Here is a 72,089-nt window from a genome sequence, read left to right as displayed (position 1 = left end):
TATTCCCGTATACTTAATACTTTTTTCAGTTATTTTGAATGGCATTTGGCTGGTTACATATTTTTCCAACTTGGGGCTGCTTGTATACACTATGGCTGTTGATTTTTGTTCATTTATTTTGTACCCTGCCACTCCAACAAACTCTCGTATATGTTCTAGAAGTCTCTGTACCATGTATCTTGGGTCTTCTATGGAAAGAATCATGTCATCCATGAATAGTGAAAGCTTGATTTCTTCATTTCCCATCTGAATTTCTTTGATTTCTTTGTCTTATGGCCTCTGCGAGTACCGCTAGGACTATGTTGAATATCTGTGAAGATGGGAGAAATCCCTATCTTGTTCCAGATCTCAGTGGGAAGGGTTCCAGTTTTTCTCCATTCCGTGTGATGCTGGCGTTGGGTTTTTCATATATTGCTTTGATTATGTTGTGGATTGTTCCTTCTATGCCTACCTTGGTTAGGGTTTTTAGCAGGAAGTGGTGTGGGATTTTGTCAAAAGCTTTTTCTGCGTCTATTGATACTATCATGTGATTCTTGTTTTTCAGTTTTTGGATGTGGTGTATCACATTTATGGATTTCCTTATGTTGAACCATCCCTACTTGATGAATCCTACTTGATCCAGATGAATGATCTGTCGGATGATTTTTTGAATTCTATTGGCTAGGATTTTGTTGAGAATCTTAGCATCAATTTTCATCAGAGAGATAGCTCTGTAGTTTTCCATCTCTATTGGTTCTCTATCCGGTTTTGCGATTAAGATGATGTTGGCTTCATAGAATGAGTTTGGAAGGGTTGCTTCTTTTTCTATTGTTTTGAAGAGTTTATAGAGGATTGGAGTTAGTTCTGTACCGAATGTTTTGCAGAATTCTGTAGTGGAACTTTCTGGGCCTGGGCTTTTCTTTGTTGGCAGATGTTTAATCACTGACTCTATCTCTGCTTTAAGTATAGGTTTATTCAGGTCGTTTGTTGCCTCTGGGCTAAGTTTTGGTAGGTTGTGTGAGTCTAAGAACTTTTCCATTTCTTGGTGGTCTTCTGATTTGTTGGAGTACAGTTCTTTGTAGTGATTTTTAATTATGTTCTTAATAGTTGCAGTGTCAGTTGTTATGTTGCCTTTTTCATCTTTGATGCTGTTAATTCTCGCTTTCTCTTGTTTTTTTCTCTGTCAGTCGGGCCAGTTGGGTGTCTATTTTGCTTATCTTCTAAAAAAACTAGCTTTTGATTCATTGATTTTTTTATTAATTATTATGCATTATGTGACAGTTTTTTAGGCTCTGGGAATCCACCCACCCGTCCCCACGCCCTTCCCCCTTGGTGGATTCCTCCACCTTGGTGCAGTATTACAGTTCAAATTCAATCAAGATTCTTTCCTTGCAAACATATACCAAACATAGAGTCCAGCTATGTATTGTCCAGATGGGTTGAACAGTTTCTTGGGGAGACCATTTCTGGTCCAAAGTTAGAGCTGGTAGAATATCATCCCAGTCAATTAAGAGTCCCAATATAACATTAACAGCAATTTGCAACATTATGGAATTGACATGGTTTTGCGTAACCAGTATGTCAAAAAAAAAACAAAAAAACATGTTCTTAACCACAACCTATGATTTGCTCATTGACATTTCAATTTTAGTTTGTATACAGGACCGGCTGCTATATACCTTAAAATGACTATAAGGTACCATTCTGCTGTCTCATGCCTATTTCATTTTAGTATTTAGCCATTTGTTGTGTTGAAGTATAATTTTGCTGATCTTGGCAGATTTTAGGATAATCTAGACTGGCTTGTAACTCTAACAAGACATTTGTCAACAATTAAGGTGCAGAACATTTTTTGTGGGGGGTGTGCAGGAATACCCCAACACCATGGTGAAGAGTGACTAATCTTCATGTCCCACCCAGCGAGGCATGAGCAAATCCATGCCAGCTTTTTCCTGTCAGATTCCAAGCTCTACTTTTTGTTGTTTGTCTATTTATTTTAGGTTTTTTAGTTTATATGATTGTTTGCTATGAGGGGTTTTCGGAGTGATCCTGATGGTCATTGCAAGGGAGGGTGGGGGTCCAGAGGTGGAGCCAGGCTCTGACCAGAGAAACCTCTCCTCCCTGGTCCTGAAGGACGTTTATTGTTCTTCTGTTTCTGCGGACCGCTCAGGGCTTCTGGTTGTCTTTCCGATGACGTTGGCTTCTGCGCGGTAGTGTTTGGACTTCTTCCATCCCCTGTGGAAGCTCCAGTTGGGGGTGGGTGACCTCAGAGTACTCGGCCTCCAAGGCATCCAATTCCCTGTGGCCTCCTTGGCAGTTGGGATATAGTCCTTGATGCTCGTATTAATAGTTGGTGGTGAAGGTCTGGGAGTCTTCATGGTTGGGATCCAGGCTTCCTCCTTGCCACCTGCTCCACCCTGGAGTGCCCACTGCTCTACGCACATGACCTCCTGTTAAGAGGTTGTCAGGATCACACCCCATACCCCCCTCATGCATTGGTATAGTAGTTTTATTATTGTTTAGTGCCGCTTTGAATCTGTTGTCTATGAATTATCAGATTTGATCTTGATAGACTATATTGTACTTTTTCCTCACTCTTTTTATGGTCCTGAAAGGCTTCCCTGCACTCCCCCCCATTACGGATTAACATAGCATATTGAGGGTATAGTACGTTTTACAGTTTTTCGATGTAGATCTTAAGTATTCTGACATTAATTTTTGGTTTATAGATTATATCGCATTGTCTTATTGTATTGGATACAGGTTGTTAGAGATTGCACTAATATTGCAATATACAGGTACTATCTTTCAAGTTGTCATCTTTTCATCTCAGATTAAGGTGAACATGTGGTATTTAACCTTTTGGGATTGGTTCATTTCTCTTAGCATGATGGATTCCAGTCGGGCCCATTTGTCCACAAAGAACTGCATTTCGTTTTTTTTAATAGCTGAGTAGTATTCCATAGAGTAGATGAACCATAGCTTCCTTATCCAGTCTTCTATTGATGGGCATTTTGGTTGCTTCCAGGTTTTTGAGATTGTAGGTTGTGCTGCTATGAACATAGGCGTGCATGTTGGTTTCTTGTGTAGGAGATGTTTTGGATATAGCCCTAGGAGTGCTATTGCTGGATCATATGGCATGTTGATTTTCAGTTGTTTGAGTATTCGCCAAACTGATTCCCATAGAGGCTGTACCAGTCTGCAGTCCCACCAGCAGTGGAGAAGGGTTCCCCTTTCCTAACATACTCGCCAGCAAGTGTTGGTGGTATTATGTATGTGTGCCATCCTTACTGGAGTTAGGTGGTACCTCAACGTTGTCTTCATTTGCATTTCGTTATTGCCAGGGAACTTGAGCATTTTTTCATATGCTTGTTTGCCATTTGGGTTTGTTCCTTTGTGAAGTGTCTGCCCATTTCCCATGCCCATTTCTTGAGTGGCTTGTTTGTTTTGACATTTTGGTGTTTTGTAGTTCTTTGTATATTCTGGAAATTAGCCCTCTGTCACCTATGTCGTGCGAGAAGATCTTCTCCCATTCTGTGGGTTGCTTTTTTACTTTGTTGTTTCTCTAGCTGTACAGAAGCTTCTTAGTTTCATGAGGTCCCAATTGTTTATTTTGGTCTCGATTTCTACAGCTTTTGGAGTCTTTTTTAGGAAGTGAGGGCCTACCCCTAAGTGTTCCAGTGTGTTTCCAACATTTTCTTCCAAAAGTTGGAAGGTTTCTGGATGCAGGTTTAGACCTTTTATCCATTTATATTTGATCTTGGTGTATGGTGAGAGATGTGGGTCTATCTTTTTGTTTCTGCAGGCTATCAACCAGTTGTCCCAACAGCATTTATTGAACAGACCTTCCCATTTGCATGGATTGTTGTCTGTCTTTTTGTCAAAGATTATTTGACTGTATCTATGTGGGTTCCTGTCGGATGTTTCTATTCTGCTCCATTGATCTTCCTCTCTATCTTTGTGCCAGTACCAGGCTGTTTTGATAACCACTGCCCTATAGTATGTCCAGAGGTCTGGGACTGTGATTCCCCCTGCTAACTTCCTGTTCTTCAGGATGGTTCTGGCTATTCGTGGTTTTTTGTGTTTCCAGATGAACCTTTGGATCATTGTTTCCAGTTCCACGAAGAATGTTTTTGTCAATTTGATTGGAATTGCGTTGAATGTATATATCGCCTTTGGCAATATAGACATTTTAATGATATTGATTTTACCTATCCAGGAGCATGGGATGTTACTCCATCTTTTGAGGTCTTCTTCAATTTCTTTTTTAAGTAGTTTGTAGTTTTCCTCAAATAGGTCTCCTACATTTTTGGTGAGGTTAATTCCCAGATACTTCATACTTTTCTCTGTTATTTTGAATGGTATTTTGCTGGTTAGATCTTTTTCCAACTTGGGGCTGTTTGCATACACTATGGCTGTTGATTTTTGTTTATTAATTTTGTACCCTGCCACTTTACCGAACTTTCGTATAAGTTCTAGGAGTCTCTGGGTTGAGCCGCTTGGCTCTTCCATATAAAGAATCATGTCATCTGCGTATAGTGAAAGTTTGACTTCTTCATTTCCCATTTGGATTCCTTTGGTTTCTTTTTCTTGTCTTATTGCCTCAGCGAGTACCTCTAGGACTATGTTGAATAGTAGTGGAGAAAGTGGACATCCCTGTCTTGTTCCAGATCTCAGTGGGAAGGGTTTCAGTTTTTCTCCATTCAGTATGATGCTGGCGTTGGGTTTTTCATATATTGCTTTGATTATGTTGTGGATTGTTCCATCTATGCCTACCTTGGTTAGAGTCTTTAGCAGGAAGTTGTGCTGGATTTTGTTGAAAGCTTTTTCTGCGTCTATTGATACTATCATGTGATTCTTGTTTTTCAGTTTTTGGATGCGGTATATCACATTTATGGATTTCCGAATGTTGAATCACCCCTGCATTCCAGGGATGAATCCTACTTGATCCGGATGAATGATCTGTCTGATGCTTTTTTGAATTCTATTGGCTAGGATTTTGTTGAGTATCTTAGCATCAATGTTCATCAGAGAGATAGGTCTGTAGTTTTCCTTCTCTGTAGGATCTCTGTCTGGTTTTGGGATTAAGGTAATGTTGGCTTCATAGAATGAGTTTGGAAGGGTTGCTTCCTTTTCTATTGTTTTGAAGAGTTTGTAGAGGATTGGGGTTAGTTCGGGTCTGAATGTTTTGTAGAATTCTGTAGTGAAGCCATCTGGGCCTGGGCTTTTCTTTGTTGGGAGGTCTTTAATCACTGATTCAATCTCTGCTTCAGTTATGGGTTTGTTCAGGTCGGTTTTTGCCTCTGGGCTAAGTTTTGGCAGGTTGTATAAGTCTAAGAACTTTTCCATTTGTTGGTGGTCTTCTGTTGTTGGAGTATAGTGCTTTGTAGTAATTTCTGATTATGTTCTTAATGGTTGCAGTGTCTGTTGTTATGTCGCCTTTTTCATCTTTGATGCTGTTAATTCTTGCTTTCTCTTGTTTTTTCTTTGTCAATCGGGCCAACGGGGTATCTGTTTTGTTTATCTTTTCAAAAAACCAACTTTTTATTCATTGATTTTGTGTATCGTTTTTTTGTTTCTATCTGATTAATTTCCTCCCTTGTTTTGATGATTTCTTGCTTCCTGTTGTATGTGGGGCTCTTCCGCTGCTGTTTTTCCAGTTCCTGGAGGTGTGTGCTTAGTTCCTGTATTTGGCGCCTCTCTTGGTCCTTGACATGGGCTCCAATTGCGATGAATTTACCCCGCAGCACTGCTTTGGCCGTGTCCCATAAGATTTGGAATGTTGTGTCAGAGTTTTCATTGGTTTCCTAAAATTTTTTGATCTCATCTTTAATTTCTTCTCTGATCCATTGTTCATTTAATAGCATATTGTTTAGCCTCCAAGAGTTTCTGTATTTCCTGGGACATTTTGAATTGCTGATTTCCAATTTCATTTCGTGGTGGTCTGAGAGGATACATGGTATGATTCGTATCTTTTTGAAGTTATTTAGGTTTGCTTTGTGTCCTATCATGTGGTCAATCCTGGAGAAGTGCCATGTACTGCTGAAAAAAATGTATAATCTGTGGCCTTGGGGTAAAAAGTTCTATAAATGTCTACCAAGTCCAGTTGTTCTAATGTTTGTATGAGCTCTGTTGTTTCTTTGTTGAGTTTTTGTTTTGTTGATCTGTCTATAGTTGTTAGCGGAGTGTTAAGATCGCCCACTATTATTGTGTGTGTATCTATGTCTCCCCTTAAGTCTGTAAGTAATTGCTTCACGTTGCTAGGTGCATTGGTATTAGGTGCATATATGTTCACGATTGTAATTACTTCCTGATGGATCAGACCCTTCACCATTATATAATGTCCTTCTCTGTCCTTTTTGATGTCTGTCAGCTTGAAGTCTAGGTCATCTGAGATTAGAACAGCTACCCCAGCCTTTTTTTCTCATCCATTGGCATGAAATATCTTTTTCCATCCCTTTACTTTCAGTTTCTTAGAGGCTTTTCTGGTTAGATGTGTCTCTTGTAGGCAACAGATTGTTGGGTTCTGTTTCATGATCCAGTCTGTTAATCTGTGTCTTTTGATTGGTGAGTTTAGGCCATTTGTGCTTAGAGATAATATTGAGAGAAATTGATTTTGAGCTGCCATGAGTGTGTGTAAGTGTGCAAGTGTGTATTTGCGACTATTAGAGTCTCTGCCTGGTTGACTGTCCTCTTATGAATTTTAGTGGGGAGGTCTTCATATTTGCCATCTTTGATTTTGGTTTTCATTTTTTCTCTCTGTGTTTAGCACCTTCCTGAGGTGGTTGTCTAGGGCCGTTTTCATGCTAGTGTATACTTCTAGTTTTTCTTTGCTGTTGAAATATTTAATTTCATTCTAAAATACAAATGAGAGTTTTGCCGGGTACATTATTCTTGGTTGGCAGTTGTTTTGTTTCAGGATTTGATAGGTTTTGCCCCACTCTCTTCTTGCCTGGAGTGTTTCTTCTGAGAGATCTGCTGTGATTCTGATTTGCCTTCCTCTGAAAGTAATCTTATCCTTTTTTCTTACTTGTCTTAGAATTGTTTCTTTTTATTCGCTTGAAGGCAGTTTGAGGACCACATGTCTGGGTGAGGATCGCTTTGGGTCGACTCTATTGGGGGTCCTCTGACCTTCCTGGATTTGTGCTGGATTTATATTTCCGGTGTTCTGGAAGTTCTCCTGTATTATTTCATTGAAGATCCTTTGCAAGCCTATCTCCTTTTCCACTCCCTCTGGAAGGCCTATTATTCTAATATTTGATTTTTTGAGGTTGTCTTTCATTTTCTGTGTGGACCTATTTGCTTTCTCTATATTTGTCTCCTACTGTTTGATGAACTGCTGCCTTTCATTCTGAATGTCTTCCAATTCTGATATTCTCTCCTCTGCTGTGTTCATTCTGTTGGTTAGGCTTTCAATTTTGTGTTCTATATCGAGGATTCCCTTTTTGACTTGATTTATTTCTGCAATGATATGGTTTTCAAATTCCTTGGACTCTTCCCAGCGCTTCTCGCTGTCTCTGATGAATCTCATCACTAGTTTCTTAAATTCCTTCTCTGGTAATTCCTCTATGTCATCATCTTGCATCTCATGTATTGAGATTAGTTTTTGGTTGTTTTGGGGTGAAATGCTTGATCTTTCTTCTGAGTCATTACCTTTTCTGATATTTCTCCTCATTGTGTTGTTGTTTCTTGCCATTTTGGGATTTTAGCCTCTGACTTTCTTGTCCAGAGCCGTTGCCCTCTGTGCTGTAGCTTATAGAAAGTCTGATCCTGCAAATGCTGTATGGAGTGTTGGCCTAAGTATAGCTAAGCACAGCACGGGGTTCCAGCTGCTTGTTGTTCGGAGTTTGCAGACCACAGCCCCGTGCTGGGTCAGGAGACTCTATGTCCCAGCCCTAGTGCCAGGCCTTCCCCCTGCAGCTCCCACTCAAAGTCGTTGCCTCACTGGAAGCCACACTGCTCCACACCTCCGTCTGAGTTCGTTGACTCTGCTGAGTTGTGTTTTGCCTCTTGGGCTCAGAGCCTCTGTGCCACCTCAGGACACAGGTCTACAGAGTCGGTCCCGCCTCTTGGGCTCGGGGTGGGAGCCGCGTGTAGTAGGGGCCTCTGCGCCACCTCAGGACACAAGTCTACAGAGCCGTGTCCCGCCTCTTGGGCTCTGGGTGGGAGCCGCGTGTGGCTAGGGCCTCTTCGCCACGTCAGGCCACAGGTCTAGAGAGCCTGTCCCGCCTCTTGGACTCGGGGCGGGAGCCGTGTGTAGCTGGGGCCTCTGAGCCACCTCAGGACACAGGTCCACTAGGAGAACTTGCCTGCTGTCCTGCAGAACCGGCTTTGCTTCAGGGTCTCCTGCTGAGTTGAACACAGCAGGGGATCTATTCAAGTTCACAGTCCTGCCCTGCCCCCTTTACAAGGCTGTTCTTTCTTTTTTTTTTTTTTTTTTTTTGCACTTTCTCAAAGGTGTTCTGTCATTGGGAGCAGAGCCATGGGAGTCAGGGAGGCTCTGCCAAGTGTTGCCCCGCTCCTAATGCTCAGGCTGAGCTCAGCAGCAGTTTCCACTGGAGACTTTTGCAGTTAGTCAACCTTTTGGAGCCGAGTTGGGGATTACTGTAACCCGGACCCAGAGCGCAGCTCCAGTCTGCTCTGCACTCTCTCAAAGTTGCTGACCTGCTGGGAGGCACGTTTCTGGGATCGCAACTCACCAAAATTCTCACGGCGTGCTGTCCCCTCTTTTTTCCTTTTTATCGTTGTCTCAACATGCTGTGTAGATCTTCTTACTTCAGAGAACTCCAGTGACCTTCCTACACCTATCCCCTCATTTCTGTGTCTCCTGGTTTGTTTCTCTGCTGGATCAGTTCCCCTCTGTCCCCACACTGCCCTACACCAGCTCTTTATGGTCGGCCATCTTCCGCATTCTCCTGATTCATTGATTTTGCATATACTTTTTTATTTCAATTTGGTTTATGTCCTTCCTTGTTTTGATGATTTCTTGCTCCCTATTGTGTGTGGGGCTCATCTGTTGCTGCTTTTCCAAGTCCTGGAGGTGTGTGCTTAATTCCTGTATTTGGCGCTTTTCTTGGGCCTTGACATGAGCTCCAATTGCGATGAACTTACCCTGTTGCACTGCTTTGGCAGTGTCCCACAAGTTTTGGAATCTTTTGTCAGAGTTTTCATTGGTTTCCATTTACTTTTTTATCTTGTCTTTAATTTCTTTTCTGACCCATTGTTTGTTTAATAGCATATTGTTCAATTTCCAAGAGATTCTAAATTTCCTTGGGCATATTGAATTATTGATTTCCAATTTCATTCCGTGGTGGTCTGAGAAGGTACATGGTATGTTTCCTATCTTCTGAAGTTATTTAAATTTGCTTTTTGTCCTATTATGTGGTCAATACTGGAGAAGGTGCCATGCACTGCTGAAAAAAATGTATAATCTGTAGTCTTAGGATAAAAAGTTCTATAAATGTCTACCAAGTCCAGTTGTTCTATTTTTTTTTGTATTAGCTCTGTTGTTTCTTTGTTGAGTTCTATTGTTTTGTTGAATTGTCTGTTGGTGTTAATGGGGTGTTCAGATCTCCCACTATTATCGTATGTTCATCTATATCTCCCTTTAAGTCTATAAGTAATTGTTTCACGTAGCTAGGAGCGTTTGAATTTGGTGCATAGATGTTTACAATGGTAGTTACTTCCTGATTCATCAATCCTTTCACCAATATAAAATGTCCTTCCCTGTCCCTTTTGATGTTTGTCACATTGAATTCTATATCATCTGAAACTAGGATAGCTGCTGCAGCCTTTTTTTTTTTTTGTTCATTGGCATGAAATTTCTTTTTCCATCCCTTCACTTTCAGTTTCTTAGTGTCTTTTCTGGTTAGATGTATTTCTTTTTTTTTTTTTTTTTTGAAATTCCAAACTCTTTATTATCACCACTATTTTGCTGCATGTATTTTTTTTATCACTTTCAGTTCTGTATCCTATTGCAAAAATTTCATAATGCTAAATAACCTAGAATATATTCTTATTTTATTACACTCAACACTTTCAATAATGCAAATGCTTTGGAATTAATTGCAAACATAGTTTCTTCAAATAAACCACCATACTTATTCTGTTGATTTATAATTGCATATATTTTAAAGCATACAATGCAATTTTATACATTTAATATTATGCAAAAAATGCTTAATCTGTTTTCATTGTTTATTCTTATATTATGGGTTCTTAAAATTTTTTCAAAATGCCTAAATAAAGTCATTATTTTTTTCCCTTTTTCATTTCTCCTTTACATGACCTGCAGATTGAAGCTGAGATTGCACTCAATATATAGATCAATTTAGGAAAACGAACTAGTCATGGTTAATATTAAGTAGATAGCATAGCCATAAAAAGTAAGTTTCAAAAAAGTAACAAAATGAATGGATTGATTTCATAGAATGGTCAGTTCTTCTTGGGTTCTTCTTCACTGATGGCAGACCTACTACTAGAAATTCTTAGAATAATTGCAATCCATAGAGTCAGTTACTATAAACCGTTCCGTAAAACTGCTGTGCAAGTAGGTATGTAAGAGGACTTATAATAAAAAATGCATGGTCCATTATCCCCAACAGAAGTTACATTAAGGTGAATTACTAGAGCTGAGCTTGTGGAGGGTAGCTGGAAACCAGTCCTGCAGAAAGGCTTTGAGTAATGATCTAAAAACACAAGCCTCAGATTCTCCTAAACAGAAAACAAGAAGATGAAGTGTTTGTTAAGAGCCCCAGGTTGAGCTTTGTTCCTGGGTTGTTAATTCCTGAGTAACTTCTGGCTAGAATCTTATCCATGATTGGGATAAAAATATCAACAGACAGAAGCAGATGCTTGCAGTTGGATGTGAAAGATCATGTGGCAGGCCCTCACATGAGGGTGAAATGCTGAGAGCACCCTACTGCAAGATTTTAAACATTTGGTGATCTTTTGTTTTTCATTCACTAAAACAGATTATTGAATCTTCCTGTTACCTTCATGATAGTTTAGTGACATGTAGGATATAGGATGTAAGCAGTCAATGTTACTGTTCTCCCCTAATTTAGGCTCCTGCAGCATAAAGTTAACACATCCCTGGTCTCTACAAAAACCCGTGGCATTCAGACCGATTACAGACCATTGACTTTTAGGGTTTGCAGTTGTGTGAGACACATCTTCCTTCCCTCTGCTCTTCGCAGGTATTTTACTTGGCATTTAAACTGGCTTCCCACAGGAAGTCCTGGTGTTTTCATCGCCTCAACCTCAGTATCATCCCACATCATACCACCTTTTTTTATTAAATTTATTCATTAATTACATTGTGTTGTAATTACATAGAATCTGGGATTCTCCCCCCACACTCCCCACATGGTGGGTTCCTCCACCTTGTTGCGTAACCATAGTTCAAGTTCAGTTGAAATTCCCTCTTTGCAAGTATATGCCAAGCATAGAGTCCAACATCTTATAGTCCAGACAAGTCCAACTACTTATTGGGTAGACCCTCTCTGGTCTGAGGGCAGAGACAGCAGAGTATCATCCCGGTCAAATAAAAGCACTAATATACCATCTGCAACAATTAACATCGTTATGGAATTAATTGACATGGTATTGAGCAGTCAACATGTTAAAAATAAATGCGATTTCTTAACCACTTTCTGTGACCTCCCCAATTCACAGTTCAGTTTTAGTTTATATACTACATATGACATAATATCCATAACATAACATGTTGTGCTTAACATCATATCATCTTTAGATGTGTTTCTTGTAGGCAACAGATAATTGGGTCCTGTTTGATGATCCATTCCGTTAATCTATGTCTTTTGATTGGTGAGTTTAGGCCATTTGTGTTAAGAGTTAAAATTGAGTGGTTGAGATTTTGCCCTGCCATGCATGTGTGTTTTTGTGGGTGTTGGTGTCTGTTTAATTTCCTCTCCTTGTGTGGACTTTAGTGGGGAGACCGTCCTCTTTGCCTTCTTTGCTTGTGGTTTGTCTCCTTTTTTTCTGGATTTAGTGCATTTCTAAGGAGATTTTGTAGAGCTGTTTTGTGCTGGCATGTTCTTCTAGTTTCTCTTTGCTATGGAAGTATCTAATTTCATTCTTGAATACAAATGAGATCTTTTTGGGCAAATTATTCTTGGTTGACAGTTGCTCTGTTTCAGGATTTGAAAGACTTTATTCCATTCTCTTCTTGCTTGGAACGTCTGTTGTGAGAAGTCAGCTGTGATTCTGATTGGGTTTGCCCTATACGAGTTCTTTTCTGTGCTTTGTACCTGTCTCAGGATTCTTTCTTTGTCTTCGTTGGAGTAGAGCTTGAGCACCGTATGTCTGGGTTATGGTCTCTTTGGATCGTATCTGTTGGGAATTCTCTGTCCAGTTGGATTTGGGCTTGGCTCATTTTCCACGTGTTTTAGAAGTTTTCCTGTATAATTTCGTCGAACACCCTTTGCATTCCTGACTCTTTTTCCGCTCCCTCGGGAATACCTATAATCCTGATATTTGATTTTCTGAGGTTGTCTTTCATTTCCTGTATGATATTGTTGGTTTTATTCAGACTTGTCTCCAGCTGTTTCATGAGCTGGGTACCTGCATTCTGCATGTCTTCAGTCTCAGAGATCCTTGCTTCTGCTGTATTTATTCTTTTGGTTTGACCCTCAACTTTGTGCTCTAAGTTGAGGATTTTGGTTTTGATTTATTGTATTTCTGTGACTATGTGGTTCTTGAATTCCTTGAAGTCTTCCCAGTTTTTCTCATTGTCTCTGATGACTTTTATCATTTTTTAAAGATTTATTCATTTTTCATTACAGTCAGATATACACAGAGGAGGAGAGACAGAGAGGAAGATCTTCCGTCCAATGATTCACTCCACAAGTGAGCCACAACGGGCCGGAGTGCCGATCTGAAGCCGGGAACCAGGAACCTCTTCTGGGTCTCCCACGCGGGTGCAGTGTCCCAATGCATTGGGCCATCCTCAACTGCTTTCCCAGGCCACAAGCAGGGAGCTGGATGGGAAGTGGAGCTGCCAGGATTAGAACTGGCACCCATATGGGATCCGAGGGCTTTCAAGGCGAGGACTTCAGCCACTAGGCCACGCCGCCGGGCCCCTAATTTTATCATTATTTTTTAAAATTCCTTATCTGGTAGAACTTCCATGTCCTCCTCTCACATCTCCAAAATAGATATTGGCTTTTGGTCTTTTTTTGGTGGAGTGCTGGCTCTCTCGTCTGGATCATTACTTTTTCTGATACTTCTTCCAATTGCCTTATTGTTTCTTGTTGATTTGGGGGATTTATTCTCTGATTTGTTTATTCTCAGTTTCTGGTCTCAGTGCAGAAGTCTGGAGTAGGTGTGAGTCTGTTACTGCTTTTTGGTTTGCATATGGAAGAGAATTTGCATATGGAAGAGAACTCTAATGGACCTTGATCTTGGGTGTGTGGAGGGCTAAGGCAACAGGCCAGCACACGTGGAGCTTGGGACTGGCGGTTTAGGAGAATCTCAGATGAACATACAATCCACTTGGCTTCCAAAGACGGGACAGGAGCACTCATACACTCCTGGGTCAATGATTGTGGATTGAATGGGGAAAGGAGCATGGAATATGTAGTTGGGAGGGCCACTCTGGGAGTATCTTGCAGGTGAGGAATGACTCCTGTGGAGCTCCCAATGACAGGACCATTGAATCTATAGGTAAGCTAAGCGACTGTAACATGACATTGCCGTATACAGGGGAGAAGACAGAAGACCTTTATGGATCAGACCAATGCACCAGGGCACATGGGAGACCTGAGCTGGGCTTGTTAGCGTGGAGCACTGTCATCCACCACACACCAGCCTACACAAAAGCTAGGGCTTGGGGCATGTCTGGCAAGGGCTATATCCCAGGTTCTGACAATGAGTGTCAGAACAGGTGACAGGTCACATTAGGCTGGCCCATGACACAAACCAGCATTCAAGATAATCAGGTTCAGGGGTAGATTCTTTAGGGAATATATGGGTCTAACCTTGTGGAATTACAAGTCCCACTGGTTAGCTTAAGAGTTTGGGAGGTGAGGGACTGAGATAGGCATGACCATGGAACCTGCCAACACTGGGCCTCTGTGAACAGGCTCAGGCTAAGCAGGTCCAGACTGCAGCACCCACATGAATATTATAAAAGAGGATGTAGAGCAGACTGGGACACAACATCCCCTAGCTCATACAAGGCTATGGTGAGGGTAGGGGACCAGATGTCTAGGCAAGGGCCTAATACCCTCTGGTATGTGTGACATATCTTGGAGCAGGCAAAATGGGAGAACTTGGGAAACTAGGTGGGTAGGTCAAAGCGCCCAGTGGTGAACAGGTGGTGCAGGTCTGGGCTGAGCAGCCTAGGCAAGATAGCTCCATCCATGTCAAGTTTGTGGGTTGGTTTTGGATGTGGGTGGAATAGGCTGGCTGAGCAAACCTTAGCCTACTGGTGAGTGCAGAAACCAGGCTGGAATGTGAGTCATGCTGTGCTAGGGTATCGTACCTACTGCCTTACAAGAGCCAGGGATGGGAGCAGACTGAGCAGGGCCAGATTGCAGCACCTGCCAGCAAGAGTTAGGACTGTTTGCAGGCAATATCAGCCTGGCTGTGGCAACCAAACCTAAAGCCAAAGGCCAAAACAGGTACGAAGCTGTACAAAGCTGGGCCTGGCAGGGGTTATTCTACCTCACTCTGACTAGGCTGCAGCTCCCATTGGTTTGCATGAACGCTAAATGTGTGGCGGAAAGGATGTGACTAAGCTGCAATACACATTAATATGCTCAGAAGACAGAATTTGAGATTACTGACCCAGCCATTGGAACTAACGCTGTGTGCATAGGCTGATTTGGATGGCAGACTGCCAGACCCTATATTGGCAATTAGGTCTGGGATTACCTCAGATAAAGTTTCTTTTGGAATCCCCCCAACTGAAGTGCTGGCTAAAAAGCTCCAACCATGGAGGAAATTGTAGGTTCCATGGTCTGAACATGGAATGTATGTGTCAGATCTGGGCCTCTTCAGTGGTTTTGAAGGAGCGGTGGACAGTATACTCAGATGCATATGGAGGATATGCCTTACACTGGAGCCTGCAGAGAACAAATGGTACCATAGCAGAGGATGGAAGATTTGCTTCTGGTCATACAGTGTCTGGGGGCAGTTTGATTTCACCCCTGAATCTCCTAGGCAGCCTCGGGTGACCTGTGGGCTAACATGGGAGCTAGAGGAGTCAGCCTGGGATCTTGCTCAGATGAACAGGGGACGGCAGAGTGGAGGGGGCCTGGGGTCTTTCCCTCACTCTCACTCTCTTCATTTAAAATTGAACAAAATTTAAAACAAGGCCCAAAATGGGTGCAGGAATTCCTTAGGCCAAGAAATTCTGTACGGAAAGCCATGAACAAGAGACACAGGGAAAGGCCTCAAAGCATTTGTTTAGGGCTGATAACAAGCAATAAATCACTTGTACAAGGGACACAAAGTACATTTCTGTACTGTCTTATCACTGAACTTCCAGTTTGCAATTGGGTGTCTGCAAACACAGAATCATTGTTGTGCATGCCCTGATAGGGAAAATTTTTTTACTAAATTCCTTGGAATCCAACAGTACACCAAAAGAAACATAATGCCTGTCCGTAGAACAGGGAACACAAAAAAGTACAGTATATACCAAATGTGCACCTAAGTCAAAGCACATTTTTAAAGATTTTCTCTTAATAATTTGACTTAAAATAAAAAGAGCACATGGGAATTTTATCTGCTCCTGACTTACATCACAGAGATGTGAGAACAATGTAGCAACAATTCTTATTTTCATTGGCTTCACCACAGTTCCCAACTGCTGCCACCAGAGTAAATGTCTCCTTTTTCCAGTTTGAAGTAATGACGGACTTTATGTTCAGAATTGGCTCACTAACAGGTTCACATCTGATGCTTCTCTGTGAAAAGGCAAATTCACAGGAGAAAAACACACGAAATGCAAGAGGATGTAACATGTAGAATCTATTTAACCATAGTCACCTCTGTGTCCCTGGTCATTGGGAACAGCAATGCTCCATTTATTAAAATACAGAGGGGCACACTCAAGCAGGAGCATTTTATGACCTCACTCAGAAGAGAATGACTAGGGTAGGGGACACTGACCTTCCTTCTGCTGCTTTCCCAATGTCAAGAGTCCGTACGGTAGAAGTATGTGTCCTGAATAACATCGATATCAACACAATGAGACCAGGAGAGTCCCTCACTGCATTTCTGTGTCCAATCAGACACATGAGTCCACAGAAAGAGAAAAATCATCAAAATGCCTTTAAGGGATAACCCATAACTCTGCCACATGGCACAGAGATTGGGAAAGAAAAGGGACAGTTAGGGTGGAGAAGATGTCAGAGTAGTTCTTTAGTCCATAAATACAAGTAGTCAAGAGTGTTGCCATAAAATTCTCTTCTTCACAACTCACAGGGCAACATCTCTGAGGCTGATAATGGGAATGACTGAAACTCATAAAGTTCTCTCCAGAATCCAGCTAGTCACTCTGAGCAGTGAACTCCAGGGATTTGATCTGGAACATTGAACTTACCACATTGTTTATGAAACTTATTGAGCACTCTAGGAAGAAATTATTTGATTGGCATATATCAATGATGCATAATAATGGGCCACACTATGATGTCTCAATACATCTATACAGCATGTATTGATCAAGTCAGATTAATTAGCACTGACATTGTACACCACTGCTTTACACTTGGGGCCTTTAATCTCTTCTAGCTCTTTATTAAAAACAAACAAAAAAACTGTTAGTATGAACTGCAGTCACCCAGCAGAAAGTGATGTGGAGCATTCACAATTATACCTTCCATTTAGCCATTTTGGGACCTGTTGTCCAATCTTGAAAAACACTACCTCTTCTATTTCTTCTCCACAACTTCACAACAATTTTAATAGGTTTTCTTGAAAATAGCCATTATAACTGGCAGGAGGTTACTTTTCACTGTTGTTTTGACTTGCATTACCTGGTGATTTGAAATATTAACAATTTACTCATATTCTTTATTCTATTTGGAGGTTCTTTGGAGAACTGTAATTAATTTCTCAGTTTTTGATCAAGGTACATGGGGTTTGCTGTTGAGTTCCTTATATGATCTGGAAAATGATGAACAGAGTTTAAATATCCTCTCCCTGTAATATACCTTAAGAATCAATCGAATTGCTGAAGCGGCATCACACAGTGTGTTCATGTGGATGTAAAATGTTAGCCATTGGTTCTCGCTGATTCAGTACCATAGATTGCCATTTCAACACCAAAAATGGATTAGAAGAAAACTTTATAAAGAGATTGGCATATTTAATGGATATTTATTCTAGTAAATACAAACAATAAAAAATAAAAATGTCACTACTAAGGCGACATCATTTATTCAAATATTTTTATTAGTATTGTTGATAAACTACTAAGAATGATAAATTGTGTGATCCAGCTAAACAGGGATGAGAGGACTAAAAGAAGATGAAGAGAGGTGATTAAGAACAACCAGAGAGTTTGAATCTACATATCTGGCACTGATTTAGTCAGCTCCTCTTTATTACACAAAAGAGAATACTCTGCACACACAGATGGCTCAATGTGCCTATTCCCTGCAATGCTTCTTTGTGTGCCACAGGTTAGTTACAACATTATTTCTTACCATTATTATCAAAATGCATTAAGGTCTCTGGTGTTTTGCATGCATCTTCCATGAAGAGCAAACACAAAGTCCACAGATAATGAAGCACAATGTACAGTTCAATTTCTTGACACAACCTTTAGAATAATGGGCTTCTCAGGCTTGAGGATTCCTTGTGTGGTTAATTTAAGGGGCATCTGCAACAATGAAGTAATCATACAGAGAAGCAGAAAATTAAGCACAATCAATAACAGAATCAAAACAGAAAAGCTACAAGAATAACGATACTGAAAAATGCTAACATCATTCCTGACCATACGGTTGACACATTTAGAAAAGTCTCATGAAGTTAATTTGTCTATGTTGAAACGTAAATTACTCTTGAGTGGATAACATATTTCAAGTGTATAAATAATTCTGACCTTATGGAAAATAATTTGCATTTTGCAATGCAAAAAAAAATGTGCTTTTTGTTTCTAACATTCCCTCTTGTTTTCCAACTGTACTATGAATTGTGAATGCAGGAATTCTGAAGTTCTGAAGAGCTTTCATGAATCCTCTTAGCTCCATTATCAGGGATCCATTCAATTAGTATGGGAAAGCATGCAGTAGGTCTCATCTCAGTAAAGACAAGCTGCAGCAACTCCTCACAGACATGAGCAAGAGCAGTATGAAGATGACTGGAAGCCTGCCAAGGAGGAGGTATCCCATAGCACATGTGGTGATTCCATTTCTTCACACACTTATAAACTTACATACTGAATTTCAGTTGGTGACCAATTCCACTCTCCTAGGTTCCTCTGCAGAAAACATACTGAGGTCAAGGAGATGAATATTAAATGCAACTTAAACTCTAGACATAAGTTTCTTAGGGCCTTCCCTGGTAGGAATCAATGTGCCCATACTCTGTAATGATACTCTGCCATAGCTCATCACAGGACCAAATCCAGAGAAAGATGGAAAAAGATGAACACTGGACAGCTCCTGACAACCACTGGAACTGGGATTTTTAGCAGCCATTCCACACAATCACATGGCAGTTCAAACCTCTATTACTGCATTTTCATGGTATTAACAGTTTGCATTTGAAGATAGAATCAAGAAGGCTATAAACTGAAACATCCTGGGAGAGGAATTAAAAACACCAAATCAAAACTAATTGTAAAAATGCTAATATTCACCTGAGGGTTACAAAAGTATGTACTTCAGAACATCAAAATATAACAATTAATTTGCCTTCTAAGGCATAGGCAAAGTCACAGATTGGTTCTCATCTATCTTGATCGTCACATTGAAGTTCTGAAACAAACCTGACATATGTGATGCTGATGATCAAATATAATGAGCTATTGATTCTCACTGATTCTGTTCTATAAATTCTCACATTAATGGACATGAAGGCAGAAGATCATTGTTTACTATGAACATAACAAGTGATCATATTTAAATTTGAAATTCCATTTATACACATGCATTGGAGAAATACACAGATCTCTTGGTAATATTGTTTCAAGTAAATTCCAAATCAAAGTCAAATCATTCTTGAAGCATGTTTTTTGCATGCTATCAGTGGGATGAGCCCCCTAAAACACATTATTGAAGATTTATTCAAGGACAAAAGTGACAATCAAGAGTATAGATTTAGGGCAGCATTCAGGGATGTAGGAAAAGCAGAATCAAACCTAATGATGTAATGACAAAATATTCTATTTGAACACAACAGTGTTCAGTTTAAAAAAAAAAATGCCAGAAAAGCATTCTCATTACATGAAGTACACTAACCTGAGTTTCCTCACAAGGCTTGAAGGAGAAGTTCTGTATTAATCTGACGAGAGCAAGCTTTACATTTATGAGAGCAAACCTCATGCCAATGCAACTTCGAGGACCAGCTCCAAAGGGAAGGTATGTGTAAGGATTGATTTTGTCCTTGTTTTTCTTATTGAACCTGATTCCACAACAGAAATGAGCACACGTTAGTGATGTGTAGAACCACAAGAATCACTTAGTTGGAGTTATCAATTGGACCTTTGAAATGATTATGGCTTGGCCATTCAAATCTTACTGTTATTGAGCTTTAAGAGTTCTATATTCGAGAGCTGTTCCAGTTAGCAATTACCCTCACCACACAGGACTTTCCTGTCTCGCTGGTGAGATAATGTGAGTGCTATTTAAAAAGACACTTACCTTTGCACTTTAAAATTACGTTGAAGGTGGTGATGAGAAGTAAGAATGGTGGAAGGGAAAGCGGGTTCCTGCTTCAACTGACAACCATATGGACATATGTTAACTAAGGAAGATGATGCCTCTTAGTATCTAAACTAAACTACCCCTATTTTCTCTCTTCTCCAACCTCCTTCCCACCTGTCTTCCTCCTCATTCTCTTTCACCTTTCTTTCACTACATTCCTTATCCATAGTCTTATTCTCTTTCCAAATTCTCCATCAAATACTCCTTGACATTACTCCCCACCAGCATACTCCTTCTCTCTTGCCATAATTGTTTAAGTGAAATACTGACATGACATTTGATGCTATCATACTTCAATAACATCAGTGATATGTATCTCTTCAATCAGGTCATAAATTATTTGAATATAGGGCCTGGCGGCATGGCCTAGCAGCTAAAGTCCTCGCCTTGAATGCCCCGGGATCCCGTATGGGCGCTGGTTCTAATCCCGGCAGCCATGCTTCCCATCCAACTCCCTGCTTGTGGCCTGGGAAAGCAGTTGAGGATGGCCCAATGCATCGGGGCACTGCACCCACATTGGAGACCAGGAGGAGGTTCCAGGTTCCCAGCTTCAGATCGGCGCGCACTGGCCCGTTGTGGCTCACTTGTGGAGTGAATCATCGGACGGAAGATCTTCCTCTCTGTCTCTCCTCCTATCTGTATATCTGACTTTGTAATAAAAATAATAAATCTTTAAAAAATTATTTGAACATAAAGCCATCATTTATTCATAGAATTCCTGGATAGTTCATGGTATTGAGAAGATAATGTTTATATTGGGAAAATGACCATGGAATATTGTTCTTTGACTTTAAAATAGAGTTACAGTTTTGTACAATATTCTTAGGTTTCTATAGGTTTTTTTCTTTTTGAAAGATTAATCTATCATTTTTTATTGGGAAGTCAGATATACATATAGGAGGAGTGACAGAGAGGGAGATCCCCATCTGCTCTTTCACTCCCAAAGTGGCCACGATTGCTGTAGCTGAGCCAATTCAAAGACAGGAACCAGAAGTCTCCTCTAAGTCTTCCACATGAGTTCAGGTTCATAACACCCTGGTCCATCCTTGATTGCCTCCCTGGACATTAGCAAGGAGCCAGATAGGAAACAGGGTTTCCAGACACTAACCAGCACTCACATGAAATCCCGGTGTGTGCAAGGCAAAAACTGCAGCTGCTATGCCAATGCACTGGGGCACTATTGGTTGCTTTGCTCACAATATCTTATCAACAGAGGGAGGGCAGCAAATATTTTAGTCACAATAGCATATCATCAGAGCAAAGTAGTGTATGAGAGAGCTGACATAGGTGATGGGTATTTGTATAAGTATTAGGCCCATGCAGATGCAGTAGAAGTGCCCCCAAAGACTTGTATTTCTCTATTACATATGGGAATATTTCAAACATTCTCCAGCTTCAACATTGATAACATCCAATGTTCTCATTGTTTGGCCCAAGCACTGACACTTAAAGGTTGATGACTAAAGTAATCGAAGAGAACCCTATGTACTTATCACCGAACATGAACGAAGCTACAGAAAGTAGAAATCCTGGCCTCAGGATACAAAGAATTCATGGCTTTGAAAACAAAGGGTTATGTGAACACTAATTTACTTGACTTATACTTACCACATGAGCATTCTGTGCCATCAGTAGGGACAACATGCCCAGAATAAAATTTCTGTCAACAGAAAGTCCATCTGTATGTAATAAAAATGTCTGCATCCCAAGACTTCTGACTTGCCAGCCAGTGTTCTACAAATTTCTTCATTTTCCTTACCAAAACAACAATGGTAGCTGATCAACCATTTCCAAAGTGTACAATATCCAAAAACCTGACCTATATTACTACTTCCAAGAGTAGCAAACAGCTTTGAGAGCCAGTGACTTCACACTGAAAGAAGGATTCGCTCACTGTTAAGTAAGTTTGTTGGCTGCCAGAAGATAGCAACTAGAACCAGGATCAGGGTACCCAGACTCTCCTGACCTGACTGACTCTTCTGTCCATCCGCAATGAGGACTTCTCATTAGCACAGCCTGTGGTTTTACAATTGCTTTACAGGAAGAGGACACCAGATTCAAGGTGGAAAGCTTTTCTATAAGTACTGTGACATTTCACAGGCAATGTAATTAGCATAGGAAAACTGGAAAGAATTTTTAAAAGACTGTACACATAAAATAAACTATAGTTAATAAATTACAGCTAAATGCAAATATTGCAAAAACTATATGAATATTTATATGTATATACTTTCTATGTATATCAGTAGACGACAGCATCCAGGATCCACAATAACACACAATTCACACACTCAAGTCCCTAATAGAAAATTGCATAGCATTTTCAGAGCCTCCTGTGTAATTTAAGCTCACCAGATGCAACAATGGTTTGGATTTAAGGATGACAATAGTACCCTTTCTCCAGTTATCACTTTGAACAATTTTGAAAACAATCATTATTTTTCCATAAGAAAAGCTTCTAAAAATAATGGATACAAATGATTCTATTCTCACGCATTCCTTGTCTTCACACAGATTTACCACATATGCTTGAACTAGATTGTTTCAGCATAGGTTCCCCTTTCCAGGGATCCTGTACCTTTCAGGGCGGAATTCACAAGGCTCTGTCCAGTACTTCGGATTCCGGTGGAGGACATACATCGGAATTGCCACAATTGTCCCTTTGGGAATGAATACCCCATTTATTTCAACGTCTTTCTTGCATGCCCTATTGATTCTGCTGCCAACTGGGTATAATCTGAATGATTCATTCACCACCATGTCCAGATATTCCATCTGCATGACAACATCAGATGTGACAAGTGTCTGGGTAGAAAGAAACACATTTTGACAAAATGAGATTTGAAATTAAAACAGATGTGTCCTCCATCCTGTTTAATGAACAGTGCATTCAGATGTGGAAAGTAGTTGTGAACAAGGAGATTTTGAGGACAAACCCCTAACCAGGCCCAGAAAACACGAGCATGGCCTTACAAAACTCATGCTGCCTCATGTGTATGAAAGAGATAAAAATTGGGCATGGTGTGGTTGCCTAATGGCTAAAGAACTCGCCTTGCATGTGCCGGGGTCCTCTATGGGTGCTGGATCTAAATAGGGCAGCCCCACTTCTCCTCCAGGTCCCTACTTGTGGCCTGGGACAGCAGTTGAGGACAGCCCAAGGCCTTGGGATTCTGCACCCGCATGGGAGACCCAAAAGAAGCTCCTGGCTCCTGGCTTCAGATTGGCTCATTTCTGGCTGTTGCAGCCATTTGGAGAATCAATCATTAGATTGAAGATCTTCCTCTCTGTCTCTGCTCCTCTCTGTATATCCAATTTTCAATTTAAAAAAAATGACAAAGCATTTTTAAAAAGACAGAGTAGAACACTGTGCTTAAAAAAATATGCAAAGTCACAGCCACCTCTCAAAAAGAGGCTACAGCACTGCCAACAAAATGGAATGTTAAAAGCAGAGAATCCCTTAATCTACCTCAGAATTTTCTCCTCAAAAATGCTGGTTAGAAACTGCTTTGACCCCATATAAAATATTGGAAAGGGCCAAGATTGGCATGTAGCAGGTGAAACCACCACTTGCAATGACACCATCCCTCATGAAGGTCAGGAGGTATCTATTCCATTTTCATCCATCTCACAGATAATGATCTGGAAATGGCAACATACTACATTCCAGGACTTTCTGCCCTGGTCACCATTAAGGGAGACCATCAGCAACTCTGACTCTTGCCTTCATCCTGATGTCACACTTGGCATTGTGGACATAAAGGAGTGGCAAGAAAATGAAATATCTCCCTATCCCTCCTTCTCTTTTTCTAATTGTCCTACTAGGTACCCATTATATATATATATATATATAATCGGTATATAATGGGTATATATATATATATATATATATATATTGGGTACATATATATATATTAATATGACAATAAATTCAGGTCAAGTGAGGTTCTACAGAGAAAAGAAAACACTTGCACTCCACATATTATTTCTAGAACAGTCCCTCATGCATAGCTTAAGGCTGTGTTTATCTGGCCATCAAACAGCCATGCCACGCTGGATTTCAGGCTCCTTCACAATCGACAGCAGACACCCTGGATCATCTCATGTCTTCTTTAACACTGGTGGTGTGAATGGAGGATGAGAATGGCAGGAAACAGAACAGAGTCTGCCACCCTGGCCAGCCCTGAACAGCCCTGGCCAGCTTCACTCATGCAACAGCTCTACAAGACAAAATCCAGCCAAATAAAGCAGACCAAATGGCCACAGACTTGAGTAACAAAGACTCCTTCTAGGTGCCATTGTGGATTCTTGTAACTGACACATAGGACAAACACTGACTTACAAAGTTGTTGTAGTTCTGTGAGTAGCACCTTCAGCCCTTTTTCCCCATGAGTTTTTCTCTTTAGATTATTCCTTTACTGGTAAATGAAGTATCTTCACTGCATACTTTGCAAGCAGTCCCCTGAACAGTGCTCTGGAGGCATTCTACCAAGACACTACTCCTGCCCCACAGTGCACCCATCCCAAGTACCACTCATTCACTCACCTTATTGGGAAAAGCTGCATCAACCTCCTGCTGCAGTTTCTGCTGAATATCAGGGTGAGTGGCCAATAAATACATGGTGAAAGAAAGAGTATTGCTAGTGGTCTCATAGCCACCAAAAAGAAAAGCAATTGACTGGGCTACCAATTCTGTATCAGTCAGAGCTAACAAGAGAAGAAAAACATTTTAAGCAAAGTAGGTCATTGTGAATCACCCTATAGTAGATGAAAAACATTCATATATGAACAGATGTTATTGTACATCAAGTTAAGCTACTGCCTACAAAGACAGTATTGCATTTGACTGCTGGATTCACGTCCAGGTTCCTGATTCCAATTCAGCATTGTGGTAGTGATTCCAGAAAGGAATAAATATATGGCTACACTACTTGTGCCCCTGAACATGCACAGTAGATTTCCAGGTTCCTGGATTATCCCTGGCCAGCCCCAGCCATGGCAGCCATGTGTGGAATCAACCAGTGATGGAGGAATACTCACTCTCTGGTTCCCACTTTAGTTCTTATTTTAAATAAATAAATACTTAAAGGAACAAAAAGATTTCAAAAGTTTCAAAATTCTTGTAGGAAAAAAACGTGTAAGTACCCAGCAGGTTGGCTCAATTGGCTAATGCTTCACCTCCCATTGCCAGCATCACATTGCCAGTACTTATCCCAGCTCTTCTACTTCCCATCTAGCTCCCTGCTTACAGCCTGGGAAAGCAACAGAGTAGGATCAAAGGTAAGGGTTATGCAATGGCAAGGAAGAGTATGAAAAAGCCCCTGACTCTCGGTTTAGGATTGGCTAAACTCTTGCCATTGTGGCCCTTAGAGAGTGAATCAGTGGTTCAAGTCTTTTCTGTCTTTCCTTTACTCTGTAAATCTGATTAGCATTTCCAATGACATTTTTAAAAAGAAAAAAAAAATAAAGAAGAAATTCAATGTCAACAGATGAATGTTATTCACACAGTCAGGAAAAAAATATTTCCTTGAGTTCACTTTATCCCAGTCTATCCCATGCACTGCTATCCTCTCTTTATTACACTATCCTTACCACCAATTCAGTTAGGTGATGTCAGGACAAAGCTTCCCTGTCACACATGCGCAGTGCAACCAGTACACCATTTGGATAATATGCGGTAGCATTGTCCTTAAGGAAAATACATTAAATTCTATTAAAGTATTTGAAAACACTGAGTGTAAAATAATAAGACTTTACTGTATAAAAACTAAAGGATGTTTCACTTATGTATATGTGAGTTAAATTATGGGGACAAGAGGGGGCTACAGATAAAATTGTGACATTTAGAATGTAGTCCAATGATGAACTGCACCTAGGAGCTCATGAAAAATTCAGATTTCCAGCAACAATTACACAGGACAACATGGAAATTCTTCATAACTCTGAAAATAAATCTACCATCTGACACAGCCATTTCTCCCTCTGAGTTTCCCATGCATTCTTGGTTACCTTTGTAGGAATCAACTTCCTTGGAATTCTGGGAGTTAATCAGGAGTTGCAGAAAGTCCACTCGGTGCTGAAAGAGAGGTCAAAGACAAGATAACCCCATATCAGAAGTCCATCAGGAGCTCAGCACTGCGGCTGCTCTCTGAGGAGACCACACTCAAGTCTAGAGGTCTGCCTGGAGTGGCCTGAGTCATCATCTTAATGCTATATCTCAAAACGATCATATGGTTGAAACCCCAAAACCTGGGGGAAAAAAGAACATCCTCATGCAAGTAGCATCAGATTTACCTTTTTGTTATCTTTGAGACGTTCTTCTTTAATCTTTTCAACAAAGGTTTTCAAAAAATCTGTAACATCTCTGGGGTACCTACTGATATTCAATGCTTCACATACTGGGGTAAGGAAAGGAAAGAGTGCTACAGGAGAAAGAAAAACAAAAGAAATGATAATGAAAAGCAAAATTTATGTTACACAATTACAATCTCTGAATCAGGACAGTGAAAGTCCTCAGGGTTCTCAACAAGGAAGCATTCCCTCACCATTTTCTTTAGTTTTCCAGAACAAACACTGAGCAATTGCACAACTACATACAGAGGCCATTGCTAGAATGGACCATCAATGGCCTTTTCTCCATTTTTGCAATGAAAGGGCCCTTGACTGAAACTCACTAGATGGAATGGCACAAGTGACTGCAAATGAAGAACAGGGTACTGAACAAATTCCTTAAAATGAACTGTAGACCCATGGTGACGCAACTTAGAAAACAACCTAAGAGAAATCTAATCAGAAGTGCAATGACCAAGAGCAAACGAAGAGACAGGCACAATGAATATTATAATGCCTCCCCCACAAAAAGAAGTAAAAAATTTTATCAACTGTGAAGTAAACTGAGGAATGCATTGAGGAAATGGGGGCTAAAGAATTTTAAAATTGACATTCCTTTGCTGAGATGGTGAGGGGATGGGGATGGGAGTCTGAGGATATGGGCTTGGTAGGGGGAGGAGGACACATCACCAGTGGGGCACATGAAGGCCTTAGAGTTCACATCTAAGCAGGCAAACAAACCTGGAGAATTCCTCATGTTCTTGGTGCCAGGTGAGGTGAGGATAGGGGCAGGCAGAGCCACAGGGCAACATGCTGCCCTGGTGTGCTTGTTGACCAGGCCTGGAATACTTCAATAGGCATGAATTATGGGTGGGTAAAGGGGTAAAGCAATAGGCTAGCACATGTACCAGGAGCTTGGGACTTCAGTGGACAGGTAGAGCTGTGGACCAGCACACCACTCACTACGCTTGCAAAGGTTGAGCTGGAGAACACAGGCACTGATGGACACAATGATTGTGGATTCATTAGGGAAAGGGGTAAAGGGATATGGGGAAGGCAGGACTACTCAGGGAGTTTGTTGCAGTAAGAAACGATTCCTGAGGAACTCCCAGCAACAAGGCCATTGTACTTGAGAGCTGACCGTATGGAGGGAGAGGCTAGGTCTGGGTCTGACTGATGGACTGCAAAATGGCAGAACTGAGTTGGGCTTGTTAGCATGAAACACTGCTGACCACCACATGCCAGCTCACACAAAAGCTAGGGCTAGGGTCCTTCCTGGCAGGATTAGATCACAGTATCTGATAGTCAGTGCCATTATAGGGGAAGGGTAACATTAGGCTGGCCCGTGACACCAGCACAATAGAGAAGCAGGTCCAGGGGTCGATTCTGTGGGCGATATGTGGGCCTAATCCTGTGGGATCACAAATACTGCTGGTTAGCCTGAGATTTGGGATAATGCTGGGCTGAACTAGGCATGACCATGAAACCTGCCAGCACTCATGTATAGTGGGGGTAGGAACAGGCACAGCAGGTTCCAGTTGCAGCACCTGTATATGCACCACAAAACAGGGTATGGGGCAAATCAGACCAAAACATTAACCAGCTCATGAAAAGGCTGGGATAAAAGGGCAAGCTATGCCAGGTATAGACCTATACCACCTGGCATGTGTGGGATCTAGGTCTGGAATTGGACAAGGTGAGGAACTTTGGAAACTCCCCTGGTGGGCCATAGTTTTCGCTAGTGAACACATGTCTCAGGTCTGGATAATGGCCATGCTTTGCATGGTAGCTCCACCCAATGACAAGTGTGGAATGGTTTTGAAAGGCTGTGGAACAGGCAGGGCCAAGCAAACCTTAAAGAAATAACAAATGCAAAAACTATGCAGTAGTTTGGGTCATGCCAGGCTTGGCTATCATAACTACCAGTTTACATGAGGCAGAGATGGGAATAGACTGAATAAGGCCTGGATGCAGCACTACCTACAAAAGTTGTGAGTAGGGCCAGCCAAGTCAGGCTAGGCTATGGCATCTGAAGGCAAAGCGCAAGACAGGGGAGGGGATATACCAAACTGGACCAGAGCAACGAGTGCCATGCACATCATCTGTGCCTGGAAACAAGCCTGCTTGCAGAGTTAAGGGGATGCCCAGGCTGAATAATGTCATATCTGGTGAGTGTAAGGTTAGAGTGGGGGCTGTAATCTGGTCTGGACATGGCTGCAATGTATCTCGGCAAGGGTGTGGACTACATATGGTGTGTGACAGACTAGATTACAATTCAGAACCCACTGGTGCTCATGAGAACCAGGGTGGATAAAGGACAGCCATGCGTGAGCCATGCCTGGGTGTGGACCAGGCTTTGGTGGGCTAAGCACCCAACAATGTGTGAGGTCAGGTCAGGAAAGGCCATTGTTCCTGTTAGGACAGGGCATATTTTAAGTTGGCTGGGCATGGACGCACCTGTATGTGAGAAACCTGGCACTGGAACAGTATCTGAGGGAGGAGCTTAGGGAACTCCTCTGTTGGTACACAGTCCCTGCAGGTAAACACAAGATTCAATGCAGGAAGCAGCCAAGACCAGGCCAGTTTATGGCTCAGGTCTGTGGCAAGCCAGGATGGGCCAATTCATATGACCCTCTGGCGAATCTGAACACAACAATGCAGTGTGGGTTGGACAAGTTGGACCATAATACCAACCAGTTCACGTTATGGCAAGGACGGGAGGAGGAAAGCAAGGCTGAGCCATGGTAGAACACCAACTGTCAAATGCCGATGTGAGGGGCTCATGCTAGACTGTAAAACATTTAAAGCAGGGCCTGGCGGTGTGGCCTAGCGGCTAAAGTCCTCGCTTTGAAAGCCCTGGGATCCCATATGGGGGCTGGTTCTAGTCCTGACAGCTCCAGTTCCCATCCAGCTCACTGCTTGTGGCCTGGGAAAGCAGTCAAGGATGGCCCAAAACTTTGGGACCCTGCACCCGCACATGGGAGAGCCTGAAGAGGTTCCTGGATCTCGGCTTCGGATCGGCATAGCACCAGTCCATTGCGGCTCACTTGGGGAGTGAATCATCGGACGAAAGATCTTCCTCTCTGTCTCTCATCCTCTCTGTATATCTGATTTTGTAATAAAATAAATAAATCTTTAAAAAAAACATTTAAAGCAATAAAGAACAGCACACAGTGATCAAAGAATCCAAACAGCAAGAAGAGATCAACTGACAGGTTTATTAGGATTTTTTTTTCAACTCTAAATTTACTTGTTTTTTCTCTTGCTTTGCTTTGCTACTCTGAGCAAAACAGTGCTTGTTCAACTTCTTTTTAAAAATAGCTTTTTCCTGAGAACCAGGACTAGAGGCAGACCTGACTAGACAGGTGGTGATACACACTGGCAAGACTGTAGGGTGGAGGGTGGAGTCAGCTGAGATGAGTTACGGTGCAATGGCCAATTATGTGTACAAGAGCTGAAGGGAAGGTAAGACAGACTGGACCAATCCATTGCACATGCTGGCAGACACAGAAACTAGGACTCAGGTCCAGCTCAGTGGAAGTTTTTGGAGGTCACTCTGAGTGGACTGTAGTTCCCAATGGTGTACATGAGGGCTAACTATGTGGAGGACAGGGTTGGGGTAGGCCACAGCACTCATTCTTTTGTGTAAGAAATGGGACTGGAGAAAACCAAGCTGGTGGAATAAGGTTATGACACATTTAAATAGACAAATATTAGCCAGGGTCAAGCAGAGAGGACATCTACCAGGAAATAGGAGAGGACAGACTAACATCAGAGGGGCATTTGGAGACTGATAGACACAGTAAAGCAGTGAATACAATGGTGTGGTGCTACAATGACTGAATACAGCAGTAGCATTCAGCAAGTGGTGATCTGAACTGCACCAGGAGCCAGAAATCCACCAGAAACCAAGTGAGAAGTGGGACTCCTTGAGAACTTTTGAACCCAGTCAAAGCATTGCCCAACCTGCTGGTTTGTTTGAGTTGACCAGGAGCAGAGACAGAGCAGCAAATTTCAAATAGGTGGTGCGGGAACAGGGTGGATTTTATAAACTAAGTCCACTAAAGCCAAATCGAGTGCCCTCTTGTGTAGGGAGGTAATGGCTACGGGACAGAACTGTGCATGAACTAAATTGTAAGTGAACACATTTGTGACTCAATGAACTACAACAATGTGCCATCCTTCAAATTTCACCCAAAATGGGTCCAGGTGGCCCCCAGACCTAATGGCCAGCAGATGAAGAACTCCACAAGTTTCACATGAGCTGTCATTTGGTACAATGTGGCAAAAGCTTTGCCACTGTAGGGACAAGAGTGAGCTGCACATATGCTATCATCTTGGGAATTACGTGAACTGAAACTGGGAGAAGCATTCAACAGGCAATGGTGCAAGAATAATGCAGGGTTACAGGAAAGAGAGAGTGGTGAGCCAGGAGCTGAGATATGCAGACCATGGTAGAAGTCTAACATAAGAGCACAGATATGAGACTAGCTGAAGGAAGTGGTAAAAGTGACTGCAAACAAACAACCATGTACCAACCAGAATAAGTAAAATTGAGTTGCAGACCTGTGGGTGACAGAGCTTGGAAATCTGCCCCATAGAGATGAATCTGATAATCAGAAGTAAAATGACCAAAACAAAAGATGACTCAAAAGCACAATTTATATTACTGAAGAATCCCCTGCAGAGGAGCAAAAATCTTTGCCAACCTCAGAATCATTGAGGAAGACATAGAGAAAATGGGGGATACCGGATTCAAAACACTTGTTATAAAGCTTCTTATCAACAACAAGAAGCACTTAAAGAAGGAGTTCAAGGAGTTTAAGGAATATGTTACACAGGAAATAGCAGGAATGGATCAAATGAAAGCTGATAGATCAGAAATTCAGAATACAGTGGAGCAAATTAAAAGTCCAGTAGAGAATCTCCAAAATGGAATGAAGCAAGCAGAAGAAAGAATTTCAGAATTGCAATATATTTCCTTTCAGCAAGGGGAAGCAAACAAAAAGCTGCAAGCAGAGCTGGGTGAAGCTGAAAAATGTATTAAAAAACTGAGAAACACTATTAAAAGGACAAATATAATTGTTATGAGAGTCCCAGAAGGTACAGAAAGAGAAGCTGGGTTTAAAAAACATATTTAAAGATATAATAAAGCAAATCCTGCATAATCTGCAAAAAGAATTGGGAAACAACATTCTGGAGGGGCACAGAACTCCCAACAGGGTTGAACCAAAGCAATGTTTACCATGACACATGGAAATCAAGCTCTCTTCAATCAAACATAAGGAAAGGTTCCTTAAATATGCTAGTGAAAATAATCAATTGACATACAGAGGAATGGCAATTAAATTGACAGCTGATCTCTCACAGAAAACTCTACATGTCAGAAGAGAATGTTGCAACATATTACAGATTCTAAAAGCAAAGAATTGTCAGTCCAGGATAATGTTCACAGCGAAGTTGTCCTTCGTCTTTGAAATGAAATAAAAATTCTTCCACAATAAATAAAAGTTAAACGAATATGCCTCTTCCAAACCTGCCCTACAAGGGATAGTTACAGATGTTCTCTTGACAGAAAAAAAAGGAATAGCACCACCAAAATGAAAGACAAATGTGAAGAACATTGCAGTAAAAAACAACAATAGACTAAATCAATGAAGAACCCATTGCTAAAATGACAGGACCACATTGCCACCTATTTATATTCACCCTGAATGTAAATGGCTTAAACTCATCAATCAAATGTCATAGAGAAGCAGACTGGATTAAAAAGACAAAACCCATCTATTTGTGACCTACAGGAGATACATCTCACCAGCAAAAATCAGCGGAAACTAGATCTCATGGATTTTGATATTTTAGTTACATTTCTTCAAAACATGTTTTACTTTTCTCGTTAATCTTTACTGAGTCAGGTCATACAGTAGCATCATTTTATTCATAACGGTTTTTTATTTCCTTTTATTATTTCTTCAGCAGCACATTAGTCATGCAGTAGCATGCTACTTAACTTCATGGTGTTTTTCATTTCTTCTTTTCTTTCTGTTGTTGATTTTCTTTGGCGGCCCTTCACTTTGGGGGATTTACACTGTGTAGTGGAGAATAACATGTTCAGATGTGAGGATACCGTGCAGTATGCAAATCTACTTCTGGATCGAGAATGCACTTCCAGTGAAACTGTTGAAAATTTGACTTAACAATGGGATGCTGTCCATGCCCACAATGATGGATTTGTGACACTCTATTTTGAACTATGCTGTTGCAGTGCTATGGGAGACCTCAGTGGGTGGAGTGGGGTTAGAGAACGGGATAATGGAAATCCCAGGGCTGAGGGAACTGTTTCATAAAATGATGATAACAATAATAATTAAGCTTATAAATAATTAAATAAACCTAAAAATAAAGGGGGCTCGAGATGGATCTGACCTAGTAATTGCAATTATCAGTGTGAACATAGGATGCTATGGGAGAAAGAACAATCTGTACCCATAAGAATACTACTCAGCTATTAAACAAAACAAAATGCAGTTCTTTGTGGCCAAATGGGCCAAACTGGAAACCATAATGCTAAGGGAAATGAGCCAATCCCAAAAGATTAAATACCACATGTTTGCCTTAATTTAAGATGACACGATGTTATGTATAACAAGTTATGTTATGAATGTTATATGTTGTGTATAAACCTAAATTGAAATGTCAATGAGGTGGTCACAGAAGGTGGATTAGAAATCGCATTCACTTTTACCATATTGGTTACTCGTTACTATGTCAATTAATTCCATGGTGATGTAAATTTTTGCTGATGGTATGTTGGAGCTTTTAATTGATCGGGATGATAGTCTGCTGGCTCTGTCTTCAGACCAGAGAGTGTATACCTAAGAAGCCGTTGAACTTATCTGGACAATAAGATGCTGGACTCTATGTTTGGTATATGCTTGCAATGGGGGAATCTCAACTGAACTTGAACTGTGGTTATGCAACAAGGTGGAGGAATCCACCATGGTGGGAGGTTTTGGGGAGGGGTGGGGAGAATCCCAGTACCTATGAAACTGTGTCACATAATACAATGTAATTAATGAATTTAAAATAAAATTAAAAAAAAAAAAAAAAAAAAGAGTGGGTGCACACAGAAGAGTTGGATCTGATACCACAGGGGACAAGAGTGCTTCCAGGATCCCAGAACAAAACTGCTAGACTCATAACTCCAACCATGAGGAGAGAGTGGCAGTATCAGCAGTCTGTCAATGGAGTGCATGTGTCCCAATTAGGTCTCCTCAATGGCTTTGACAGAGCAGTGGACAGCACATCCAGAAGCACATGGAGGATATGCCAGGCCATTGGAGCCTACAGAGGACACCTAGTACCATAGCAAAGAGGTCAGAACAAACTGGACAACTACCCCAATGAAGCATGACAGCACATATCAAAGCCAGCTTAGGGGTGGACTGTGCCAACCAATGAACCTTGGAAAGATATCCTCATCCTTGCATCTGTGAGATCAATGTTGAAACCTCTTGAGTAAAACCCTTGAGGCATGCTCCAATTCAAGGACTTTGCAATGACATCTGTTGCTATGCCCCATCCCTCCGGTACTGAGGTGTTTTGGAGGCCGGGTGTGGCTTCTCCCTTTACTCTCTCCTTCCCCATATACAGGAAGAAGGAGAGGAAAATGTGGACACAATGGTTTCACCCATTTTGCCCTGATCCTACACCTTTTCTACTTCAATTGACATAAACATCACCAAAAAACTTTTAAAAAAACAAAAATAAAAACTGCTCATTTCCATTGCTATGTGTAGTTTTTTAGTTTCAATTCATTTTGATGTGATTTTTTTTATCATTTCCTGCTTCCTGTTCACTTTTTCTGTTTTAATAATCCTTGAGATGCATTATCAGGGACTAAGATGGCCAACCGCGTAGAGCTGGTATAAGATGGAGTAGAGAGAGGAGGGGACCAATCCAGCAAACAAACAAAGCAGGAGACACAGAATTGCAGGGAGAGGAGAGGGAAGGTCACTGGAGTTCACTGAAGTAAGAAGATCTACACAGCATGGAGGAACAGCCATAAAACGACAGAAAGGAAAGACAGCACACTGCATGAAACTTGGTGAGTCGTGGTCCCAGGCAGGGGGAAGGCAGTGGAGTCTCAGCTGACCCAGGGAAGACAAAGGAAGCTAAAAAAAAAAAAGTGCCCACACCTGCAGGGGCACAGGCCACTGGAGTGCTGGAGACCCTAAAGGTAGCTACAGGACTGAAAATAGGGGCCATCAACCCGTGCTGAGGTAGAGGACAAGCAGCGGGTGTTTTCCAGCAATGCGCCTCCCAGCAGGTCAGCAGCTTTGAGAGAGTGCAGAGGGGATTAGAGCTCTGCTCTGGGGCTGGGTCGCACCAATCCCCGAATCAGCTCCAAATTGTGGACTAGCTGCTAGAGATTCCAGTGGAATCTCCTGCTGTGCTCAGCCAGAGCCCCAGAGGCTGGGCAACACTTGCCAGAGCCTCCCAACCTGGACGGTAGGGCAGGCTAACAGGGGCACGGCTACGTGCCTTCCACAGCTCCGCTCCTTTGAGAGAGTGCAACAGGGAAAGAAGCCTCGCATGTGAGCAAGGCAGAGTTGTGAACTGGGCGCAGCAAATAACTGAAGACTCAGGTGGATTAGCCTGCTGTGTTCAGCTCAAACCCCAGAGGTGGGACTTTGCTCAAAAATCTGCCAACCCCAGAGGGGCAGCATTTTTGACAGAAAGCTCAGGGGAGAGGAGCAGGGTACTAGGGTTGGATCCACAGAGCTTTCCTAGCCAGCTCCGGGCTGTGGATACCTAGCGGTGGGCAGCTAGAGGCTGGGGCAGAACCCCCTGCTGTGCTCGGTTCAAGTTCCAGAGGCGGAACGCTGCTCAGCAAAGTCTGCTAACTTGGACTAGCAGAGACACAATAGTGTGTCCCCCAGCGACTGTGGGTGGCTAGAGGCTGGGGCAGAACCCCCTGCTGTGCTCGATCCAAGCTCCAGAGGCAGAATGCTGCTGAGCAGAGTCTGCTAATGTGGACTAGCAGAGACACAGTAGTGTGTCCCCCAGCAACTGCGGGTGGCTACAGGCAGGGACAGAGGCCCCTACTGTGCTAGGTTTAAGCTCCAGAGGAGGAACACTGCTCGACAGAGTCTACTAATGTGGACTAAAAGAGACACAATAGTGTGTTTCCCAGCAGCTGCGGGAGGCTAGAGGCTGGGGCAGAACCTCCTGCTGTGCTGGATCCAACCTCCGGAACCTATTCGGCACAGTCTGCCTATGTGGTCTAGCGGGGACACAATATTGTGTCTCCCAGAAGCGCAACATCTTTGAGTGGCAGTTGCAGGGGAAGGGGCCTGGCACCAGGGCTGGGCTGCAGAGCCTCCTGACCCAGCTCGGGGCTGTGAACTACAGACTCCAAGCAACAAGCAGTTGGAGAATCAGGCAGAATCCCCTATTGTGCTCAGCTAGAGCCCCTGAGGCAGTATTGCCACCCAACAGATCTGCTGATCTGGGAAGAAGCACAGGCAAGCAGGGCCATAGCAGTGTGCTTCCCAACAGGGGAGCACGTTTGTGAGGGTATAGTAGGGTATGGAACCGCAGCTCTATATCTGCCCAAAGCAAAGATAAGAAGCCCGAGGTTGCAAAGTCTCTCATCTATACCCTATCCCCACTGGCATACGCAAGACAACACCTAGCCAACTAGCTGCATGGAACTAGATTGCAGAGACATAAACCCAGGCGCAAATGAAACAACCCAACACCCACCCCACCATCACCTGCTGTCAACAATAGAGTAAGAAGAATTATGCTTATGCCAATGTTCCATGCAGCAGCAGCTGGATCACACCTCCTATAGGCTACAGCACTGAGGGCAGCAGCTGTGGACAAGCAAGTCAGAGATTAAAATTCCAAAACGACAAGAAACAACAAAACAATGAGAAGTATCAGAAAAGTAATGACTCAGAAGAAAGATCAAGCACTCTCCCCACCCCCCTAAAAAAAGACTAATCTCAATATCAGAGATGCAAGATGAAGACATAGAGGAAATACCAGATAAGGAATTGAAGAAATTAGTGATAAAATTCATCAAAGACAGCAAGAAGCGCTGGGAAGATTCCAAGGAATTCGAAAACCATGTCACTGCACAAATAATTCGAGTCAAAAGGGAATCCTCGATATAGAGCAGAAAATTGAGAGCCTAACCAATAGAATGAATACAGCAGAGGACAGAATATCAGAATTGGAAGACAATCAGAATGAAAGGCAGCAGCTCATCAAACAGTAGGAGACAAATCTGGAGAAAGCCAATAGGTCCATACTGGAAATGAAAGACAACCTCAAAAAATCAAATATTAGAATAATAGGCTTTCCCGAAGGAGTGGAAAAAGAGATAGGCTCACAACGGGTGCTCAATGAGATAATACAGGAGAACTTCCAGAACACTGGAAATATAAATCCAGCACAAATCCAGGAAGGACAGAGAACCCCCAGCAGATTCAACCCAAAGAGAGCCTCACCCAGACATGTAGTCCTCAAGCTTCCTTCATGCGAATACAAGGAAACTATTCTAAGACAAGTAAGAAGAAAGGATAAGATTACTTTCAGAGGAAGGAAAATCAGAATCACAGCCTATCGCTCAGAAGAAACACTCCAAGCAAGGAGAGAATGGGGTAAAACATTTCAAATATTGAAACAAAACAACCGCCAACTGAGAATAATGTACCCAGCAAAGCTCTCATTTGTATTTGAGAATGAAATCAAATCCTTCAACAGTAAAGAGAAAGTAGAAGAATACATCAGCACGAAACCAGCTCTAGAAAATCTCCTCAGGAAGATGCTAAACCCAGAAAGAAAAACTGAAAACCAAAATCAAAGATGGCTAATGGGAAGACCTCCCCAATTAAAGCCATATGAGAAAAGTCAGCAAACACACACTTGCACGCTTACACGCACATACGGTAGCTAAAAATCACAACCTCTCAATATAATCCCTAAGCACAAATGGCCTAAACTCACCAATCAAAAGACACAGATTAACAGAATGTATCAAAAAACAGAACACAAACATATCATGCCTACAAAAGACGCATCTAACCAAAAAGATGCGAAGAAACTGAAAGTAAAGGGGTGGAAAAAGATATATCACACCAATGGATGAGAAAAAAAGGCTGGGGTAGCTGTCCCAATGTCAGATGATATAGTCTTCAATCTGACAAACATCAAAAAGGACAGGGAAGAATACTATATATTGGTTAGGGATTGATCCTTCAGGAAGTAATTACTAAAGTGAACATATATGCACCAAATTCCAAGCGCCTAACTATGTGAAGCAATTGCTTACGGACTTAGAGGGGAGACATAGATATGCACACATAATTGTGGGTGATCTTAACACCCCATTAACAACAATAGATAGATCAACAAAACAAAAACTCAACAAAGAAACAACAGAGCTCATACAAACACTAGAACAACTGGACTTGGTAGACATTTATAGAACTTTTTATCCTAAGACCACAGATTATACATTTTTTTCAGCAGTGCATGGCACCTTCTCCAGGACAGACCACATAATAGGACACAAAGCTAATCTACAAAACTTCAAAAAGATACGAATCATACCATGTACCTTCTCAGAACACCATGGATTGGAACTGGAAATCAACAATTCAAAATGCCCAAGGAAATAGAGAAACTCTTGGAAGCTGAACAATATGCTATTAAACTAACTATAGGTCAGAGAAGAAATCAAAGATGAAATTTAAAAATTTATGGAAACTTGGGGCGTGGCAGAGTGGCCTAGTGGCTAAGATCCTCACCTTGATCGCATATGGCCGGTGATTCTAATCCCAGCAGCTCCACTTCCTCTCTATCTCTCCTCCTCTCAGCATATCTGACTTTGTAATAAAAATAAAATAAATCTTACAAAAAAATTTATGGAAACCAATGAAAACTCTGACACAATATTCCAAAACTTGTGGGACACGTCCAAAGCAGTGCTACGGGGCAAACTCATCGCAATTGGAGCTCATGTCAAGGCCCAAGAGAGGCGCCAAATACAAGAACTAAGCACACACCTCCAGGAATTCGGAAACACAACAGCAGAAGAGCCCCATACACAACAGGAAACAAGAAATCATCAAAACAAGGGAAGAAATTAATCAGATGGAAATCAAACAAAACTATACACAAAATCAATGAATCAAAAAGCTGGTTTTTTGAGAAGATAAACAAAATAGACAGCCCACTGGCCCAACTGACAAAGAAAAAAACAAGAGAAATCAAGAATTAACAGCATCAAAGATGGAAAAGGAAACATAACAACAGACACGGCAACCATTAAGAACATAATTAGAAATTACTACAAAGCACTGTACTCCAACAAATCAGAAGACCACCAAGAAATGGAAAAGTTCTTAGACTCACACCACCTGCCAAAATTTGGCCCAGAGGCAACAAATGAACTGAACAAACCCATAACTGAAGCAGAGATTGAATCAGTGATTAAAGACCTCCCAACAAAGAAAAGCCCAGGCCCAGACGGATTCACTACACAATTTTACAAAACATTCTGAACACAGTTAACCCCAATCCTCTACACATTCTTCAAAACAATAGAAAAGGAAGCAACCCTCCCAAACTCATTCCACGAAGCCAACATTACCTTAATCCCAAAACCGGACAGAGAACCAAAAGAGAAGGAAAACTACAGACCTATCTCTCTTATGAATATTGATGCTAAGATACTCGACAAAATCCTAGCCAAGAGAATTCAAAAACACATCAGACAGATCATTCATCCGGACCAAGTAGGATTCATCCCGGGAATGCAGGGATGGTTCAACATCCGGAAATCCATAAATGTGATACATCACATCCAAAAACTAAAAACTAAGAATCAGATGATAGTATCAATAGACGCAGAAAAAGTTTTCAACAAAATCGAACACCACTTCCTACTAAAAACCCTAACAAAGTTATGCATTGAAGGAACAATCCACAACATAATCAAAGCAATATATGAAAAACCCAACGCCAGCATCACACTGAATGGAGAAAAACTAGAACACTTCCCACTGAAATCTGGAACAAGACAGGGTTGTCCGCTTTCTCCAATGCTATTCAACATAGTCCTAGAGGTACTTGCTGAGGCCATAAGACAAGAAAAAGAAATCAGAGCAATCCAAATGGGAAACAAAGAAGTCAAGCTTTCACTATATGCAGATGACATGATTCTTTATGTAGAATAACCATGAGACTCAATACAGAGACTGCTAGAACTTATATGAGAATTTGGTAGAGTGGCAGGGTACAAAATTAATGAACAAAAATCAACAGCCACAGTGTATACAAACAGCCCAGAGATGGAAAAAGATTTAACAGCAAGATACCATTCAAAATAACAGAGAAAAGTATGAAGTACCTACAAATTAATCTAACCAAAAATGTAGGAGTCCTATTTGAGGAAAACTACAAACTACTTAAAACAAAAATTGAACAAGACCTCAAAAGATGGAGTAACATCCCATGCTCCTGGATAGGTAAAATCAATATCATTAAAATGTCTATCCTGCCAAAAGCAATATATAATTCAACACAATCCCAATCAAATTGCACAAAACATTCTTCATGAAACTGGAAACACAATGATACAAAGGTTCATCTGGAAACTCAAAAAAACCACGAATAGCTAGAACCATTCTGAAGAACAGGAAGTTAGCAGGGGGAACCACAGTTCCAGACCTCTGGACATACTATAGTTCGGTGGTTATCAAAACAGCATGACACTGGCACAAAGATAGAGAGAAAGGTTGCTTTTTTACTTTGTTGATTGTTTCCCTAGCTGTACAGAAGCTTCTTAGTGTGATGAGGTTCCAATTGTTTATTTTGGTCTCAATTTCTCGGCTTTTAGTCTTTTTTAGGAAGGCAGGGCCTACTCATAAGTGTTGCAGTGTTTTTCCAACATTTTCTTCCAAAAGTTTGAAGGTTTCTGGATGTAGGTTTAGGTCTTTTATCCATTTAGATTTGATCTTAGTGTATGGTGAGAGATGTGGGTCTATCTTTTTGTTTCTGCAGGCTATCAACCAGTTGTCCCAACAGCATTTATTGAATAGACCTTCCCATTTGCTTGGATTGTTGTCTGTCTTTTTGTCTAAGATTAGTTGACTGTATCTGTGTGGGTTTTCATCTGTTGTTTCTATTCCGTTCCACTGATCTTCCTCTCTATCTTTGTGCCAGTACCAGGCTGTTTTGATAACCACTGCCCTATAGTATGTCCATAGATCCAGTACTGTGATTCCCCCTGTTAAGTTCCTGTTCTTCAGAATGGTTCTGGCTATTCATGGTTTTTTTGTGTTTCCAGATGAATCTGTGTATCATTTTTTCCAGTTCAATGAAGAATGTTTTGGGCAATTTGATTGGGATTGCGTTGAATGTATATATTGCTTTTGGTAGTATAGACATTTTAATGATATTAATTTTGCCTATCCAGGAGCATGGGATGCTGTTCCGTCTTTCGAGGTCTTGTTCTATTTGTTTTTTGAGTGTTTTGTAATTTTCTTCATAAAAGTCTTCTACGCTTTTGGTTAAATTTATTCCCAGATATTTCATGCTTTTCTCTGTTATTTTGAATGGTAGCTTGTTGGTTAGATCTTCTTCCATCTCTGGGCTATTTGCATACACTATGGCTGTTGATTTTTGTTCATTTATCTTGCATTGTGCCACTCTGCCAAACTCTCGTGTGAGTTCTAGGGGTCTTTGTATTGAGTTTTTTGATTCTTCTATGTAAAGAATCATGTCTGCGAACAGTGAAATCTTGACTTCTTCATTTCCCATTTGGATTCCTTTGATTTCTTTTTCTTGTCTTATGGCTTCTGCAAGTACCTCTAGGACTATTTTGAATAGCAGTGGTGATAGTGGGAAGCCTTGTCTTGTTCCAGATCTCAGTGGGAAGGGATCCAGTTTTTCTCCATTTAGTATGATGCTGGCATTGGGTTTTTCATATATTGCTTTGATTATATTCTGGATTGTTCCTTCTATCCCCACCCTGGTTAGGGTTTTTAACATGAAGTGGTGTTGAATTTTGTCGAAGGCTTTTTCTGCATCTATTGATACTATTATATGGTTTTTGTTTTTCAGTTTTTGGATGCAGTGTATCACATTTATGGATTTCCTTATGTTGAACCATCCCTGCATTCCCTGGATGAAACCTACTTGATCTGGATGGATGATCTGTCTGATGTGTTTTTTTGTATTCTATTGGCTAGAATTTTGTTGAGACTCTTAGCGTCAACATTCATCAGGGAGATCGGTCTGTAGTTTTCCTTCTCTGTTAATTCTCTATTCAGTTTGGGGATTAAGGTGATATTGGCTTCATAGAATGAGTTTGGAAGAGTTGCTTCCTTTTCTATTGTTTTGAAGAGCTTGTAAAGGATTGGGGTTAGCTCCGGTTGGAATGTTTTGTAGAATTCTGTGGTAAAACCATCTGGGCCTGGGCTTCTCTTTGTTGGGAGCTCTTTAATCACTGATTCTATTTCTGATTCGGTAATGGGTTTGTTCAGGTCTTCTGGTGCTTCTGGGGTGAGTTTTGGTAAGTGGTGGGAGTCTAGGAATCTTTCCATTTTTTGGTGGTTATCGGATTTGTTGGCATATGATTCTTTGTAATAATTTCTAATTATTTCCTTAATGGTAGCAATGTCTGTTGTTATGTTGCTTTTTTCATCTTTGATGCTGCTAATTCTTGCTTTGTCTTGTTTTCTCTTTGTCAGTCGGGCCAATGGGGTATCTATTTTGTTTATCCTCTCAAAGAACCAGCTTTTTCATTCCTTTGTTTTCTGAATGGTTTTTTTAATTTCTTTCTGATTTAGTTCTTGTCTTGTTTTGATAATTTCTTGTTTCTTCTTGTTTGTGGGGTCCTTCTGCTGTTGCTTTTCCACTTCCTGGATGTGTGTGCTTAATTCCTGCATTTGTTGCCTTTCTTGGGCTTTGACGTGCGCACTAATTGCAATAAGCTTACCACGTAACACTGCTTTGGCAGTGTCCCATAAGTTTTGGACTTTTGTATCTGGTTTTTGTTGGTTTCCATTCATTTTTTGATCTCGTCTTTAATTTCTTCTCTAACCCATTGTTCGTTTAATAGCATATTGTTCAGCCTCCAGGAGTTTACATGTTTCCTGGGACATTTTGAGTTGTTGATTTCCAGTTTCACTCCGTGATGGTCTGAGAAGGTACATGGTATGATTCTGATATTTTTGTAGTTAGTTAAACTTGCTTTGTGTCCTATTATGTGGTCTATCCTCGAGAAGGTGCCATGCACTGCTGAGAAGAAGGTGTAGTCTGTGGCCTTAGGATGACATATTCTATAGATGTCTACTAGGTCCAGTTGTTCTATTGTTTGTGTGAGTTCTGTGGCTTCTCTGTTGAGCTTTTGCTGTGTTGATCTATCTATTGGTGTTAGTGGGGTGTTCAGATCTCCCAGAATTATTGTATGTTCATCTATGTCTACCTTTAAGTCCAAAAGTAGTTGTTTCACGTAGCTGGGTGCATCCAGGTTAGAAGCATAAATGTTAAGAATGGCGATTGGTTCTTGTTGAATCCTCCTTTTCAAGAAAATGTAGCGCCCTTCCCTGTCCTTTTTGACGTTCCTTACTTTGAAGTCCATATCGTCTGAGAATAGGACTACCACACCAGCCTTTTTTTCTCGTCCATTGGCATGGAATATTTGTTTCCACCCTTTCACTTTTAGTTTCTTGAGTTTCTTCTGGTTAGATGTGTTTCTTGCAAGCAGCATAAAGTTGGGTCCTGATTTTTAACCCAGTATGCTAATCGGTGCCTTTTGAGTGATGAATTTAAGCCACTTGTGTTGAGGGTTAATATTGAGAAATTATAATTCTGCCGTGCCATATGCTTTTTGAGGCTGTTGGTAATTGATTGTTGTTTGGTGGATGGACGTTCTGTGGGTGGACGTTATTAACAGGAGGTCATGTGCGTGAAGCAGGGGTCACTCCAGAGTGGAGCAGGTGGCAAGGAGGAAGCTTAGATCCCAACCACGAAGACTCCCAGACCTTCACCACAAATTATTAATACAAGCAAAAAGGACTATATCCAAACTGCCAAGGAGGCCACAGTGAATTGGATGCCCTCGGAGTCCGAGTACTCTGAGGTCACCCACCCCCAACTGGAGCTTCCAGAGGGGATGGAAGAAGTCCAAACTCTACCGTGTAGAAACCAATGTCATTGGAAAGAACCAGAAGCCCTGAGCGGTCCGCAGAAACAGAAGAACAATAAACATCCTTCGGGACCAGGGAGGAGAACTTTCTCTGGTCCGAGCCTGGCTCCACCTCTGGACCCCCACCCTCCTTCGCAATGACCATCGGGATCACTCCAAAAACCCCTCATAGCAAACAAACAATCATACAAACTAAAAAATCCTAAAGTAAATAGACAAACAACAAAAAGTAGAGCTTGGCATCTGACAGGAAAGAGTTGGCGTGGATTGGCTCATGCCTCGCTGGGTGGGACACAAAGATTAGTCACCCCTCACCATGGTGTTGAGGATTTTCCTGCACACCTGCCCCCCCAAAAAAATGTTCTGCACCTTAAATGTCGACAAATATCTTGTTAGAGTTACAAGCCAGTCTAGATTATCCTAAAATCTGCCAAGATCAGCAAAATTATACTTCAACACAACAAATGGCTAAATACTAAAATGAAATAGACATGAGACAGCTGAATGGTACCTTATAGCCATTTTAAGGTATATAGCAGCCGGTCATGTATATAAACTAAAATTGAAATGTCAATGAGCTAATCACAGGTTGTGGTTAAGAATTGCTTTTCTTTTTTTTTTTTTTTTAACATACTGGTTACTCAAAACCATGTCAATTCCATAATGTTACAAATTGCTGTTGATGTTATATTGGGACTCTTAATTGACTGTGATGATATTCTACAAGCTTTAACTTTGGACCAGAAATGGTCTCCCCACGAAACTGTTCAACCCATCTGGATAATAAGTAGCTGGACTCTATGCTTGGTATACATTTGCAAGGAAAGAATCTTGATTGAATTTGAACTGTAATACTGCATCAAGGTGGAGGAATCCACCAGGGAGGAGGGGCATGGGGACGGGTGGGGCGATTCCCAGAGCCTATGAAACTGTCACATATGCAAAATAATTAAACAAAAAGATATAGAAGAAGATCAATGGAGCAGAAAAGAAGCATCAGATCTTAACCCACACAAATACAGCCAAATAATCTTTGACAAAAGGACAAACGACAATCCAGACAAATTGGAAGGTCTGTTCAATAAATGCTGTTGGGACAACTGGTTAATAGCCTGTACAAACAAAAAGACAGACCCACATCTCTCACCATACACTAAGATCAAATCTAAATGCATAACAGACCTAAGCCTACACCCAGAAACCTTCAAACTTTTGGAAGAAAATGTCAGAAATACTCTACAAGATCTAGGGGTAGGTCCCTACTTCCTAAAAAGGACACCAAAAACAGTAGAAATCAAGACCAGATTAAACAAATGGGACCTCATCAAACTAAGAAGCTTCTGCACAGCTAGAGAAACAATCAACAAAGTAAAAAAGCAACCCACAGAAAGGCAGAAGACCTTCGCGCACTACGTAGGTGATAGAGGGCTAATCTCCAGAATATACAAAGAACTCCAAAACAACCAAAACACCAAAACAAAAAAAGCCACTCAAGAAATGTGCACGGGAAATGGGCAGACACTTCACAAAGGAACAATCCCAAATGGCAAATAAACATATGAAAAAATGCTCAAGTTCCCTGGCAATAAGGGAAATCCAAATTAAAACATCAATCAGGTACCACCTAACGCCAGTAAGACTGGCACACATGATTAACAGCACCAACAACACTTGTTGGCGAGGTTGCAGGGAAAGGGAACCCTATTCCACTGCTGGTGGGGCTGCAGTTTGGTATAGCCTCTATGGAAATCAGTATGGAGAATATTCGAACAACTCAAAATCAACATACCATATGATCCAGCAATAGCACTCCTAGGAATATATCCAAAACACTTGTTTCATGAGAAACCAACATGCACCCCTATGTTCATAGCAGCACGATCAGTAATTGCAAAAACATGGAAGCAACCAAAATGCCCATCAACAGAGCATTGGATAAAAAAGCTGTGGTTCATCTACTCCATGGGATACTACTCAGCCATTAGAAAAAAACAAACAAACAAACAAAATGCAGTTCCTTGTTGCCAAATGGGCCCAACTGGAAACCATAATGCTAAGGGAAATGAGACAATCCCAAACGGTTAGATACCGTATGTTTGCCTTAATTTAAGTTGATATGATGTTAGTCATAACATGTTATGTTATGGATGTTATGTCATATGTCGTATATAAACTAAAATTGAAATGTGAATGGGGTGGTCACAGAATGTGGTTAAGAAATCATATTTATTTTTAACGTACTGGTTGCTCAATACTATGTCAATTAATTCCATAACGATGTTAATTGTTGCTGATGGTATGTTAGTTCTTTTATTTGATCGGGTGATACTCTGCTGGCTCTGCCCTCAAACCATAGAGGGTCTCCACAAGAAGCAGTTGGACTTGACTGAATTATAAGATGTTGGACTCTATGCTTGGCATATGCTTACAAACAGGGCAACTCAACTGAACTCGAACTGTGGTGATGCAACAAGATGGAGGGACCCACCATGTGGGGAGGGTGTGGGGAGGTGTGAGGAGAATCCCATTTCCTATGAAATTAGAACACAATGTAATTAACGAATAAATTTAATAAAATAAAAAAAGAAAAGAAAAAAAGAGATGCATTATCAGGTCATTTATTTGAGATTTTGATTGCTTTGTAAGCATCTCATGGTATAAATGTCCTTTCAATGCTGTTTTGGCCACATATCATGAGTTGTGATATTTTTTATATTTTTTTAATTTTTTTTCCTACAGATTGATTCAGTGACACATAGGCCACACAGTAGCATAGCTTCTTCAAGAAAGTTTTTATTTCCATTTTCATTTCTTCAGTTTCACATTGGTCATTCAGTAGAATGTTATTTAACTTCATGGAGTAAATTATCTATATTTCTCCTGTTCTTGATTTTTCTATGGCTTTTCATTATGGGTATATTTAATGACTATGTCATACAGACTTTCTTGAACAGGAGTGAAGATACAATGCAGTATGCAACTCTACTTTCAACTTACAAATTGTCTTCCAATGAAACTGTTAAATATGTCTTAACAATAGGATGATGGCTCTCTGCCATTGTCCATACCTACAATGTCAGGATACACTTAAAAGCAGAATGATGGACTGTTTATGATGGAATATACTATTGTGATACTAAAAGGGATACTAAGAAAGGGAAGGTGATTTAGGAGGTGAGAGGGGAAATCCCAAAAACAATGGAACTGCATCAAAAACTAATAAAATTAATTAATTAAAAATACTTGGAAGAATATAAACTTTCAGATTCATACTATGAAACTAATATTGCTCTGATAATAACATTAGATATCAAGGTCTGTGCAGAGGCAACCTGACCAATAAGCTGTCTGCAGATTAAATGACTCAATCAGGGTCTGGCAGAGTAGCCTAGTGTCTAACATTCTTGCCTTCCATAAGCCAGGATCCCTTATGGGCACCACTTTGTATTCCTGCTATTCCTCTATCCATTCTTGCCTGTGGCCTGGGAAGGCAGTAGAGATGGCCCAATGCCTTGGGACCCTGTACTTGCATGGAAATCCAGGGAAGAACCTCCTGGCTTCTGGCTTTGGATCAACTCAGCTCCTGCTGTTATGGCCGTTTGGGTAGTAGACCAGCGCATGCACACTCTTACTTTCTGTCTCTCCTCCTCTCTGTAAATCTGACTTTTGGATAAATAAATGAATCTTTGCAACAGCCAGAAAAGGATGTTGACTACTGGCTTCAGATTAGCTCAACTCCAAATGTTATGGTTATTTGAGGAAGGAATCAGCAGACAAAATATCACTCTCTCGTAACTCCCAGTTTCAACATACAGAAAGCTAAAAGACCACAGCAAATGGGACATGGCCTTCTGTATAGACAGAGATCAAAATAACGGAAGTTGAGTCCAGAAGTAAACATTATTTCCATTTTTCCACTGAATAGCAAGAATGATTTATTTCCATATAAGAGATGGGCTATTCAGTTCAACATTTAGTGCTGGTACAATTGGATAGTGACAGGCCAAAAGAAAAGAGTCAGACCCTTATTTATTATTCTGTACCTAGCTAACTTCAAGGACTGGCACTGTATTGTGAGACATTAAGTCATTTTCTGCAGCAGGGGCATTTCATATGCATTCTGGTTCAAGTCCTGCTGAAACCAATTCCCATCTAGGCTACTGCTAATGTGCCTTGGAAATGCAGCAGAAAATGGCACAAGTTCTCAGGCCCATGCACCATTTAAAGACATTCATGGAGCTCCTACTCCTGGATTTGGCTTTGCCCTGCCCCCAGTACTTGAGGCAATTTAGGAAATAAGCCATATCAGAGATGAAAATTTCTCAGTCCCTCGTTCTCACCTCTACACCCAACCTCACTCGCTGTCTCTGTAACTCTGTCATTCAAATCAATAAAAATAAGTCTTTAAAACATTAAATGCATCAACAGCAGATATAAAACTATACAATTCTAGCATAAAAGCCATAAGGGTTGAGTTCATGGTTTCAGACTTGGAAATGGATTCCTAGAATTGATACCCAAATCACAAACAATAAAAGGAAACACATAAATTTTACATCACCAAAAGTTAATCATTTGCACTTACCCAGCTACTAGCTATACAGCTAAAAGAAACCCACAGAACCGGAAAAAGTAGGATGCTGCACCCTTTGCCATTTCTATACCTGCAGGATCAAGACATGTCTAAATAGCACAATGAGTGACATATGACTGCTTATTAATCAACATACTATTGCAATAATATAGGGGACATCAGAGGAGTGAGGATTTGAAGAGGGGTAAAAGAAATTCAAGAGTCTATGGAATTGTATTATAAGATAAAAATTTAGAAATTAATAAAACTGGAATAAACAAAAAATTATTCACACTTACACAGAAACTGTCAAGAGTGGTAAAAGACAAAAATCAGGAGAAATCTTACAAGCAATTTATCTGTCAGGAGATTTATCTAAACCATAAAGATTTCTTGCAACTCAAAAACACAGAAAAAATAATTCAAGTATTATGACACTGGAAATTGAGTAGACAATTATTGAGAGAAGGCATGAAAATGGTAAATGTTGGTTAATGTGATTATCAATTTGAGGATGAACATTTAAACCAAAATGGGTTATGAATTCTATTCACTAGAGAGGCTATATGATGAAAACGATGGAAGAGTCAAGCACTGGCAAGGAAGAGAAAAAGTTGGAACCTTACATACTCTAGGTGAGAAAGCAAAATTATACAGGTTTTATGAGAAATCGTTGAAAGTTACCGAAATAGCTAAATAGAATTATTGCCACAAATTCTACCACTGAACTTACATTCAAAAGATTGAAATGGATATAAAATCATGAATTTAACATAAATTTTTAAAGAATGAACACAGTTTTCAAGCCAAAGCAATAAAAATTCAAATGCCCAACAACTAATAAATCCATTGATTTAAAAAAATGAAAAGTTACATAATGGAATAATGTTACTTGCTGCTTCATAGAAATGATGTTATGACACACACACATCAACATAGAAAATCATTGAGAACCTAACAATGATTGAAATAAGCCAATCACAAGGGAACATGTATTACACAATTCCATTTGAACACAATTTAAGAAATAGTCATTTTCTGAAAATAAAAGATTAGTGGTACATGGGCAAGGAGTGATGAAGGAAGGAACAGAATTGCTGGAGTGACAAAAATATTCTAGAATTGGCAACAGTGATGACAACTGTACATTTAAAATGGGTACATTGTTGCTTCTGAATTACTTCTCAAGACATTTTAAAAAGAGGAAGAAATGGTGCAATACTTACTGACTGAGAAAAGTAAAGGACTAAAGAAATTAAGATTTAATAGCCTCCTGAGATTTTTTAAGAAAGGATCATGTGGGTTTCTAAGGGAATCAATGTTCACTCCAAATAATGTTGCAGTGATCACATCCATGCTGTATGCCTCAAAGATTCTGTGGAGAGAGATACAAGGACAATTAAAACCAGCACCTACTTGCCATTCTTGAGCCGCACATGCAGCAGGAAGTGCTGAGAAAGCACATGTCAAGCAAAACAGCAGAGAGCCAAACAATTCCTGGACCACATCCGGAGGCAGGCATTGAGGCTCAGTGGCTGAGGTTTAATAAGCACATATCACCAGTCAGAATTCTGTTTCAAATCCAGCCGACCACACTTCTGATCTAGCTTCATGCTAACACATCCCAGTATGCAAAAGATGGTAGTTTAACAGCTTGGTTCCTTATCAGACATGCAGCACATGCATGCGTTCAAACAACCTAGTCTGGTGAACCAGCAAATGGAAGATAGCTCCCTCTCTACCTCTCTCTCTCTCTCTCTCTCTCTCTCTCTCTCTGTCTGTCTCATTGAGATAAACATCTTTATTTTAAAAAATAGAACTACCACCTAGATCATCAGAATGATCATTACTACTATCACTCACATTCAAACATATCAAGGGTGGAAGATACAGTTGTCTTTGCCCTGGGTAGCAGGGACTCTAGTAAAATTAGAGATGCATCTAAGCTCAACCAGAGTTAAAAACCATAATCACACAGGTTTCAGAACTCTGTGCTGTATTTAGACGTAAGACCTAAGCTTTAGCAGGATAGCTGGAATAATTCACTCTTCCCTGGGACTCATGAAGATGGCGCTCATCCAGGTCTTCCCTTACCTTAGAAACTGTCTGCAAAGATGATTTTTTCCTAACACATTACTAAATATCAACACTTTGATCTGAATTACAGAACAATCAATTTTCCCTTCATTCATTGACAAAACTCTAAAATACACCCTCTTTTCCATCTCCAGAATCTGAGGTGGCCCTGAGGGTAGAATTCCCTTTAAAAGGTATATCCAAGAATGACTGTGGTTAAATATAATAACTCTACATTAAACTTATTAACAAGAAGAATTCATAACTGTGTGAAATGCTATCTGCTTCTCCAGGAATTCATAGTTTACAAAGCAGACTCCTGAATAATTCAAAGTTAGTACATTCTGACTGGGAGAGCAAAATTTTCAAAAATTTCAAATGATGCTAATTTTGATGCTGTATTTCATATGTTAGTCCTCTGTCCAAATAGCAGCTCCGCTAATAAATTCCAGCAAACGCACATTCTTGGAGATACCATGTATTAAGTCAGGCACTTGCGTCATTGCACCCCCAGGTGAGACTAGATTGAATCCCTAGCTCTTGGCTTAAGCTTGGCTAATCCCTAGTTGTTGCAGATATTTAGGATCAGGACACAGAATATATCTCGTTCTAGTTCTTTCGTCACACCAAATGAATATACATAATATAAATAAATATTCAAGTTTAGCTAATAAATTATTTTGTTGCCATCCCCAAAGGCTTTTCTGGGGCTTCTCTCTCCACATATTCAAGAAATTTGAAGTAAAAGATATACTTCAGTATTTAGCATTTTTCTAATATAATCAGCAATTCCATGAAGGCATTTTGGTTCTTCCCACACACACACACACACACTGGGACTCTCCTGGCATAGACCCTGCTTCCCGATTTGTACCAAATTCTTCCCTTAGTTCGCAATCCCAATTCCATACCATCTTAAACAAAACACAACAAAACAAAACAAAACAAACAAAAAACTTCCACAGAATCATATTCCTTCTTTCTACACATGAATTTTGTCTCTCAAATAGCCAAAGTGACAGCCAAGCTGGTAAATATTATGTGCTCTATTCCAAGAAAACCCAGTCTGTCCCCAACTTCCTTTCTGTTGCATGTTATCCTTTCTGGTGGAATCACTGGAGTTGTAGCACAAAATACACTCTTTCGTATGTTCACTCTAGGGATTCCAGAAGGAAAAATTTCAACTCCATGCCATGTACTGAAAGAGCCCAGAACCCCACAAATACATTCTTACTTACTTGTTCAAATTGACAGGCTTGCCTTTCTCTGCTTCCTGACTCAAGTTTTTCACCAACACATCTCCATAATGGGCAATGATGGGTAGCATCTAAGTATACACACACACAACACCAGCCACAATGAGATGCAGAGATCCAGGTCACATAAGGAAATAGTTTTCTAATGAAGCAGGAGTGACAAAATAACTCTATATACACCACTTCATCCACAGTTAAAAGTAAATATTCAAGTCAAAAGGATTGGATTATCAAAGCAGAGGTAGTTCATCAACATTTTTAATGAATGCAATTCTCTTCTAGATTATAAAGAGAAAAGGTCAGTTTAAGGAACATTGGTGCCAATAAACTTTCTGCTTCAAATGGACTAGGATTGTCTTTCCATTTTTTTTCCAGACTCAGTTAAGTTTGTAATTAACATATACTAATTTATTACCCCCTTGACTTTTCCACTAGTGAAGGTTGGAGACAACAGTGTTCTTATTCTCTTCCATTCTTCATCCTTAGAATCGGTGACGGAGCTTTTCATAAATCCCATTGGTCCAAAAGACTAAAATTCAAATAAAGACATTTTGCCCAGCATAAGTTCTGAAGATCATCACTGTTATAAATGTTTATTACACACACATCAGGCATCTCAAACTACTTAATAGAAGTCTACCACTTGGTATGCTAACATTATGTGCTCATAAATATTATTCTAAATGCCTAGCCTCATAAGAGAGTAGATGTAATGTGGTCTGAGGCATTTATTTTCCATTTTCCTATAAAAATCAATTTGCCATATATCAGAGAATCTGTCATTCCAGGAGACTAAACAGAAATAGAAACATCCTCTAATATAGAGCACAACAGAAACGAATTGCTGGTGGACATCCAGATGGCCAAAACAGCCTGTATGTTTCTTTGAAACAATTTTGTTTTCCACTCTGCCCTACTCTCTATACACAAAAACATGCACATGAACAACAACTGATATAAGAAGAGAACTTTCCTTAAAAAGTAAAAATACATTTCATTTAGGTTTAGATATTCTGCTTTGAGATATTTATTCCCCCACCAAACCATGAAATCATAGTATCAAAGAACTAAACACAGAAATCCTGTTATTCACAGCACAATGGATGGAATGGAAGCTTATTATATTAAAACAAATAAACATTACACAGAAAAGCAAACACCAAACGTTTCTCTCATGTGTAGAATTTTTATAACACATTCTGAACAAAAAGGAGGCTTTGAAGCACTGCAAGAGGAAATAGAGAAGGATGTTGAATGGCAGGCACCATAACATTGTGTCAAAATAAGATTCAGCATCCTGATACAGAGTGGCACATCTATACTTCACAACACTTATTTTTTTATTGAATGAAACACTGAAAGAGAAAAACTCATAAGCCCTGGCATAAAGAAAAATACAAGAAAATACAAGGAACAGTATCAGTGGGACCCCATAACTGCACCTACTGTGCTATTTATAATTCATATGCCTGCTAATGGCAGAGGAAGGCAAAGGAGACTGACCAAAGTGTTCTGGTTCCTGCATCCATGTGGAAAACCAAGAAGAAGCTCCTGGCTCTGATCTTCATATGGGCCAAACTCTGGCCATTGCAGCAATCTGGGAGTGAACCAATGGATGGACACTCGTGCTCTAAGTCTCACTCTTGCTCTCTTTCACTCTCTGTTTTATTCTTTCTCTCCTGCCACCATCTTTTTCAGTAACAGGCTTCTGGCATATTTAAATGAAAAATCCTTTACAAAATTAAAGTCTAAACATGTTTGTGCTGCTAGTTACACAAATCTGCATATCTGCTCCATGTGGCTAGCTACATACACACACACACACATACACACACACACACACAGAGAGAGAGAGAGAGAGAGAGAGAGAGAGAGAGAGAGAGAGAGAAAAGTGAAACATGAAATCTGATCTGAATTATGTTTGTTTTCTCCTTGCCACTGGAGAAATACACTAATTACGAAATGAAATGAAAAACAAAATGAAACACACATGAAACTTCCCTGATAATTTTGGTACTATACAATATTTAAGAATAAATGCTTAACAATTAATACTTAAACTTGAATAATAAGCATGCCTACCCGTCGGTTTGTGAAGCTGGAGTAACATTCTTTCAGCAGCACTGTTTTCAGCATCTCTGGATCAGTGATGACCAGCACAGGCTGTCGACCATCATACAATCTAATATGGGAAAACAGAAATGATTAAACACAGCAAGCTTAATGCAATAGCCACAACCAAGCAAAGGAACCACACTTGGATCCTGATGTCATGTTTCTCATACTCCTTTTGTATAACACACAGCAACATCCCTTTTTGGTTCAAGTTAGAGTAGGATGTACAGTAAGATTCCAACCACAGAAGACACACTTGTTTTCATACAGGCAAGATCACTCAAGAAAAGTAAAATAAATTTAGAAACTAAACAGCTCATCATGAAAATCACACATATAGAAATAATACTAGATTGCTGCCATGGTGGCATAGCAATTGAAAATCATCACTGGAAAGGCTGCTCAACATTAAAATCAGCTCACAAGTAGCAGCCTGGGAAAGCAGCAGAAGATGGCCCATGTGTTTCTGATCCTGACATCCATGTTGAAGATTGAATAAGCCTCCTGGCTCCTGCTTTCCTTGGTCTCATACAAGCTATTTGGCCACACAGGGACTCAAAACCCAAAGGGAAAATATCTCTTTCTCTGTTTCTCTTTGCCGTTATGATTATGAAAACATAATCAATAAATATTTTGAAAGAATTTTAGAGCATTTCTTAGATCTAGGTTCAAAGAATTTAAAAGATAAGAGGATTTCAAATTTCACTAAGTAAAAGATAAGTTGAATTTGAGGTAAAGTTTTAACTTATGCATAATTTCTTCATCATACACAATTTCAACAAACCCTTTTGTAATACTATGTATTTCATTATTTTTTCAGCTTCCTATTTTGTTATTTTATGATACAGTTCCATAAATACTTAGATTATCTTTCTACTATATTACTATGGTGAAGTCCTTCATAAACAGTCACAAGTCCAACATTCTGCTATTTAAGTATCCTGATATTATATGTATACATAGTAGCAGAGAGCCCAGCATCCTGTTGTTATGGTATATGTAACACTTTCATTGTGAGTCCATTTGTGATTTTGAACTTGAGATGCATACTACATTGTGTCTTCATGTCTGGATAGGATAGTCTCTCTTACACAGCTAGGACGGGGCCTGAGGTGGCTAGACAGAGAGGCACTCAACAACATCCGTGACGGCTGGATAGTTGAGCTGGTTTGATGGAACTAAGCTTCAATATCCATTGACATGTACGAGAGCCAAATGGGATGTGGGACAGACTGGACTAGTCTGCCGCACATACTGGCAAACCAGGGTAGGGGGCGGGCCTGGTGGGGGTTATTGTGGGTCGCTCCAACTAGGCTGCAGCTACCACTGGTCTATGTGAGAGCCGAGCATGTGCTGGGCAGAACCAGGCTGGACTGCAACATTGGTTCCAGTGCAAGTCGGGACTGAAAACAGACCCAAACCAACAGCTGCAACCACCAGCTGATTGTGGTGATGGACTGTGCCAGGCCCTGTGCTTGCTAGAACAAACAAGAATCTAGTCTGGGAACACCTCAGACAAAGTTTCTTTGGAGATCTCCCCAATTAAAATGGCAGACTCAGAACCCTAACCAAGAAAAGAAAGAAGCAAGAACAAGTCAATCAACCACCTCCGCTATATGTTGGTAGCGAAATACTGGGCCAACAAAGTCTCTATGTTGGACTGTGTCAACCAGTAGATTCTTCAATGACCTCATAGTGCTTGGCATGGCGAGATTGGCAGCGATTCATGACTGGTGAACTATCAAAACCACTTAAGCAAGTATCTCAGAGCATGCCCCACAACCGGGACTTGGTGTTGGTGGCAAACTCGGTGGGGCCTCTCCCTCAATAACCCCCTCAGATACATGAAGGAAACACTATGGAAATAATAGTCTTACCCACTTCCCTGCAGCCCTTGAACCTTTTTACCATAATTAACTATGTCAAGATTGTCCAAAATATAATAAAAAAATAGAATAACCTTCAAAAAATAAATAAAAGGAATCAACAGACAGAAGATATGCTATCACGTGGACACAATCGCATATTAGAATGTCCTGGAAAAATGTATTATACTCAATTATTTATCCAAAAGCAACCAAAATATAAAACAACCATGCCCTGTTCAGATTGGGGTCCCTTGGTCAACAACCGCTGAAAACATCGATGACCTACAACATTTACACCAAATTCAGACACTGACACGTGGGGTATATGAAGTCTTTGGTAGAACAAGCCTTTACAACTTTAACCTGGATAAGCTTAAATCAAAAGGCTCTGAGCTAAGGTTGTCCCTTATACAGTGAGTACCTCACCAGAATGAGGAAGCTTTCCAAATACTCACCCCCACATATTTCCATATTTTTTAAAACATTTCATGTCTAAATCCCACACACCCTGTGAAGGGAAATGAAATGATATGTGATTATTATTGTAAACAGAGTAAACTTGATATCGATACATTTGAAGTAAACTGAACAAAATGCAATTACAACTAGCTTAATACTATTACACATTAATTATTCAGAATCTCAAAATTTGCAGGTACCTGGGAGAAAAAGAGAGAAGACATTTGAAGTGCACAATTCAAAGGCAATCTTGAGTTTCCCTAAATATTGTGGAAACCCGGTGGCTTAACCTTGTCTACAGATATGACGCAACCCTTGTCACTGTGAAGAATTTTCCTGGGCCTTTGTGGTCTCCATAAATCTCCTAAACCAGCAACTATTTTCCTCCATAAGCTATTGAGGAAACTGAGACTTGAGGAAAGCAGTGAGGTTCACAGGGATCCATCCACTCACTTCTCTAGATCTCACGAAATTTCTAGACTTCTGACAGAATTAAGAAGCTAAAGACATCAGTTAATCTCTTTTGTTCTCAAAAGTGTAGGTCACGCTTGGGTATGTTTTTTAAAGATATATTTGTTCTTATTACAAAATCAGATAGACAGAGAGGAAGAACTTCCATCCAATGATTGACTCCCCAAGTGATCACATTGGCCTAAGCTAAGCCAGTGCGAAGCCAGGAGCCAAGAGCCTCTTCTGGGTCTCCTGCAAGGGTGCAGGGTCCCAAAGATTTGCACCATCTTCTACTGCTTTTGCAGGCCACAAGCAGGGAGTGGAAGGGAAGCAGCACCACCGATATTAGAACTAGTGCCCATATGGGATTCCTTTGCTACAAGGCAAGGTCTTTAACTGCTAGGCTACTTAGTTGTGCCCCGACCCAGGATCTTATAATAACTGCATATGGACGTGCATTCCAGCATAGTAGCTAAGTCACTTCTCTTATATTTGAGTATCTGTGTCACATATCTGGGCCTGCCTCCTCACTTTAAATTTCCACTGTTACAAATCCTAGGCTGCATGAGGGATGGCTCAACTAACAGGGTACCTCCATTCTACTCAGAAGACCCGGATTCAGCTGAACTTCTGAGCTTCTGACCCAGTGTAGTCATGGTATTGAAGGCATTTGCAGAGTACACAAGCACATCAAAGCTGAATCTCCTCTCCCCGAACTACTTGTTAACAAATAAATACACAAAATACGTTCAATATTCTGGTCATAAATAGCTATGTGCCTAATAAACTAAAGTTTCAAAGCTATGCATGGGGAAGAGACCAAACGTTATTATGACCTCTGCTGCAGTCAGGAAAACTGGAATCTTGAGCATACAGCTTCATAAGTCAACATGGTGTCCACATGCTGCATTGTCCAAATACCAAGCTCTGCTTTATGTTCCTGAGAAAGTGCCAAAGAAAACTGAAAGTTCTCTTCATAATGCTCACACAGTGTAAATATCAAGTCACAGCTGAACATCGAGTGTTGATGAAACACAAACATTCCCTATTTAATTATGCATTTATTTTTAATGCAAAGTCAAACAGATAGATAGATAGAAAGATAGATAGGAAGAGAGACAGAGATGAAAATCTTGTGTCTGATGATTCACTCCCCAAGTGACCACAATGGCCAGATCTTTGCTGAACCAAAACCATGATCCACGAGATCTTCTAGGTCTCCCATGTGGGTGCAGGTCCCAAAGCGTTGGGCCATGCTCAACTGCTTTCCCAGGCCACAAACACAGTTAGATGGGAAGCAGAGCAGCTGGGATTAGAACCAGAGCCCGTATGGGATCCTGGAGCATTCAAGGTAAGAACTTTAGCTGCATGGCCACCATACCAGACTTCAAAATGCCCTATTTTACTGAGGCAAATAGGATTTTGAGCCCAGACTAAACTTCTCCATCACCTGGAAGTGATCCAAACATCTGTCAGAATGTTAGTAAATTAAAACTTGTCAGGATTCCATGACTCCGGGCCTTGGGACTGGGAGCTTGGGGCAGCTTGCAATTCCCCACAGTGTGGCTGTGGCGGGATGCCCCTGCCGGGCGGGATGCTATGTGGGGGACTCAGGCCAAGGCCGCTGCCGAAAGGCAGTGACTGAGTCCTTAGATTTGGGTGGCCAGTGCATCCACTGGTGCCAGGCTCTGCATGCTGGTGGCCCAGCAGCAAGCTCTGGGGTTCTTACAATATGGACACCCATGAGTAAGGCCAGCTTTAGTATAGGTGAGACATGAATTCTTGGTGATTACCAGTAACATGGTCAGGAAACTTCAGGGCAAGAGTGGGACTGAGACCTGATGATTTCAAGGGGAATATACAAAAGATCTATTTGGGCCAGATGGATTCAACAGCCAAATTAGGAATCCTGAGATGGGTTGTTAGCATAAAGCATCACTGAATGCCACACACCAGGCCACACCAAAGCTGTGGATGGGGGCCTGTCTGGCAGGGCTAGGTACCATTACTTGACTGGGTGATGGAATAGTGGACTGGTCGCATTTGGCAGGGTCAAGACACCAACTAGTGAGTGAGAGAATTTAGTCGAGGGGTAAACTCTATGGGGGAATGGTGGGCCCAATCCTTTGGAAATACAGCTTGCTGCTGGGCCACAAGCAGGCAGAGCCTGGCACCAAAACAGGCTAGCTCGTGAGCTGGGGTGGCGATGGGCTAAGCTAGGAGTGACCATGGCACCTGCCATCACTTATGGGTAAAGAAACCGATGGCAATCTGGCAGGTCAAGGCAGCACCACCCGAAGGTGCATCCTAAAATAGGATGTGGGTGGGCTGAGATGCAACCGGAAGGGGGCGGTCTGGGTAGGGTCAAGCAATCTTCAATTCACAGAAAAGAACAGAAATCAGGAAATTAGAGTGGGTGAGGGTTGGTTGGGCTTTGCCACATCAGATGGCAGAGGCTGGCACCTAGGGCCAATTTTGTTAAGTTAAATGTCAGAACCACCTGGAGAGTGCATAATCCAGAAGTTGGAGTGGCCTAGTAGACAGATACTGGACACCTCCTTCATGGTTAGCTATTCCCACTGGAGAGCATGAAAACCAGGATGGGGCAGGGGTGGCTAGACAGAAAGGCACCTGCCAGTATGTGTGTGGGCTGGATAGTAGGTTAGTTGAGTTGAACCATGCTTTAATGCCCATTGACAAGTACCAGAGCTTAATGGGATGTGGGACAAACTAAACAAGCCTGTGGTACATACTGGCATGCATGGGAACTAGGGAAGGGAGCAGGCCTGGTGGGGGGTTATGGGGAGACGCCCCAACTAGGCTGTAGCTCCCACTGGTTTGCATGAGGATGGAGTAAGAAGTGGGCAGGATTGACCTGGAACACATTACACATTGGTTCAAGTGGATGACAGGCCTGGAAACAGAACGGACCCAACGGAGATTGGTCACATTAGGCAGGGCCATGACAGTAACAAACACGCTTGAGAACCATATTAGGGGTCCGGCGGGGTGGCCTAGCAGCTAAAGTCCTCACCTTGAACATGCCCCGGGATCCCATATGGATGCCGGTTCTAATCCTGGCAGCTCCACTTCCCATCCAGCTCCCTGACTGTGGCCTGGGAAAGCAGTTGAGGACGGCCCAATGCATTGGGACACTGCACCTACATTGGAGACCTGGAAGAGGTTCCTGGTTCCCGGCTCTGGATTGGCATGCACCAGTCCGTTGTGGTTCACTTGGGGAGTGAATCATTGGATGGAAGATCTTCCTCTCTGTCTCACCTCCTCTCTGTATATCTGACTTTGTAATAAAAGTAATAAATCTTAAAAAAAAAAAAAAAAGAACCATATCAGGGGGATGATTCTGTGGGGAATGTGTGGACCAAACCATATGGAAATTCTAACCCCATGGGTTAGTTCAAGAGATGGAGTGGTGATGGACTAAACTAGGTGTGACCAAGGAGCCTGTCATCAATCACAGATTAAAGAACTGACAACAGTCTAGACTGGTCAAGGCAGTAGAACCCGAATGTGCATTCTGAATAGGGTGTGGGGTGGGCCGGGCTGCAATGTTCACCAGCTCATGCAAGGCCAAAAGGAAGGCCAGACTATGCCATGCACTGGCCTAATACCCAATGGCATGTATGAGAACTTCATCTGGGAGGGGATCTAGTGGAGGAACTTGGAAAACTCCCCTGGTGGGTCATAGTTCAACTGGTGAACACGTGATTCAGATTTGGGAGTCGGACAAGCTGGGCAAAGTCGCTCCAACAACTGGTCAATGTATGAATTGGCAATGGAATGGGCATACTGGGCAAAACTGAGCAAACCTTTGCCCATATGTAAAGTCAGAAACCAGGATGGAGCACAAGACATACCGAGCTAGGTTCTTGCACCTACTGGTCTACGTGAGCCACTGACACTAAGCCACAGTGTCTAAGGCAAGGGTCGGGACAGGTGAGGGGCAGCGCCAAGCTGAGTCAGAGCAACCATCTATGGCTGGGAACAGGACCAGTTGGGGAGCTAAGGCAACACCCTAGCTGGGTTGAGGTGCCCACCAAAGGGCACATGGACTGGAAGAGAGGCTGCGTTCTGGTCAGGATACAGTTGCAGTCTCTCTTGGCACAAGTGTGGACTGGATGCAACGGGCCAGGCCAGACTGCAACACCTTCGGGTGTTCTGGAGGACCAGGGTAGATGTGGGATGGACTAGGCTGGGTCTCAGCCACTACTGAGCCATGTGTGAGCTGTATGGATGATCCGTGGCTGGGCTGAAACATCCAACAGCAAGACCCAGATTGGGTTGAGGGCCAGTCAAGAAAAGCCACTATTCCTACTAAGACAGGAGGTGAACTGAGTGGTGCTGGCTCGTGGACCCACTGGTGTGCACTAAATCTGACATTCTGAGGGGTTCTGATGGAGGAGCCTGGGCAACTCCTCTGGCGGGACACAGACCCTGCAGTAAGCACAAGACCAACAGCCCAGAACAGGCTATCAAAATTATCCCACTGGCATACATTTGGCAAGGGTTGGGTACAGATCAGGCTGAATCACTTCGCATCATCCACTGGCTAATTCGGATGCCAGAACAGTGTGGGACGAGCCAGGTTTGGTTGCAACAAAAGCAGTACACAACACAGAATGCCAAGGTGAGGTTGCCTGTGCCACATGTGACCACAGCACCCAACAGCACATGTGACAACCAAGAAGTGAGGGGGAAGAGCCTGCAGGGGAATAAGGGGTGGTTCCCTTGTTGGACAGCTACTCCCACTTGGAGAGCGTGGGCTGGGATGGGGGCAGACCAGACTAGGCAGGGCTACAACACCTGTGCACTGCATGTGGACCAGATCAGGGAAAAACCAGGCTGGCTGATTGATCCTACTGGTGTAATCTACAATTAGAGTGGGGAGGGTTGCTGGGGCTTAGCCACAGCAGTAGCTGACACTGAGGGCTAATTCTGTCAAGTTAAGCCACAGAACCACCTGGAGAGTGCATAATCCGGGAGTGGGAGTGGCCAGGGAGGGAAATAGAGGGAAATAGAGGGCTCCTCCCTCTTGGGTTACCACCTCCACGGAAGGGCACACAAAGTGGAACAGGAACTGGAGTGGCTAGACAGAAACAGCCAACAACATCCGTGAGGGCTGTATAGTTAAGTTGGTTAGATGGAACTAAGCTGCAAAATGCATTGACATGTACAATTGCCGAATGGGATGTGGGACAGACTGGACTGGTCTGCTGCACATACTGGCAAACCAGGGTAGTGGGTGGGCCTGGTGGGGGATTTATTGTGGGTCGCTCCGTCTAGGCTTGAGGCCACACTGGTCTGTGTGAGAGCCGAGTAGTGCTGGGCAGAACCAGGCTGGACTGCAGCACCCATTGGTTTCAGTGGAAAACAGGGCTGAAAACAGAACTAACCCAGCAGTTGCAACCACCAGCTGATCGCAGCAATGGACTGTGCCCGGCACTGGACTTGCTAGTACATACAGGAATCTGGTCTGGGAACACTTCAGGCAAAGTTTCTTTGGGGATCCCTCCAATCGAACTGCTGGACTCAGAACCCTAACCATGAAAAGATAGAGGGCAGAATAAGTAAACCACCTCAGCTATGTGTTTGCAGCGAAAAACTGGGCAAATGGAGACTCCAAGATGGACTATGTCAATCAGTGGATTCTTCAACGACTTTATCATGCTTGGAGTGGCGAGACTGGCAGCAATTCATAACTGTTGAACTATCAAAACCACTTGAGAAAGATCCTAGGAGCATGCCCACATCAGGGACCTGGGGTGAGTGGGAGACTGGGTGGGGCTTCTGCCTTAAAATCCCCTTTTACATCAGATATATGAAGGAAACAATGCAGAGCTAATTGTCTTACCCATCTTCTTGTAGGTTTTGAAGCTTTTTACCCTAGTTATGTGAAGATAGTCAAAAAAAAAAAAAAAACACGTCTCCTGTGGAGAACTTCATTTCATAAACCACAACAGTCTATGCAAATATGTGAAGAAAAACAACAGTTCAAATGACACTCACCTTGCGGTAACCCATGAGCGTCCCCAGGAAAGGTAGAGGTGTTGGCCCAGGAATTCCCAGCTTCTTAAAAAGGCCATGTGTAGAGGTGCCATATCTGTAAAGTCAAGGAGGAATCACGTCACAGGTGTTTTTTTGTAGTTGACACCTGCTCAGATACCAGCATAGACAAGCTAGGGAGGTAACACATAGCCAAATGTATTACAGCAGATCTCGTTATCTACTTCCTCATTACAACAACTCCACTAAGAAGTCGTAATGACTTGATAAAGACTCGGAAGTCTTCAAAGCCCCAATCCAGGACTGAGTCCCTGAAAATCTCCCCCAAATGACAATGATACTGAGAGGTTCAGGCTGGAATGCCTGCAAGTTATTTCATTCACTCAAATACAGTAAAGATTCCTGTTCTGGGTACAAACTGGGGAAAATAATTTTTCTTTGCTTTGAGTACAAGTTGTTGCATAACTGCCTCCAACAAATATGGGAGTCACTAAGAGTCTCTGATGTCATTATTCTTGCAGTTTGCTTTCAATTTTAGGCTTTGCATTCTGTTTCTATAAGCCATATCCTATTTAGGGGATGGCCCGTCTTAAATCTGCCTTCACACCATATATATAACATTTTTAAATTTATATAAATAATATATATTAGATATCACACATATAATATACATATATATTATATATGTTATATGTCATATATTATATATTATATGTTATATATCATATATCATATAACATATATCATATGTCATATATTATATATCATATATCATATATTATATATTATATATTATATATTATATATCATATATCATATATTATATATTATATATTATATATACACATATAATATATTACATACATTACATATATAATATATTACATATATTACATATATAATTTTTGTTTGAAATTCATGTTTGGGGGTACTGCCCTATATGTAAGATATGAACAGGGAGAAAACTACTCAAAATGAATTATTGGCATCCCCATTTCCACAAAATTAAAGTTGTGTTTGCAGGTTTCATTGGCCATGAAAATGTGAGCAGTTTTAGCAATGTATTTTCTTTTCTATTCTTTTTCTAATATTTATTTATTGCATGGATTTACATATATCTTACTAGGTAGGAGACAAATGATTAGTTACTCCCTCACTAGGGTATTGAAGCTTTCTCTGCACACCTCTCCTAAAACTGCTATGCACCTAAACTGTTGGCATATGCCTTGTTAGAGTTGTCAGTCAGTTTTATAACCTTAAAAACTGCCAGGTTCAGCAAAATTATGCTTCAACACTATAAACTGCTAAATACTAAAGTGAAAATAGACACAAGATAGCTGAATAGTACCTTATTGCCATAGAAGCTGGTTGTATACAAACTAAAATTGAAATGTCAATGAAGCAGTCATAGGATGTGGTTAAAAACTTGTATTTTTTTTAACATATTGGTTACTCAATACCATGTCAATTAATTCCATAATATTGTAAATTGTTGTTGATGTTATGTTGGGGCTTTTAATTGATCAGGATGATGTTCTGCTAGCTCTACGTTAAGATCGGAGATGGTCTCCCGAAGAAACCGATGAATTTATCTGGACAATGAGATGCTGGACTCTATTCTTGGTATAGGCTTACAACGAAAGAATCCTGCCTGAATTTGAACTGTAATACTACAACAAGGTGGAAGAATCCACCATGGGTGGTAGATGCATGGGCATGGGCACAGGGGAATCCCAGAGCCTATGAAACTGTGTCACATAATGCAATGTAATTAATTTTAAAAAATAAAAAAAAAAAGAATGGGAGAAGATATCCGCGCACGACATTGGTGATAGAGGGCTAATCTCCAGAGTATACAAAGAGCTACAAAACAACCAAAATGTCAAAACAAACAAGCCACTCAAGAAATGGGCATGGGAAATGGGCAAACACTTCACAAAGGAACAAACCCAAATGGCAAATATACATATGAAAAAATGCTCAAGTTCCCTGGCAATAAGGGAAATCCAAATTAAAACATCAATGAGGTACCACCTAACGCCAGTAAGACTGGCCCACATGATTAAAAGCACCAACAACACTTGTTGGCGAGGTTGCGGGAAAAGGGAACCCTACTCCACTGCTGGTGGGGCTGCAGGCTGGTACAGCCTCTATGGAAATCAGTATGGAGAATATTCGAACAACTCAAAATCAACATACCGTATGATCCAGCAATAGCACTCCTAGGAATATATCGAGAACAATTGTTTTATGAGAAACCAACATGCACTCCTAGGCTCATAGCAGCACAATCAGTAATTGCAAAAACATGGAAGCAACCAAAATGCCCATAAACAGAGGATTGGATAAGAAAGCTATGGTTCTTTTTTTTTTTTTTTTTTTTCAGACTTTAATGTTACAAAGACTCTTTTTTTTTTTTTTTTTTTTTTTTTTTTTGCTGGCTCTGTCATCAGACCAGAGAGGGTATACCTAAGAAGCCGTTGAACTTGACGGGACAATAAGATGCTGGACTCTATGTTTGGTATACGCTTGCAATGGGGAAATCTCAACTGAACTTGAGCTGTGGTTATGCAATAAGGTGGAGGAATCCACCATGGTGGGAGGGTTTGGGGAGGGGTGGGGAGAACCCAAGTATCTATGTAACTGTGTCACATAATACAATGTAATTACTGAAGTTAAATAATAAATAATTAAAAAAAAAAAAGAAAGCTATGGTTCATCTACTCCATGGAATACTTCTCAGCTATTAAAAACAACAAAATGCAGTTCTTTGTGGCCAAATGGGCCCAACTGGAAACCATAATGCTAAGGGAAATGAGCCAATATCAAATGGTTAAATACCACATGTTTGCCTTAATTTAAGATGATATGATGTTATGTATAACTTGTTATGTTATGTATGTTATATGTTGTGTATAAACTAAAATTGAAATGTAAGTGAGGTGGTCACAGAAGGTGGCTAGGAACTCGTATTTACTTTTAACATATTGGTTACTCATTACTATGTCAATTAATTCCATAATGATGTAAATTTTTGCTGATGGTATGTTGGAGCTTCCAATTGACTGGGATGATACTCTGCTGGCTCTGTCTTCAGAACAGAAAGGGTATACCTAAGAAGCCGTTGAACTTGACTGGACAATAAGATGCTGGACTCTATGTGTGGTATACGCTTGCAATGGGGGAATCTCAACTGAACTTGAGCTGTGGTTATGCAACAAGGTGGAGGAATCCACCATGGTGGGAGGGTTAGGGGAGGGGTGGGGCGAACCCAAGTACCTATGAAACTGTGTCACATAATACAATGTAATTAATGTATTAAAAATAATAAATAAACAAAACAAAACAAACAAAAAAATCTTAATGGTGGCAAAAAAAAAGGTAAATAGGAGATTTATTTATTTTATTGGAAAGGCAGATATACAGAGAGGAGGAGAGACAGTGAGGAAGGTCTTCCAATGCTTCACTCCCCAACTGACCACAACAACCAATACTGTGCCGATCCAAAGCCAGGAAACAGGAAACTCCTCCAGGTCTCCCATGTGGGTGCAAAGCTCCATGGCTTTGGGCCGTCCTCGACTGCTTTCCCAGGCCACAAGCAGAGAGTTGGACGGGAAGTGAAGTTGCTGGGATTAGAGCTGGTGCCCATATGGGATCCCAGTGCATTCAAGGTGAGGACCTTAAACTCTACGCTATCATGCCAGGGCCAATGTAAGTATTTTCTTAAGACAATCTAGCTGATCTGAACTTGGGAATATGTGACTATGCATATCTTCCCTTAACTAACATTCAAGGATTCATACCCAAGCCATGCCTTCTCTCATGAAAACCACAATTACAACTGCTGATACTCACCTTGTAAACAACACCAGGCACATTCACTCGTTTCAAGATGTTCAGTCACAAAGCACTAATTTTCTTTCTTCTGCCTTTCAACCATTTCTGAACCAAAACCATGGAGACCAATGCACTTCAGGCCATACATACCTGTTACCTGGTTTTACTGTCATATATAGACTCCAATATTTGAGGTCCTGGAGCCTTGTTAATGCTCACTACAGTGACACTGAGATAGCAGACCAGAGGAAGAGAAGCAGAAGAAGTGGAAACTACTTTAAGGCTGAAGCTGTAAAATCCACATGGATGGCCCCATGGTGGGAAATTTAGCAAGTGTTACCAAAGTATAAACTTTTTACAAATGATTTCACATATACAGCCACTCTGTTAGCAACAAGTCTTCCACTCTTCTTCACAGTAACAGGTGCATACATTATGGAATACATATGACATGTTTTATATGATGTGAGTTATGATTAAGCCTCTTGAGATATTAGTCTTTAGGGCAGGATAGGGTACCAAACTGTCAACTCAGTAGATCTTATGGGATTTCACAAAACTGAAAACCTGTATGAACACACATGCATTTGGTTGCCAGACACCCCAAGCTATTACAATAGGGCATTGGGATCCCTCCAGTAGGACAAGTATTGAAAGTAAGACACCACGTGCCAAATTCTGCAGGGCTGAAGGGCTTTGCTTATTCCCACTCCATTACATGCTTTATTATTGCCACAATGGCCAATAAATTAATTTTTTCTACTATGTTCCAGTGTCAGTATTCTATTAAAACATTAGTTCAAGTCTTGGCTTCTCCACTTCCAGTCCAGTTCTATATAATGTGTTTGGTAAAGCAAAGTCATCCAAGTACTTGGGCCCCTGCAACACAAATAGGACACTCAGAAAAGTTATGACATCTGGCTTCAGATCAGCTGTTGAGGCTACTTGTTGAATCAACAAACAGATGAAAAATCTTTTTCTCATTGAATTCACCCTGTAATCCTTCATTATTTATGTATAATAATCATTTTTATTATACATAAAATGTATATAATATATGCATATAATAAATCTCTAATCTTTCCGTCTGTCACATAACCTCCCAAATGAAATTGAGAAAATAATTTATTCTGCCACCAGCTCTGTAGGGTGACACTATGTCATTCATAAGTTCAGGAGTCAGCACACTTGAGTAGAAGTTTAATCATGAGCCTCTGGAGCCGGCATCCCATACGGGAGCAGTTCATGTAAAGCTTCACTAGTTCAGAGACAGAAAAAATGGCCAACCTGAGAGGACAGGCATAGAAAGGGAAGCGCTGAAAATGAGACAGGGTGTGGCTGGAGAGAGATCTGCGGACCAAAGAACCACAGGAAGGAGTGCCAGAAGCTCCCTGGACATCAAGCATCCAAGAAGAAACACATAACTCAGAAGAAATCCAGAGAAGGAACACAGGAAACACAAAGACCCGGTTAAAACGTGGTGAGTCATCCCGGGAAAGGGGCGCATCAGCTGGAAGCCCAGAGGACCCAGGGCGGCTGGAGACAGCAGGACGGGTTGGCTTTTGTGAAGGCCCCTACCAGCAGCAGCAACCGCTCCCCTCCTGGCGGAACTTCCAGCAACCAAAGCTGTGAGACTGCTTGGCGCTCTAAGCAACACGGGCCCCTAGAGGCACCTGGCTTAGCAGCTTTGTTGTGGAGTGGGCACCTGTGACTCCGGGACGCACAGGAACCCAGAGAGGTGGAGTACCCCAGGGGCGAAAAAGAAAAAATTTTCGGGCTTTTCGCTCCCTGAGAGAACCATACTGAGATTGACCCTGCTCAGTGCCCCCTCTCCCCCGGAATTCTCCCAGTCTGAAGCTGTGCGAGAACTGAACACTCCAACTTGTGTGGGAGCCGGGGCAGCGCAGGAGACTTGCACAGCTTGGCTTACGCTACCATCTCGGGGGCGTTGCCCCACTGAGGACTTCCTCCTCCGTGTGGGCCTCTGCTGCTCGAGCCTTGGGATCCCCGGCCCCGGGCTGTGTTGGAGAGTTCCGCAGGCCTCAGCACCAGACTGCTCTCCGGAATTCCCGCTCGGGAGTGCTGCTCCGGAATTCCCTCTCAGGTGCTGTTCTGCTGAGAGGGGCGTCCACAAGCAGACTCTTCTGGGCAACCCTCCAGCTGGAAGAACCAGCTGAGTCGGCTCTGGTTTGGCCTCTCCCGCTGGGCCCAGCAGGGGATTCTGCCTGAGAGAGGCTACTTTCTCAGCTGCACTCTCTCAACTGTGGAAGCAGAGTCCTGGGGGGTGCAGGGCTGTGGGGAGCTGCGCCCCTTCTGGCTTCCTCTTCTGCCCAGGTCGTGGGGTTGTGCTGAGTGTTGTCCGGCCTCTGAAGCTCAGGCTACGCCCAGAGGTAAGAGCCAGTGGATGATCTAGCAGCCGCTCCATTGTTCAGAGCTGGTGTTGGGACTTCTGAGCCCCAGTCCACGGCCCCGCTGCGGTTCCCTCTGCACTCTCTTGGAGCTACTGAGGAGTGGGGAGGCGCTTCAGGGGACTGAGGGCAACTGCTGTGGACAAAAAAGTCAGACGCTAAAATCCCAAAACAACAAGAGGCAAAACACAATGCGGAGAAGTATCAGAAAAAGCAATGACCCAGAAGAAAGATCAAGCACTCCCTCCCAATACAACCAAAAACTAATCTCAATATCTGAGATGCAAGATGAAGATATAGAGGAAATACCAGAGAAGGACTTTAAGAAACTAGTGATGAAATTCATCAGAGACAGTGAGAAGCGTTGGGAAGAGTCCAAGGTATTTGAAAACCATATCACTGCAGAAACAAACCGAGTCAAAAAGGGAATCCTCGATACAGAGCACAAAGTTGAAAGCCTAACCAACAGAATGAACACAGCAGAGGACAGAATATCAGAATTGGAAGACAATCAGAATGAAAGGCAGCAGCTCATCAAGCAGTTGGAGACAAATCTGGAGAAAGCCAATAGGTCCATACAGGAAGTGAAAGACAACCTCAAAAAATCAAATATTAGAATAATAGGCCTTCCCGAAGGAGTGGAAAAGGAGACAGGCTTGCAACGGGTGCTCAATGAGATAATACAGGAGAACTTCCAAAACACCGGAAATATAAATCCAGCACAAATCCAGGAAGGACAAAGAACCCCCAGCAGATATGATCCAAACAGATCGTCACCCAGACATGTGGTCCTCAAGCTACCCTCAAGTGAACATAAGGAAACTATTCTAAGACAAGTAAGAAAAAAGGATAAGATTACATTCAGGGGAAGGAAAATCAGAATCACGGCCGACCTATCAGAAGAAACGCTCCAAGCAAGGAGAGAATGGGGTAAAACCTATCAAATCCTGAAACAAAACAACTGCCAACCAAGAATAATGTACCCAGCAAAGCTCTCATTTGTATTTGAGAATGAAATCAAATACTTCAATAGTAAAGAGAAACTCGAAGAATACATCAACACGAAACCAGCTCTGGAAAATCTCCTCAGGAAGGTGCTAAACCCAGAAAGAAAAAATGAAAACCAAAATCAAAGATGGCAAATGGGAAGACCTCCCCACTGAAACCCATACAAGGAAAGTCAACCAGTCAGAAACTCTAATAATCGCAAATACACACTTGCACACTTACACACACTCATGGCAGCCCAAAATCAATTTCTCTGAATATTATCTCTAAACACAAATGGCCTAAACTCACCAATCAAAAGGCATAGATTAACGGAATGGATCATCAAACAGCACCCAACTATCTGTTGCCTACAAGAGACACATCTAGCCAGAAAAGCCTGTAAGAAATTTAAAGTGAAGGGATGGAAAAAGACATTTCATGCCAATGGACGAGAAAAGAAGGCTGGTGTAGCTGTTCTAATCTCAGATGACCTAGACTTCAAGCTGACAGACATCAAAAAGGACAGAGAAGGACATTATATAATGGTGAAGGGTCTGATCCATCAGGAAGTAATTACAATCGTGAACATATATGCACCTAATACCAATGCACCAAGCTACGTGAAGCAATTACTTAAAGACTTAAGGGGAGACATAGATACACACACAATAATAGTGGGCGATCTTAACACTCCGCTAACAACTATAGACAGATCAACAAAACAAAAACTCAACAAAGAAACAACAGAGCTCATACAAACATTAGAACAATTGGACTTAGTAGACATCTATAGAACTTTTTATCCTAAGACCACAGATTATACATTTTTTTCAGCAATGCATGGCACCTTCTCCAGGATCGACCACATGATAGCACACAAAGCAAACCTAAATAACTTCAAAAAGATACGAATCATACCATGTACCCTATCAGACCACCACGGAATGAAACTGGAAATCAGCAATTCAAAATACCCCAGGAAATACAGAAATTCTTGGAGGTTGAACAATATACTATTAAATGAACAATGTATCAAAGAAGAAATTAAAGATGAGATCAAAAAATTTATGGAAACCAATGAAAACTCTGACACAACATTCCAAAACTTGTGGGACACTGCCAAAGCAGTGCTGCGGGGTAAATTCATCGCCACTGGAGCTCATGTCAAGGCCCAAGAGAGGCGACAAATACAAGAACTAACCACACACCTCCAGGAATTGGAAAAGCAGCAGCAGATGAGCCCCACACAACAGGAAACAAGAAATCATCAAAACAAGGGAGGAAATCAACCAGATAGAAATAAAAAAAAAAACCATACACAAAATCAATGAATCAAAAAGTTGGTTTTTTGAGAAGATAAACAAGATAGACACCCCACTGGCCCGACTGACAAAGAAAAAACAAGAGAAAGCAAGAATTAACAGCATCAAAGATGAAAAAGGCAACATAACAACAGACATTACAACCATTAAGAACATAATTAGAAATTACTACAAAGCACTGTACTCCAACAAATCAGAAGACCACCAAGAAATGGAAAAGTTCTTAGACTCACACAACCTGCCAAAACTTAGCCCCGAGGCAACAAACGAACTGAACAAACCCATAACTGAAGCAGAGATAGAATCAGTGATTAAAGACCACCCAACAAAGAAAAGCCCAGGCCCAGATGGCTTCACTATAGAATTCTACCAAGCATTCCGAACCGAACTAACCCCAATCCTCTACAAACTCTTCAAAACAATAAAAAAGGAAGCAACCCTTCCAAACTCATTCTATGAAGCCAACATTACCTTAATCCCAAAACCAGACAGAGATCCTACAGAGAAAGAAAACTACAGACCTATCTCTCTGATGAACATTGATGCTAAGATATTCAACAAAATCCTAGCCAATAGAATTCAAAAAAGCATCAGACAGATCATTCATCCGGATCAAGTAGGATTCATCCCTGGAAGGCAGGGGTGGTTCAACATTCGGAAATCCATAAATGTGATACACCACATCCACAAACTGAAAAACAAGAATCACATGATAGTATCAATAGACGCAGAAAAAGCTTTCAACAAACTCCAGCACAACTTCCTGCTAAAGACCCTAACCAAGGTAGGCATAGATGGAAAAATTCACAACATAATCAAAGCAATATATGAAAAACCCAACGCCAGCATCATACTGAATGGAGAAAAACTAGAACCCTTCCCATTGAAATCTGGAACAAGACAGGGATGTCCGCTTTCTCCACTGCTATTCAACATAGTTCTAGAGGTACTCGCTGAGGCCATAAGACAAGAAAAGGAAATCAAAGGAATCCAAATGGGAAATGAAGAAGTCAAGCTCTCACCGTATGCAGATGACATGATTCTTTATATGGAAGAGCCAATATGCTCAACACAGAGACTCCTAGAACTTATACGAGAGTTCGGTGCAGTGGCAGGGTACAAAATTAATGAACAAACATCAACAGCCATAGTGCATGCTAACAGCCCCAAGATGGAAAAAGATCTAACCAGCAAGATACCATTCAAAATAACAGGGAAAAGCATGAAGTATCTGGGAATAAACCTAACCAAAAATGTAGCAGACCTATTTG

The 72,089-nt window shown here is 41.4% G+C and overlaps 1 protein-coding gene across 1 annotated transcript; it reads right to left on the bottom strand.

The window, feature by feature from the left end:
- Positions 1-17,543: 17,543 nt before the first annotated feature.
- LOC131483197 (cytochrome P450 3A6-like) lies at positions 17,544-69,389 on the bottom strand (the record flags this gene model as incomplete). The annotated part of the gene is made up of 13 exons (XM_058680596.1): positions 17,544-17,836; positions 19,422-19,584; positions 22,465-22,691; positions 24,430-24,590; positions 25,893-25,959; positions 26,178-26,305; positions 49,243-49,391; positions 51,331-51,419; positions 51,764-51,877; positions 53,431-53,530; positions 55,787-55,839; positions 62,265-62,367; positions 69,379-69,389. Coding segments are annotated over 13 exons (1,443 nt in total), but the record flags the coding sequence as incomplete, so codon positions are not given.
- Positions 69,390-72,089: the final 2,700 nt, after the last annotated feature.

The sequence above is a fragment of the Ochotona princeps genome, chromosome 24 (assembly GCF_030435755.1).
Source record: "Ochotona princeps isolate mOchPri1 chromosome 24, mOchPri1.hap1, whole genome shotgun sequence".
In the NCBI taxonomy this organism is placed as follows: domain Eukaryota; kingdom Metazoa; phylum Chordata; class Mammalia; order Lagomorpha; family Ochotonidae; genus Ochotona; species Ochotona princeps.
The sequence above is the reverse complement of the archived record's forward strand: the minus strand, read 5'-3'. Positions and strand labels throughout refer to the sequence as shown.